Here is a 72,089-nt window from a genome sequence, read left to right as displayed (position 1 = left end):
CTCATGTGTGACACTTTCTGTGGGCCCGCGAGGTCGTCGTCCATCACTTTGACGAACAACCGGTAGTGAGGTTAATTTGGCCAACAAGGTAAAATCTTTTTTGTTTGTGTTATGGTGGTATATAGTACGCGTAGAAGAGGTGGGAGGGGACTAGCATATATACTATACGTACGCGTCCGTGAACAAGTACACCTCACTCAGTGTCGGGACTTTTCGGTTTCTGAGGCACGTGCCACATCAAAATTGTGAAATTGGCTAGGACACTCACGTGTGGCGCTTCCATTTGTGGGCCCACGAGGCCATCATCGATGCATGCATGCATCACTTTGACCTACATCGGGAGAGGTTAATTAATTTCACCATCGATGAGGATTCTTTTTGGGTTGTACGTATTACGGTAGGAGCATATAGTATGCGTCAAAGAGGGGGGAAGGGGACCATCATATGTAGTACGCTTCATGAACCTCGCTCTGTGTGCGCGCATGGTTTACGGTTTTTGAGGCATGTGGCACATCAAAGTTGTGCATTTTGGGTATTCAACATATATATGTTTGGCCCACATGCAAAGCGATGGTGGTTGTCCTCTCACACCCACTTAAGCGGTTATTAGCGATATCGATGCTTTCCATCTGTGAGCCCGCTTGTTCCATCACTACTTTTTGCCTGACAACGAGAGAGGTTAATTTGACTTAGGAGGGGATTTTTTTGCTTGCAATACGGTATATATATAGATCATGCTCTGGGATGACATGCATGATACAGTTTGAGCACACACACATGCATGTGTACGCATGAATCCCTCCCATCGAGTCGAAGTGGCTAGTACAACGACACGTCATGAACCGATCTCGCTCTGTGTGGGGAGTGTACGATTTTTGACGCACGCGCCACATCAATATTGTGAAATGGTATTCAAACATGCATGCACGCATCACCTCCATACATATGCATGTAGTGGTTGCCTTCGAACGGTACACTCACTCACCTGGTTATCGGCGACAAGCCTATATATTCGTGGGCCCGCGTGGACATGCATGATCACCTTGACCGACAACAAGATAGATTACCATGGAGGATTCTTCATTTGGTTCATTTTATCGTAGTATAGGTGATGGTGAGGTTCAGACCTGATTAAGTTTGAGCGCATATACTATGCACGCATGCATGCGTGAATCCCCGTCGTCGGCTTGAAGTGTGGTGTAACATACATATGCATCGTCAACCTAACCCTCACTTAGTGTGGGGATTTCTAGTTCGAAATCACGGTGCCACATCAAAGTTGTTCCATTGTGTACTAAAAAACAGACCTCTCCATACATATGTTTGGGCCACACGCATGTAGTGGTTGTCTTTGGGGACTAGCTACTTGCGTGATTATTGGCGAGCTAGCCCATCTCTGGTGTCACATGGACGGCCATCACTTTGACCAACAACAAGAGAGAGGTGGTACGACCAAGGTGGATTATTCTTGGTCCGTTTTACGATCCATCTTGGTGAGATGCCTCTCTGGCCCGCCGACTGAAAATGTGGGGGGGGGGGGCTGCTACTTTGCACTTTGCTAGGTGACCCTCGGTTGGGGGGCATGCATTCATAGCTTAGGATTCCCTTCGTGCCGACATGAGGGGGGCTGCTAGCTACTTCACACTTTGCTAGGTGAACCTCAGTTGGGGGGCATGCATTCATAGCTTAGGATTCCCTTCGTGCCGACATGAGGGAGGGGGCCGCGAGCTACTTTGCACTTTGCTAGGTGAAACTTGGTTGGGGGGAGGGGGCATGCATTCATAGCTTAGGATTCCCTTCGTGCCGACACGAGGGGGTGGGGGCAAGCAATACCGTGCGCTTTGCGAGATAGGTGCCACATCGAAGTTGCATTTGGTATTTGAAAATCAAACCACCCTTTTCATGCATAAATTCGGTCCACATGCAAGTGTGTTCGTGTTCTGACCCTCTCTCGCGTCATTTTTCGCCAAATTTATGAACATTAGACAAGTCGGATGACGCAACAGACACGGTTCACTCAACTAACCATGTGCATTGGGCTCCACGAGGCTTCCCCTCTCAAAAATATCTACCCGTTTGCAGCTTTTTTCTATTTGATAACACACGGTTATTGTGTTTCGACCGTGTGTGATGTTTCTTGTTCCCAATCCCGCCTGCATCCCTCGAAAATAGCTGCCTGCCTCGAGGGTTTTTCTGTTTCATAACACATGGTTGTTATCTCCGGACCGTGTGCGATGCACCATCATCAAAATTTTCAATAGCCCCGGCATTTCACTCCCGCGTTTGACTCCCGTGTAGTAAAATTTTCAGTACCTCCATCATTTCCTCAAACACACCCCCGCCCCCCTCCACACACACACACACACACACACACACCAAAACCTCCTGGGGCATGCACACACACACACACACCCTCCCTCGCTCGAAACCCTAGCAAGGTCCACGCCGTCGCCGCCGCAAGTCCTCCATTGTCAACATCTGCCGGTTTGCCCGTGCAGCTTAACACTAATCTCCATACCCAGGCCGTTGTGGGATCCCTTCCCGCCTACATTTCGTCAGGATAGGATGTGCTTCTTGTCCCTGTTCAACCGCGTTGTCAAACGCTTCCGCTTTCGGTCTACGAGGGTACGTAGACACACTCTCCCCCTCTCGTTGCTATGCATATCCTAGATAGATCTTGCGTGAGCATAGGAATTTTTTTGAAATTGCATGCTAGGTTCCCCAACAATTGTAGCCTCCATACACATTTCATGCCACCTGGACTGTTTACGGTGCTGACGCCGGGTCAGGGCCAGCTTACGGTGGGCGGGCGGCCAAACCGCCAGCCATCCGGTGAGGCCTAAGCTGCCATGGAAACCGATGTCAAGTGCCACCTGGTAGGGTTTCAGCATGATAGATTCGGGGAAAGAAGGAGAGGGATGAGCTCGCTTACCACCCCGGGGATAGAACACGATGAAAATGGGGACTATGGCCCACCCATGAAAGTCCATTAAGCCAGGCCATCGGCCTTTTACACACAGCGCCTGAAGATTATAGCGTCCAACCACAATATCAGATATACTGACTGGTTTGAACACTTCATCCAACGGCTATACACCGGCGGACCATCTATAAATTTTGAAACAGCACCACAGCTTCATTACAGCCACAACCATACCATGGCTTCCTCTTTGCACAAAGGAAAAGGGGGTCTAGATGAACTAGTAGGACCCCGCAGCGGCACCTTCCTATCGTTAGAGATGCCATCCGCTGAGAGCTTGAATCCTTTGTGCCACAGGTCCTTCTACACCGCCGACGAATTCAAGATAAGAACCAAAGGAGAGATAGGTTCCTGGGGATTCGTCTGCGGCCACACCAAGGAGCCTGCGCCATGCTTCATAAGCCAACATTTTGATATCCTGTCTTTATCTGATATCCACATTCGATATCTAAAAAACATGTCAACTGATTACAGGAAGGTGCTAGATGCGCAAGCAAATGCTGGCTAGAAACTCAGAAACAATACGAGCTGTGCTGGTTTGGTGTCGGGTACGTGGAAAGAAAAGAGAAGGAGATCTTGGAGGACAAGCAAAAGAGAGAGCATAAATCTAAGTATCAGAATCAATTCAAAGAGTGGTGTGCTAGGAAAAAGGCCAGCAAAGACTTCTCAAGTCAGACTAGATTCAGACTTGTTCTACATTAAGTTGTATTCAGTTTGAGCAAAATGAGTGAATAAAGTGGGTTTCTCTACAGCTATTGTACTCTTGTTTCAATGGTCCCCTGCATCGAAACTAGAAAGCATAATAACATATACATGAAAGTACCATTATCCTGAAAAGCGAAAATCATAACCCAGTTTCAGACAACATGGGGTACATGGGGTGCTAACTTGACAAATTCAGAATTCTAGACATAATGATATCACTTCAAACATGAAGTTCAGACTCGTTGATAGAATCATATAGCATGCTCAACATCTGTAATTGGAGCAGGCTCAATAAATCCCTTGGGTCTGCTATAACAATGCAAGTCAACCATCTGAAATGGCTTGTATTCTTCGACCATCTAACGAACTGTGGATTCATTGCTTAGTTCAGCCATACTCATCATGCCACCTGTGTTCAATCTCAACCACCCACTTGAGCTCATCCTCGTCCTGCACCTTGACTTAAACATCCTCCGGTAACTTGAGCTGAACCTATTTGTGCCACTAAACTTCCACATGATCATGTCACTTCGCATCACCCAGCTTCGATAGTACATAAAATCATTTTGGCCCAACCCGTGCTGCACCAACTGTTCCTTCAGATTTTCAATAGTGATTGAGTCTTCCAACCATGGCTCAGGTGATGGTTGACGAAAAGATGCTTTATGGACAATGAACCTAACCATCCACAATTTATCGATCCGCAGCAGACAATATAAACATTTAATCAACTTTTAGATTCAGGTCATGCAAGTACAAACTCGCAGCTGGGGTTCATGATTCATCTCACCACACATATAAACTTCCCTAAGACCATATATTCTAAAACACTAACACCATGTACTCATACCTAGTAACAGAGTTCAAGATTCATCTCATCACACAACAGACACTTGCCTTGGAGGCAGATCTAAGAGGGGCAGATCGGAGGGTGATACTTGTAACACAAGGAGTTGACAGCATTAGAGAACAAAAATACCTGCTTGCAGCTCCTACGGCCAGAGGGTTTGACGACGTCCTTCATGATAGGGAATGCCGACATCCTTCCTTTCTGGTACGGGAAGAAGCTCAGTCGAGCAGATTGGGAGAGGAAGAAGCTCAGGCGGGAATAAATGGGGGTTTCGCGGGTAGAATGGGGAGGTGCGGATGTAGGGCAAACATATTTAAAGAGACCAAACGCGCCCACGAATCCGGCGAGTGAAAAACAGGAAGATTGGAAGATCTGAAGAGCCTGACTCCTTTAGTACACGACAGCATCTCACCCAATTTACCAGGCGGTCTGCCTTCTGTCAAAAATATCAGACTATCTGGCAAGCAAGACGCGCCAGTCAGTCCAGCGTGTCAGCAGGACAACGAAGGCATCGAGGTAAAAAGTTAGACGCTCCGGGAACGTAATTATAAACGCCTAGAAAAGAGGCGTGTCATGCTTTTAAGACGCCTAACTATACGACGTGATAGTAAAATAGATGTCGCGCCTTAGCATGTGGCGCGTTAGGCTGGCGCCACACTGGCGGTGTGACCGACGACCATGGACCGTGATAATCCCCAAGTCCAAGGAATCATCGTAGCAATTTCCAAAGGTGGAAGTGATAAGTATGGAGTGTCGAACCCACAAGGAGCTAAAGGTCAGACCAATATTCTCTCAAGTCCTATCTGCCACTGATACGACTCTACGTACACCAAACGTTTGCTTCCAACTAGAAACGAGAAATAAAACTAAGTTGTGGGTATGAAGAGGATAACTTTGCAAGATATCGGAGAACTGAAATATAAAAGTAGGTGTTGTTAACATAAGTGTAGCGACCCGACCTCAGACGAACAAGTATCTGTGCTTAAGTGTCATCCCTGGATCGGTATGCTGACACACAAAGTACTCGAGGATTTATAACAGAGGTAAATCACATGTATAAAGTAACGTAAATACTATTACCTCAATCCAAATAGCGGAAGTAAGAACAAGGTTGTGGATTCCCATCAACACCAACGGCAAAGTTGAGTGTAGAAATCGTAACCCTAACGCATCACTTACTCGTCGTAAGATTCCTGCAACATGAGACGTTGCAGCCATGTAGGTCAGTACATTGAATGTACTGGCAATTTCACATTGTAGATCAATGCTGAATAATGACTATCACTACATGCATATATGGCTGGTGGAGGCTCTAACTATAAGTTTTGCATAAAGCTAATTTTTCCCTACAACAAAGGAATATATTTTATCTAACTACAAAGTTTGTTGAAAACATTGAGAAGGTTCCTCCAACTCAATCCCAAAATAATAATTATAACCCAACAAATTAATTAAGTAAAGTGTTGAGATCAAATCAATAATTCAAGTACCAGATACTTGAGATGTCCATAACCGGGGACACGGCTAATCATGATTAGTTTGTACACTCTGCAGAGATTTGCGCACTTTTCCCCACAAGACTCGATCTCCTCCGTTGGATTTCTCGCACTACATGATGTTTGAGAAATGGATGACCGAGACACAGTCTTTCAGAAGAATTAACTCTTTACTCTGGGTAGACAGTAGCACCTACATCCCCCTACATCTGCTAGCCTACCACTGAAAGAGGTCACACAACAAACTCAACTATGCCAGAGCCCATAATGGCTTGTGGCTATACACGGAAGTTTCTAGCATGAATAATCTTATGATCTCTTTGAGCCTGGGTGGCATTCCATAGGGTAATCACACGGGTACTCCGGGATTCCCTTGGGCAAGCACTGGGTTCTCCAGGTGCCCGGGCAAACCACTGGTGCTCCAGGATGCCCCAACCATTCCACCCAGATGTGTGTTAAAGTAGCCACCTTAAGTTTCCCTTAGTTAACAATAACTCTAACATCTTTCATGAATTCTCCAACCAATCCACGTCTACGAGCATAGCATAGCAGTAAGCATATCGTAGAAGTACCTAGAGTAGAATGCAAGACAATAGATTCCTGCCTCATCAACTAGTCCCCAATACCCACATGTTATCAATTCTACTCATGCAATGTTTGAGGGTAAAACTAATCCATAAAAACTGGGTATGAAAATTATGATCAAAGTGTGAACTTGCCTTGTACTGTTGATGAAGATGATTCAAACTCATAACTCCTGATAGTTCTACTCGTCACACTCCGTTCAATCTATCGTAAGCAAGCAATTGCATACATAAGCACTCAAGCATAAAATTCGAAGAAAAGATCTCGGAAAACTTCAAAAACAAGCAAACAACTCTTGCAACAGAAAACAATTTCTGACAGTATCAAAATTAGGTGGATTTGGACTTATCAGAAAGTTTAGGTCAAGAGCTTCGATTTGCAAAAAGAATCAACTAAATCGGAGTTACGGAACTCAAGTTATGAACAAAAGAAGTTTGAATATGAATCTGAACAAATTTCGAAATTTAAAAATCTCAAAAAGTTGATGTGACAGGTTCACTGGATAGGTGAAAACGAGACGAAACTATAGGCGCTGGTTTCATCTAATTTGGATGAACGAGTAAAATGTTATGGCTATTTAAAAAATTAGGATCAAGCTGTTTTACGGAAGAAAAAAATAGCTACGGCTAAAATAATTCTAGGTCTAATGTATAAATACATAGAACGAAGAAAGATACCTTTATAAGATAAAAAAACGACTTTGGAGTGAGGAGACAACTTCCAGAAGTCCCGCCGGAGGGGAGAAATATATTTTTCTTTAATGAATTCAGTCAAACTAAAATATTGATTTAACCCGAATTGGATGATTTTTGGAGGCTCTATGTATCTATATTTAGAGATGAAAAAAAGATTTAGGGGTCAAAGGCTAGGCAAAGAAAAGAAACAAAGGAGGCGCCTCGCATGGGCCTAAAGGCCTTACGCGGTTCGGCCGGCCGCGCGCACACTGCAAAAATTGTTTTTGAGCAATTGAAAAAGAAAAAAAATATGGGGAAGGAATATGGCCGGCTGGGCCTGGCCCATATAGGAAAAAAATGATGGGGTGCCCGCTGCTACTATGATGCGCCGGTGGGCAACAATTAGGGATGGGCCGCACGTGCAGCTTTTTAAGTAGAAACACAAAAGGAAAACTAAATAACGAAAATAAAATTAAAATTGTACATAGGCATATTATATATCGAAATTTTCAGACAAATGTTTACCATAACACTAAAATCCAAAAAAATTAAAGCAAAGAGTGCCACGGTTGCAATAAAACCTCATAAAAATCATTTTAAAAAATACTAAATAATTTCAAATTTATTTCTCTCCAATTTTCTGATGTAGGGAATCATTTTACCCTAATTTCCATATATTTTATTTTTGGAGAAAAATAATTTGAAAAAAACAAATAACTCCAAGTTGAAAATAATTTTAAAGGGACTTTAAATTTGATTCTTTTAAACTTCCAACTCATATTACATATGTTTTGAAGAAGTCATATTATCTTCTCTCATGAAAATCATTGAGTTGCATAAAGTTTCTGAAGTTGAAATATTTCCAATGAGATTCAAATATTTTCAAAACCCTTTTTCATTTAATTAAATGGAAGAAGTCATATCATCTTCACTCCAGGGTTTTGTGATGAAAATAATTTGAATTCATGGAGATCATAAATGCAAAATGAAAGTTTGGGAAAGTCCTTTTATTCCCTCTCATTTAACTTTCATATAGTTTCGAATTTCACTCAATTTCACTCTAGTAACCACACCACAATCAAACAAACAATCAAAACTATTTATTTAATATAAACTTCCCAAATTTAGAATTTTGGGATGTTACAAACCTACCACCCTTAAAATTAATCTCGCCCTCGAGATTCGGAGAGGCTAGCAAGAAACAGGTTAGGTTCGGGGGTCTTCTCAAAATCCATCGATCGTCATAGGGGTTTGGGGTGCTACCACCCTTAGAAGCATGGTTAAGGTTCCATCAAAACTCATATACTCCATCCTTATTGTTGGCAGTGTCGATCTTCTCAGATCCTCAGGAAAATTCCTACTCTGGGCTCTTCCGGTAGTGGCATAACCTTTTTCCTCAATTCCTGTGTCCTTTCGTCTTGGTACGGTTCTTCTGTGACTGGGTATTCATAGCTGACGGGTCTGGCGCCAATACTAAACAACTATCGATATCTCATGGTGGTCAACAATTTATGGTTTCTCCTGCAGGAAAAAGGGTTTGGGCTTTATTCTCACCGTATGACCTACGATTGGCAATAGCTGCCTTGTACAAGGGAAAATTGTCATACCATTCTAGGGTTTAAATAAGGTTTTGATCGTCGTCACTCTACTATAGGTAAGTCACTCAGATTTACCATCCCATATAGCAAGGCGAATAATAAGAGTAAGTTGGTATGGTGATCAATCCATCCCACACCCAAATCATTACCTTGTATATGGTTTAGTGAATCTCGCATTCTAACACTCGGTTATCCTCGCAAGCATTGCAGAATTTCTCTTGTCGACGAACCAAGTTCGGATAATCCATGGATTCTGCAAGCCAAACAAACATCTATCGTTCCTTCACAACTCTCAGGTTTTGCGTTACTCCTATAAGATCGTCTGTATAAAGTCGTAACTTCTTCCAGGGTTTTTCCTTCAGCAAGAGTGTGCTTGCTTCTTGGCAGGTCCTGGAGCCTGTGGATTATGGCCCATCTCATCACTTGTAAACCTTGAAATCATCATCGGGGGCAACCGATCATTATTCCAACATCCAGCTTCCTAGCATTCTTAAATCCATCCAATTGTACTGTCTCTCTTCCTTCTATTGGTACCAAACTGAGATGTGATTACTCAGACTCATCATGGAGTTACAATTGCTCCATATTACCAGCATCATACCTCCTTTATATCCAACAGTACTTCATCCCTTCATATTCTTGGGGTATCCAACATATCGAGACAAAAATCGTACTTATTTTGTCCGAAGTCCACTCCGTGGAATATCCTTATCTTTTTCCAGGGTCAAGTGTCCTCACAGGGTACTACCACCCTTGAAATGCACAAATTCATCCATAGACCATATTTCTCATATCCTCAAAAATGGTCAAAATCTTTCTTCATAGAGTAACTACTCATAAAATCCAACGTATGAAATCATGACACATGAACTCTATTGATTTCATGAATTTATTACAATCTTTTGCACATCCATTACATGCCTCAACTCAACACCTCACTAATAAAAAGAAATGTCCCCACTACTACTATATTTCTCACAGACTCCACTATTTATCACAAGTCTCCTTCTCCTTGGGACAATCTCTGGCAAAGTGCCCTGCTTCATTACAGCGGAAACATCTTACTTCTGACAAGTCTCGTGGTTTCCTTGTGATTACATAGCCTCCTTGGGTCCTCGGCTTCCTTTTAGGGCAACCGCTGAAGTAGTGCCCTGAATCTCTGCATCTAAAACATGTGATATGACTCAGGTCCTTCCTGGAATCCAATCTATTTCTCTTCCTGGACTTTTCCGTTCCAATCAGGGCTTCTATTTCCTGTGGGTCATACTCTACTTCCACCGTCGGGAATGCTACTAGCTCCCCATTCAGACAATTCTGGGAGATGTGTCCTTCTTCTCCACATGAATAGCAAGACTTGGTGCAGGGTTTAATTGGGTCTTCTTTGGGTGTGTCCTCTACCTCTTCCTCCATCGCAGGTTCTTCTAAAATTTCCATGAGGTCTCCTTTCATTGATTCTTTCTTCTGCTGGATGTTTCTTCGAACCATGGGATAAATGTGACACTGAGCAGGGTAGTGGGTAGTCCCTTCACACAAGAAACAAGTAATCTGCCTAGTTGGGCATTCTTCCTCTGGGTGATTTTCTTCACAATGAGGGCATTCATCCTTGTGTTCCTTATGGTTGTGTCCTATTTCTCCACAGAGCTTGCGTGCACATGGTCTCTTCAGATCATTTCCATCAGGCTTCAACTTCTGGGACACAAACCGAGACTTTAGCAAAGTCAACTTAAATTCTTCCCAAGTGGTTACTCTTTGCCATCCATTGATGGTTTGGTACATCCTCAACCAAGTAGCAGCACCTCTTTCAAAGCACTGAAGAGCATGTTGGGCCATATCCTTTCTGGCTATAGTGTTATTCTTCACGTGATCCTCCATGTTCTGAATCCATCGGTCCGTCTCCAATTGACTTATCAGTCTCAGAAATGTGAGTTCATCTCCATTCATCATCTATTGGGTCCATGGGTTTTGAGGTGAGATAAGAGAGATAGAGAGGGATACACACAATACAAATAATAGTTTTTTAAAAGACAGATTTTATTTTGTGGCTGTCGAAAAAACATCAAACAAATGACAGCTCACAATCGTTGCATCTAACGTAGGTATATAACAGGGGTTTGGTCTTCTGAAGGTCAATAAATCTTCAAAGTCGACAAACTCTTCAAGTCTTGTTCATGTCTCCGATGGGCTTCTTCCGATAGTGCTTGACCTTCCCAAGTTCTTCTACCAGGTCATTTCTGTTGACGCGAAGTCTCTCGCGACGTCCTTTAATATTTCTGGAGTTGCGTTTCCAAACTTCTGGGTTTCAACATCCGTGGCATGAACCATGGTCCTACTGTCCTTCAGTTCCTGATGAATCTCCGGTATCTCGAGGTTTTGTTCCTCCAGTTTGTCTACTTCAGCTTCTGGGTCCTAAGTTCTTCATGAAATGCTTTCTCGTCAACTACGGCTTCCTGCAGGTCCATCTTAAAATTCTTGATGTAATTCTCCAGATCCTGGTGATAGACCAGCTAAGGCTAAAACTTCATCTTTTGCTGATAGGTGCTCCATCAGCCTTCTACCATCCAATCCTTCCGAAGAAATGCATGCTTAACTCAGCACGGTGACAATAGCATAAGCGGGCGATGGATAGCCGTGTTCATGCCCACGTCATTGCCATGATCTATCATTCCATAGTTGATATATCCTCCCTTAGGGTTTTCTTGACACAAACTTTGAGTTTTAACGCTCCATGTTCCAGTCTTCTTCCGACACCTTGATCTCGAGTATTGACAGCTTCAATAGTCTGACAAGTTCCATAAGGGTAGCCTTCCTAGGTCATACAAATCTAGAAATTCTTCAAAGCCTTCAAATTCTCCTAGTCTTCAGAGTCTTCAACTGTTGCAGTTTCCATTGTTATAATACACGGTAAAATCCTCTTCATTCCAAAGTGGTCTTAGTTGTCCGATATCTTGTCCTTCTCGGAGTGGTCTCATCAGTCGAATCTTCGTGTGGTCAAAAGGGGAAAAGGGGTATAGTCTAACTAAAAAAAGGAATATTTGAATAAGCTCAGAAGAGAAGAGAGGTAAAATATCTTTTTGAAAAAGAAGTTTTAGAGAAAATCTTTCCTATGGGCTTGCCAGTTTCTAGGGTTTACATCCTACAGTCAACATGTGCTCTGATACCATCTTATAGCGACCCGACCTCAGACGGTCAAGTCTCTATGCTTAAGTGTCATCCCTGGATCGGTATGCTGACACACACAGTACTCGAGGATTTATAACAGAGGTAAAGCACATGTATAAAGTAACGTAAATACTATTACCTCAATCCAAATAGCGGAAGTAACAACAAGGTTGTGGATTCCCATCAACACCAACGGCAAAGTTGAGTGTAGAATCGTAACCCTAACATATCACTTACTCGTCGTAAGATTCCTGCAACATGAGACGATGCAGCCATGTAGGTCAGTACATTGAATGTACTGGCAATTTCACATTGTAGAGCAATGCTGAATAATGACTATCGCTACATGCATATTTGGCTGGTGGAGGCTCTAAGTATAAGTTTTGCATAAAGCTAATTTTTCCCTACAACAAAGGAATATATTTTATCTAACTACAAAGTTTGTTGAAAACATTGAGAAGGTTCCTCCAACTCAATCCCAAAATAATAATTATAACCCAACAAATTAATTAAGTAAAGTGTTGAGATCAAATCAATAATTCAAGTACCAGATACTCAAGATGTTCATAACCGGGGACATGGCTAATCATGATTAGTTTGTCCACTCTACAGAGGTTTGCGCACTTTTTCCCACAAGACTCGATCTCCTCCGTTGGATTTCTCGCACTACATGATGTTTGAGAAATGGATGACCGAGACACGGTCTTTCAGAACCATTAACTCTTTACTCTGGGTAGACAGTAGCACCTACATCCCCCTACATCTGCTAGCCTACAACTGAAAGAGGTCACACAACATACTCAACTATGCCAGAGCCCATAATGGCTTGTGGCTGCACACGGAAGTTTCTAGCATGAATAATCTTATGATCCCTTTGAGCCTGGGTGGCATTCCATAGGGTAATCACACGGGTACTCCACGATTCCCTTGGGCAAGCACTGGGTTCTCCAGGTGCCCGAGCAAACCACAGGGTGCTCCAGGGTGCCCCAACCATTCCACCCAGATGTGTATTAAAGTAGCCACCTGAAGTTTCCCTTAGTTAACAATAACTCTCACATTTCATGAGTTCTCTCCAACCAATCCACGTCTACGAGCATAGCATAGCAGTAAGCATATCGTAGAAGTACCCAGGGTTGAATGCAAGACAATAGGTTCCTACCTCATCAACTACTCCCCAATACCCACATGTTAACAATCCTACTCATGCAATGTTTGAGGGTAAAACTAATGCATAAAAACCGGGTATGAAAAGTATGATCAAAGTGTGAACTTGCCTTGTACTGTTGATGAAGATGATTCACACTCATAACTCCTGATAGTTCTACTCGTCACACTCCGTTCAATTTATCGTAAGCAAGCAATTGCATACATAAGCACTCAAGCATAAAATTCGATGAAAAGATCTCGGAAAACTTCGAAAACAAGCAAACAACTCTTGCAACAGAAAACATTTTCTGACAGTATCAAAATTATGTGGATTTGGACTTATCAGAAATTTTAGGTCAAGAGCTTCGATTTGCAAAAAGAATCAACTAAATCGGAGTTACGGAACTCAAGTTATGAAGAAAAGAAACTTGAATATGAATCTGAACAAATTTCAAAATTTGAAAATTTCAACAAGTTGATGTGACAGGTTCACTGGATAGGTGAAAACAAGACGAAACTATAGGCGCTGGTTTCATCTAATTTGGATGAACGAGTAAAAAGTTATGACTATTTGAAAAATCAGGACCAAGCGGTTTTACGGAAGAAAAAAAATAGCTATGACTAAAATAATTCTAGGTCTAATGTATAAATACAAAGTACGAAGAAAGATACCTTTATAAGGTACAGAAAAGACGACTTCGGAGTGAGGAGATAACTTCTAGAAGTCCCATCGAAGAGGAGAAATATATTTTTCTTTAAGGAATCTAGTCAAACCAAACTATTGATTTAACGCGAATCGGATAATTTTTGGAGGCTTTATAGGTGGAAAAGAGATTTAGAGGTCAAAGGCTAGGCAATGTGGGACTAAATGTAGACGAAAAGAAAAGAAACAGAAGAGGCGCCTCGCACGGGCCTAAAGGCCTTAGGCGGTTCGGCCGGCCACGCGCGCACTGCAATTTTTTTTAGCAATTGAAAAGACAAAAAATTATGGGGATGGAATATTGCCGGCTTGGCCTGGCCCATATAGGAAAAAAAATGATGGGGCACCCGCTGCTACTATGATGCGCCCGTGGGCAACAATTAGGGATGGGCCGCACGTGCAGTTTTTAAAAAAAATAGAAACACAAAAGAAAAACTGAATAACGAAAATAAAAATAAAATTGTACATAGGCATATTATATATCAAAATTTTCAGAAAAATATTTTCCATAACATTACATTTGTCTAGCGTCAAATAAAATCCACAAAAAAATTAAATAAAGCAAAGAGTGCTACTATTGCAATAAAACCTCATAAAATCATTTTAAAAAAATACCAAATAATTTCAAATTTATTTCTCTCCAATTTTCATATGTAGGGAATCATTTTACCCTAATTTCCATATATTTTATTTTGGAGAAAATAATTTGAAAAAAAACAAATAACTCCAAGTTGAAAATAATTTTGAAGGGACTTTAAATTTGATTCTTTTAAACTTCCAACTCATATTTCATATGTTTTGAGAAGTCATATTATCTTCTCACATGAAAATCATTGAGTTGCATAAAGTTTCTGAAGTTAAAATATTTCCAATGAGATTCAAATATTTTCAAAATGCTTTTTCATTTAATTAAATGGAAGAACTCATATCATCTCCACTCCAGGGTTTTGTGATGAAAATAATTTGAATTCCTGGAGATCATAAATGCAAAATGAAAGTTTGGGAAAGTCCTTTTATTCCCTCTCATTTAACTTTCATAAAGTTTCGAATTTCACTCAATTTCACTCAAGTAACCACACCACAATCAAAACTATTTATTTAATATAACATTCCAAAATTTAGAATTGTGGGATGTTAATAAGTTAGAATATATTACTATATATTATAAATAGCGAGTGTGGAATAATGATGGGTCGATGTGCGGAATTGTCCTAAGCAATTGTTAACAAGGTCGGTAATCATTATTGCAATTTCATATGAGGGAGAGGCATAAGCTAACATACTTTCTCTTCTTGGATCATATGCACTTATGATTGGAACTCTAGGAAGCATCCGCAACTGCTAAAGATCATTAAGGTAAAACCCAAGCATAGCATTAAAGCATCAAGTCCCCTTTATCCCATACGCAACAACCCCCTTACTCGGGTTTAAGCCTCTGTGTCACTCTAGCAACCCACTATAAGCGAATCATGAACGCATTGCAACACCCTACAGTGGGAATCCCCCACATGTGCGCGGCATGGAAGGCACCATAGGACAACACCAAAATAAAACATACAACTCAAACCAATATATATCATCAATCAACCCAAAGGAAAAAAAGAAATCTACTCAAAACATCATAGGATGGCAACACATCATGGGATCATAATATGTGGCATAAAGCACCATGTTCAAGTAGGGGATTAAAGCGGGGTGCGGGAGAGTGGACCGCGTAAAAGAGATGAGGATGGTGATGTTGATGAAGACGATCACCGCAGCGATGGTTCCCCCGATGGCACTCCGGCGCCATCGAGAGAGAGGGGGAGAGGCTCTCCCCCTTGTGCTTCCTCCTCCACGGCCTCCCCCTAGATGGGGAGAGGTTCTCCGTCTGGTCCTTGGCCTCCAGGGCCATGATGTACCCCTCCGGGAACCTCCTCCATAGCCTCCGGTGATGATGGCCCCCTCCGGCAGGGTGCCAGAGAGGGCCTAGATTGGTTTTTCATGGCTATAGAGGCTTACGGCGGCAGAACTCCCGATCTAGGTTTCTTTTCGGGGGTTTCTGTATTTATAGAAAGTTTTTGCGTTGGTTTCACGTTGGGGGGGTCCACGAGCCAACCACAAGGTCGGAGCACGCTCCCGGGGGATAGGGCGCGCCCTCCAACCTTGTGGTTTGCTCGGGACTCTTCTAGGCCAACTCTTTTGCTTCGGGGCTTCTTCTGGTCCATAAAAAATCTCCGTAAATTTTCAGCTCATTTGGACTCTGTTTGATATTCCTTTTCTGTAGAACTCAAAAACAAGGAAAAAACAGAAACTGGCACTGGGCTCTAGGTTAATAGGTTAGTCCCAAAAATCATATAAAATAGCATATAAATGCATATAAAACATCCAATATAGATAATATAATAGCATGAATACTTCATAAATTATAATACTTCATAAACATCCAAGCTTAATTCATGCTCGTCCTCAAGTAGGTAAATGATAAAAGAAATAATTTATGAAGTGTGAATGCTAGCAAGTGCACAAGTTTGATCAATGATAGTTCCAAACACTTTTCTAGCATCATTATATATCATAAACAGTAGCTCATCTGATAAAACTTCTCATGATCAAGTAGCAATCTATTCACAAGTTAAAGCATAGATCATAAACTTTCTTGAAAACTAACAAAACCATGTTCTCGGTCACCAAACAATTGCAATTCATCTTATTTTCAGGAATGGTCTATGTAAGAGCTTTGATTTAGCAAATTCCACATACTCAAGTATCATATAGTCTTCCATGATTGCTACCACTCAAAGCATATTTTTAGAACAAAAAGTATCCATCGAACACGGAGAAAGATAGGGGCTTAATGTTTCGCCTCCCATCATATAGATAATTGTCAAAAATAATAATTCATGATAAAATATATTTGAATGACCATATATGCTTACATCTTCCCCCATCACATGATTCTTGCCAACTAAAGAGTAGGTTGGAATGAGAAGGAATACTACTGACTGTTGCATAAAAGTAAAATATAGGCCCTTCGCAGAGGGAAGCAGGGATTTGCAGAGGTGCTAGAGCTCGAAGCTTTTAAAACAGAGATGAAAATAATTTTGAGAGGTATGCTTTCATTATCAACATAACAACCAAGAGTTCCCAATATCTTCCATACTAGATACATTATATGCGGTTCCCAAACAGAAAGGTAAAGATTTTACTCCCCCTCCACCAACAATCACATTCCACGGCTGGTCCGAAACAACAGGTACCGTCCAACTATCAACAATCCTAGGGGAGTTTTGTTTAATTTATTTGCGATTTTATTTTTGATCTTTTGATCATAGGACTGGGCATCCCAATTACCAGCCATTTTCTCGTGAATGATGAGCGGAGTCCACTCATCATGAGAATAACCCACCTAGCATGGAAGATACTCACAGCCCCTAGTCGCTACATGAGCGATTCGGGCATACAAAACAGAATATTATTTGAAGGTTTAGAGTTTGGCACATGCAAATTTACTTGGAACGGCAGGTAAATACCGCATATAGGTAGATATGGTGGACACTCATGGAAGAAACTTGGTTCAAGGATTTTGGATGCACAAGCAGTATTCCCGCTTAGTACAGAGATTTTGGCTAGCAAAAGATTCTAAAAAGCAAGCACCACATGTTGGAGGATCCATAACAAAATAACTTCTATACAAATATACCCAAGCATAACTCATTATGTTGACTTCCTTGTCCAACTTCAACTAATTTGCTCAAGTTTGAAAATAATTAATGGGGCTCACAATCATAGAAGACGTCCAAGATAATATATTTATATGTGAAATCTCTCTTCCTTCAATATTCTTTCTTGAATTGTTCAAGTGACCAATACTATATTTTCTAACTTTCAATAAATTTACCACATCTACTACTTATATGTGAAGTCATTACTCCCCATGGTGAAACATATAAAGCATACATAATTTCAAATTTATGATGTTCAATTCATTCAACCATTTACTCATAAGATATAAGTGAAGCACGTTGATGTCTACTACACAACCTTCTTCTTGTAGACGTTGTTGGGCCTCCAAGTGCAGAGGTTTGTAGGACAGTAGCAAATTTCCCTCAAGTGGATGACCTAAGGTTTATCAATCCGTGGGAGGCGTAGGATGAAGATGGTCTCTCTCAAACAACCCTGCAACCAAATAACAAAGAGTCTCTTGTGTCCCCAACACACCCAATACAATGGTAAATTGTATAGGTGCACTAGTTCGGCGAAGAGATGGTGATACAAGTCTAATATGGATGGTAGATCTAGGTTTTTGTAATCTGAAAAGATAAAAACAGCAAGGTAACTAATGATAGAAGTGAGCGTAAACGGTATTGCAATGCTAGGAAACAAGGCCTAGGGTTCATACTTTCACTAGTGCAAGTTCTCTCAACAATAATAACATAATTGGATCGTATAACTATCCCTCAACATGCAACAAAGAGTCACTCCAAAGTCACTAATAGCTGAGAACAAACGAAGAGATTATGGTAGGGTACGAAACCACCTCAAAGTTATCCTTTCTGATCGATCTATTCAAGAGTCCGTAGTAAAATAACACGAAGCTATTCTCTCCGTTCGATCTATCATAGAGTTCGTACTAGAATAACACCTTAAGACGCAAATCAACCAAAACCCTAATGTCACCTAGATACTCCAATGTCACCTCAAGTATCTGTGGGTATGATTATACGATATGCACCACACAATCTCAGATTCATCTATTCAACCAACACAAAGAACTTCAAAGAGTGCCCCAAAGTTTCTACCGGAGAGTCAAGATGAAAACGTGTGCCAACCCCTATGCATAAGTTCACAAGGTCACTGAACCCGCAAGTTGATCACCAAAACATACATCAAGTAGATCACGTGAATATCCCATTGTCACCACTGATAAGCACATGCAAGACATACATCAAGTGTTCTCAAATCCTTAAAGACTCAATCCGATAAGATAACTTCAAAGGGAAAACTCAATCCATTACAAGAGAGTAGAGGGAGAGAAATATCATAAGATCCAACTATAATAGCAAAGCTCGTGATACATCAAGATCATGTCGAATCAAGAACACGAGAGAGAGAGAGAGATCAAACACATAGCTACTGGTACATACCCTCAGCCCCGAGGGTGAACTACTCCCTCCTCGTCATGGAGAGCGTCGGGATGATGAAGATGGCCACCGGTGAGGGATCCCCCCTCCGGCAGGGTGCCGAAACAGGGTCCCGATTGGTTTTTGGTGGCTACAGAGGCTTGCGGCGGCGGAACTCCCGATCTAGGTTATTTTCTGGACGTTTCTGTATTTATAGGAATTTTTGGTGTAGGTCTCACGTCAGGGGGGTCTCCGAGCCGTCCACGAGGTAGGGGGCGCGCCCAGGGGGTAGGGTGCGCCCCCCACCCTCATGGGCAGCCCGTGACTCTTCTGGCCCAACTCATTTACTCTGGGGGCTTATTTTGGTCCATAAAAAATCATCAAAAATTGGCACGATAATTGGACTCCGTTTGGTATTCCTTTTCTGTAAAACTCAAAAACAAGGAAAAAAACAGAAACTGGCACTGGGCTCTAGGTTAATAGGTTAGTCCCAAAAATCATATAAAATAGCATATAAATGCATATAAAACATCCAAGATTGATAATATAATAGCATGGAACAATAAAAAATAATAGATACGTTGGAGACGTATCACACGCAAGTAAATGACAAACTACTCCAAAAGATATAAGTGAAGAACAATGAGTAGTCAAATAATTAACTAGCCATGGGAGGACTCTCTCTTATTCAAGATTTCAGATCCAATGATTTTATTCAAACAACAAGTAAAATGAAAATACGCTCCAAGCAAAACATGTATCATGTGACGAATAAAAATATAGCTCCGAGTAAGGTATAGCGATGGTTTTGAAGAAGAAAGAGGGGATGCCTTCCGGAGCATCCCCAAGCTTAGGCGCATGAGTCTTCCTTGAATATTACCTTGGGGTGCCTTGGGCATCCCCAAGCTTAGGGTCTTTCCACTCCTTATTCTTCTCGTATCGATATCTCACCCAAAACTTGAAAACTTCAATCACACAAAACTTAACGGAACTTTGTGAGATGGGTTAGTATGATAGAGAGTAAATCATTCACTTTGGTACTGTCAAAGACAAGATTCATAATTTTTCTCACACAATGACTACGGTACCATATCATTTCTACAATTTATATTGAGCAATATAAGCCATAGAAATTAGAAAACAAGCGAACTATGCATTGAAAACAGAATCTGCCAGAAACAGAACAGTCTGTAATGATCTGAACTACAACCATACTTCTGCTACTCCAAAAATCCTGAGAAATTAGGAAGTCCTAAGCAATTTATATATTAATCTTCTGCAAAAAGAATCAACTAAAAATCACTCTTATGCTAAAAATGAGAATTGTTTTCGTCAGCGCAAAAGTTTCTGTTGTTCAGCAAGATCAAATCAACTATCACCGTAAGCCATCCCAAAGGTCTTACTTGGCACTTTATTGGAACAAAAGCTAAAAAACATGATTACTACAGTAGCTTAATCATGTTAACACAAAAAAATAGTAAGGATAAATATTGGGTTGTCTCCCAACAAGCGCTTTTCTTTAATGTATTTTTAGCTAGGCATGATATTCTAACGATACTCTTCCAAACCCAATTCCGATAATCCTTTTATTCATACTCTAAAAGATATAATTGAAGTTCATAGAGCATTCTACAAATAATATAAATTTGGGTTAATTATCCTTTTGTCCTCAGTGGTGTCCATGTGCTCAGTTTTGCCCTCAGATGCGAATTGTGCTCAGTTTTGCCCCTAGTCCGTGCGCACCGACTCGTTCCGTGAACTCTGCCGTTTCCGTCAGGTCAACCTTTTGGCTCGGCCCTTACAGGTGGTACCAGGCGGCAGAGACGGACAATTTTATTCAGACCGTTGCACGCGTGGCTTGTGGGACCCAGCAAAGAGCCATTGAGCAGAGAGCCGTTGCGGGTGTGCTATATAAGCGGGCGACAGCAGCGGTGACCACGGCGACAGAGAGCACGGCGGTGACCACGGCGAGAGAGAGAGAGAGCACGGCGGTGGGAAACTAGCTGTGGAGGGCGCGGCGGTGGGAAGCTAGCTGTGGAGGGTGCGGTAGCGTTGAGATCCCCTTCGGCTCCGAGCTCCATGTCTTCCTCAAGCTCCCGCGCCACCTCGCGGATGCAGAGCCAGGCGCGTGTGGACATGCCTATCTTCGTCTGTTCGTGGTGCCGGGCGGACGTTGATCGGAGGGTTTCTCACACACCGAGGAACCAGACTCGTCCGTTCTACTTGTGCAACGAGAATGGGGTAAGAATCGGTGCAATTGCACCATTTTCGTGGTCGGGATCTTTGAGCAATGGTTTGATCTGTTTGGTGTTCATGCAGGTGACATGCTTCTTTCTTTGGGTCGATGCTCTGGCCAGACTCAAGAAGAGCATGAAGAATGGTTGCGCATGCTGCCACGAACGGCGGTGGCCGCAGCACGAGCTCTGGAAGAAGAGATGGAGGGCGAAGCACGCACTAACAAAGAGCTAGCTGTTGAGCTTAGGATGTTGAAAAAGAAGGTTAGGAAGCTTGAAGATCAAGCACCACCAATACCCATTTGCAAATATTTTTGGGAATTTCTAGGTATGGTAATCACACTGGTTGTAATGTTGAAAATGTATGGAAAGGCATGAATTATGGAGGAATTTGTAATCTTGAAATTGTATGAGAAATTCACCTAGTTTAAATGTTGGTCAAAGTTGTTTAAATGTTGAAAAAAAAAGAAGTGACCAACATTTAAATATGTTGAAAAAAGGAGAAGAAATGAGGAATTCAGAAACTTTTGATCAATGAAATGCAGCTCTCTGCTCTGCCTTCTGTCAAAAAAAAGGTTGCTCTTGGGCCAAATTCAGAGCGTAGAGCCAAGTGCAGGCTGGACTAATGGGCCAACTGCATCCAATTAGGCCCATTTGGGGGTTCTCTTGCGTGTTTTTCTGTTTTCTGTTCTGATTTAATTTAGGCAGTAAATCATAATGCTAAAACTTTTTGTGGAAGCTAATTGAATTATTCCAGAGCCAAACAATTAAGGTTAGAAATTTTTTGGAGCTGTTAAATATTTAATAGAAATTTAATTAATCCAATTCAAATACACCGTGATTTAAATCAGAGACCAAAATGTCATGGAAAATGTGCCTCAACTCTGGTAGAGGTTTACACCTAGTGCCAAAATAAATGAACATTTTTTAAGGGCATTACATTGAGAAAAAATAATTTGTCTAAAAAAATGAAGGGTGCAAAATGCACAAAAATCTGGTGCGGCTGGGGACTCGAACCCAGGACCGCGTGGGTTTGTGGTGTTTAGGGCTGCGCTGGTAACCGCTAGGACAGATGGCAAGACTTTGACATGGGTAGGGAAGGAAGGTATACATAGTGAGACTATGAATTTTGTCAAAAAAATAGTGAGACCGTGAATGTTTGCACACGCGTGAGAGTGGTTTTCCTTTGTTTTGCACTGAAATTTTGGAGGGTTGGAAGGTTGAAAACGTATGTTTGCACTGCCACATGATTTTGGTTAGAGTGGCACTTGGTTTAGGGTTAGAGTGGCACTTGGTTTAGGATTTAAAGGGAATAAATTTGCATATTAGTTCATGACTTATTTTTTTTGAATGAAACAGAGGGCTTCTCAGCCCCTCCGGTTTTCATTAGTGAAAACCACAAGTTCTCGAACTTCATGACTTTGGTTTAGGGAAGAAATGATATGTTTGGGCACGGACATTTTTTAACACACATAATAAACCATAATAACTTAGATAAGATGCAACACACCGTACCATTACAATAATAAGTTCACGGACACATGACGAAACATGACACGACACGACACGACATAGAAAAGCAACAAAATAAAAAACAAAACATGACGAGCTTGACTCCGGGCTTGAACATCTTCATCTTGACCTCCTTCTTCCACCTTGGCCGCGCGCGCCCCTTCAACAACGTCTTCATCTTCACACCTCCTCCTCCTCCTCCTCGTAGGGAAGGGAGTGCATCTGGCCTGGAGTGGGGAAGATGCTCTCGTAGTTGGTGTAGATGTTGTACACGGGAAGAAGATGGCCTCGCAGCCGCACCAAAAGACTTGGCCGAGGAGCTCGCGCGCGTCAAACGGGTTGGTGAAGGTGACCGTGAGCAGTAGGAGGATGCCGCCGCGGTCACGAACCTCGTTGAGGGTGAACATCCTCGGCGAGTCCCGTGGGAGGTGCGCATAGCCGGCTCTGAGGAAGGCGCGGGTGAGTTCGACAGAACCCCTCCACCTTGAAATAGCCCACACATGGAGCTCCCTCTCCACGAGCACGCCCGGTGGGTAGCGCAGCTCCGGCACGACAGGCGGACGGTTGAAGGTCGGCCCGTTGAACTGCATCTTCACTTGGTCTCGCTTGGGAGGGCTCGGTCGCTTGGGTGTTTGAAGTTGTAGAGAATGGATCGGATCTGGCTTGTGGGTGGGAGAGGAAGAGAGGCACCCCATTTATAGGCCTGTGGGTGGGAGAGGAAGAGAGAAAGGATGAGAATGGTGTGTGTGTGAATCCGGACGCGTGTGTGTATCCGTTACGTTTTACAATCTTAAATTTTTGCACGAAAACGATGCATGGGGCGCGTGCATGCATCTGAATCACTGCATAGCTATTTGACCGGGCGGTGCATCTGACTCGCTGCCCTGAACCACCTAGCTCGCCTCGCTCGCCTCGCTCGCATGCATGCACGTCGCCGCCTCCCATGCATGCAAGGCCTGGAAAGGCTGAGACGGGCTATTTACTGCGGTCTCAGGCCCAGACAACAAGACGGCCCAACGGTCCATCCAGCGCGCCCGGTATTTGTTAAAAAAACAATCTCCCAGCCAATCAGATTGCATCTCGCGGATCGCCCCCCTCCTCCCCGCAGATTCCTTCTAGAAGGGTTAGATCGAAGGCCCTTGATCACCGCTAGGGTTAGATGAACGGTCCTTGTTCAGCGCTAGGGTTAGTGGGGTTTGGGAGGGGTTTGGAGCAGTCAAAGCTATGTTTGACTAGATTTCAAATGAGCATAATAAATTAAATAAAAATAAAAAAATAAAAAACCTGCGCACATAGTCTTCTTATGTCATATACTACGATTTAAGTTGATAAACAAGGTTTACATACATTTAAACCATAAGTTCATGTGTATTGTGTGATATCTCGAGTATCTCAAACTCTCTTGTATGAAGTGAAGAGAAGTGTTTTGGGGAAATGAACATGAAAATTTCAAAAAACTCACCACAGCTTCATTTTGGAGTGACTAAGAAGGATCCAGGCTTAGTTTTTCATTTTGATGTTTTACACTTCTTTAAATCTTGGTCAAAGTTAAGTTTGACCAGAATTCAAATGAGCAAAACAAATTTAAAAAAAATCAAAAAATGGAAAAACCAGCGCACATAGTCTGTATATATAGAATATATGTGTAGGAAAGTTATTTGGCTGATTTAGACAAGGTCGAAAAAAACCTTGCTTACAAATGAGGCCATTTACCCTACCTTTGGACCCCTCTTTTTAGCACATTTTTCATGAAAATTTCAAAAACCTCACCACAGCTTCATTTTGGATTGACTAAGAAGGATCCAGGCTTAGTTTTTCATTTTGATGTTTTAGACTTGTTTAAATCTTGGTCAAAGTTAGGTTTGACCAGAATTCAAATGAGCAAAACAAAATTCAAAAAAATCAAAAAAAGGAAAAACCATGTGCTCATTCAAACATCATCCAATAGATATAAACATCATGTCAAACATAGTTCTAACATAGGTCCAACATCATCCAACAGAAATACAACATTATTCATAATGTTTCATAATTATTCATATATAGCGTTGGGGCTTCTGTCTGTTCCTTGAGCTTCTTGCCATCACTTTGCTCCTCGTGCACCTTCTGCTCATTGCTTCTTCTCTTCTCCTCTTGGTTGTCGGTACCTTGCGCGTCTTCTTCAAACCTATCATAGAGTTGTGCAAAACATGAAGGGTAATGAGATCATGTCAAGTGATAAATGTACAGTAGTATTTGACCCTTGCAAGATTTACATACCTAGTAGAACTCACAACAACAGAAGGTTGGTCACCATTTGGAGCCTCACTTGGATCATCATTTGGAGCCTCACTTGGATCACCATGATCACCATCTGGAGCCTCACTTGGATCACCATGATCACTATATGGAGCCTCACTTGGATCACCATTTGGAGCCTCACTTGAATCATTATTTGGAGGATATTTTGGATCATCGTAAAAATCATGCGGCTGTTGACCATCATCATTTGGAACCTCGTCAAAATCCTCATCTGATGCAACCGGCTGTTGACCATCATTTTCATCATCTATTGAGGCAACCGGCTGCTGGCCAACATTTTCATCGAAGCCTTCATCAAAACTCTCTCCAAACGCTGGATCTACTGTGTTATCACAATACTTACCAAAATGACCAGACCCACCACACCTTGTGCACTTACGCTTCCTCGCTCCAAGTCCACCTCCTTCGCTGCGAGGTCTGATTCGACTCTTCCTTGGTCTACCTGCTGCTCTCTTCAGAACTAGAACGCAAAGCTTGAATCCAGGGTCCACCATGTCCCATTGTTGTTTTCCCTCCATAGCAGGCAAGGCATAAGCATATGTGTCTTTGAACCTTGCAACAGAGTAGTAATCATGCACATACTGCTGTATGTTCCCTGCTGGACCTGGGAGAGAAGTGATAAAAAACAAGGCATGAATGCATGGCAACCCAGTTATCTGCCATTGCCTATAACTGCAAGTTCTAGCTTCTAAATCCACTGGATATCTCCATTCCCTCTTCTCTTTATCCAAATATGATATCTCTGCTGTGGTACCCGAGCAAAGACTCATGTTCATTTCCAAGCCTGTTGTTTTCTACTTCAGTTCATTCATCACGGCAGGGATGATAATGTGGCCCATGAATTTTGCCTCGGCTATTCCTGCACGATAATGAAATTTCTGCATGTATTCTATCCTTATCCTGTCAAGCAAATCCACCACATAATGACCCTTTAGTTTTCAGATCGTTGAGTTGAAAGACCCTGCTAGATTATTGTGCACATAGTCTGTTGGGGAATGTAGTAATTTCAACAAAATCCCTACGCACACACAGGATCATGGTGATGCATAGCAACGAGAGGGGAGAGTGTTGTCCATGTACCCTCGTAGACCGAAAGCGGAAGCGTTAGCACAACGCGGTTGATGTAGTCGTACGTCTTCACGATCCGACCGATCAAGTACCGAACGCACGGCACCTCCGAGTTCAGCACTCGTTCAGCCCGATGACGTCCCTCTAACTCCGATCCAGCCGAGTGTTGAGGGAGAGTTTCGTCAGCACGACGGCGTGGTGACGATGATGATGTTCTACCGACGCAGGGCTTCGCCTAAGCACCGCTACAGTATTATCGAGGCGGACTATGGTGGAGGGGGGCACCACACACGGCTAAAAGATCAACAGATCAATTGTTGTGTCTATGGGGTGCCCCTGCCCCCGTATATAAAGGAGCAAGGGGGAGAGGCCGCCGGCCAGGAGAGGGGTGCGCCAGGAGGAGTCCTACTCCCACCGGGAGTAGGACTCCTCCCTTCCTTGTTGGATTAGGAGAAGGGGGAAAGAGGAGGGAGAGAGGAAGGAAAGGGGGGCGGCGCCCCCCTCCTTGTCCTATTCGGACTAGAGAGGGAGGGGGCGCGCGGCCTGCCCTGGCCGCCCCTCCTCTTCTCCACTAAGGCCCACTATGGCCCATTAAACCCCCGGGGGGTTCCGGTAACCCCTCCGGTACTCCGGTAAAATCCCGATTTCACCCGAAACACTTCCGATATCCAAATATAGGCTTCCAATATATCAATCTTCATGTCTCGACCATTTCGAGGCTCCTTGTCATGTCCGTGATCACATCTGGGACTCCGAACTACCTTCGGTACATCAAAACATATAAACTCATAATATAACTGGCATCGAAACTTTAAGCGTGCGGACCCTACGGGTTCGAGAACTATGTAGACATGACCGAGACACGTCTCCAGCCAATAACCAATAGCGGAACCTGGATCCTCATATTGGCTCCCACATATTCTACGAAGATCTTTATCGGTCAGACCGCATAACAACATGCGTTGTTCCCTTTGTCATCGGTATGTTACTTGCCCGAGATTCGATCGTCGGTATCTCAATACCTAGTTCAATATCGTTACCGGCAAGTCTCTTTACTCGTTCTGTAATACATCATCCCGCAACTAACTCATTAGTTACAATGCTTGCAAGGCTTAAGTGATGTGCATTACCGAGTGGGCCCGGAGATACCTCTCCGACAATCGGAGTGACAAATCCTAATCTCGAAATACGCCAACCCAACAAGTACCTTCGGAGACACCTAGAGCACCTTTATAATCACCCAGTTACGTTGTGACGTTTTGTAGCACACAAAGTGTTCCTCCGGTAAACGGGAGTTGCATAATCTCATAGTCATAGGAACATGTATAAGTCATGAAGAAAGCAATAGCAGAATACTAAACGATCGTGTGCTAAGCTAACGGAATGGTTCAAGTCAATCACATCATTCTCCTAATGATGTGATCCCGTTAATCAAATGACAACTCATGTCAATGGCTAGGAAACATAACCATCTTTGATCAACGAGCTAGTCAAGTAGAGGCATACTAGTGACACTCTGTTTGTCTATGTATTCACACAAGTATTATGTTTCCGGTTAATACAATTCTAGCATGGATAATAAACATTTATCATGATATAAGGAAATAAATAATAACTTTATTATTGCCTCTAGGGCATATTTCCTTCAGTCTCCCACTTGCACTAGAGTCAATAATCTAGATTACACAGTAATGATTCTAACACCCATGGAGCCTTGGTGCTGATCATGTTTTGCTCGTGGAAGAGGCTTAGTCAACGGGTCTGCAACATTCAGATCCGTATGTATCTTACAAATTTCTATGTCTCCCACCTGGACTAGATCCTGGATGGAATTGAAGCGTCTCTTGATGTGCTTGGTTCTTTTGTGAAATCTGGATTCCTTCGCCAAGGAAATTGCACCAGTATTGTCACAAAAGATTTTCATTGGACCCGATGCACTAGGTATGACACCTAGATCGGATATGAACTCCTTCATCCAGACTCCTTCATTTGCTGCTTCCGAAGCAGCTATGTACTCCGCTTCACACGTAGATCCTGCCACGATGCTTTGTTTAGAACTACACCAACTGACAGCTCCACCGTTCAATGTAAACACGTATCCGGTTTGCGATTTTGAATCGTTCGGATCAGTGTCAAAGCTTGCATCAACGTAACCATTTACGATGAGCTCTTTGTCACCTCCATAAACGAGAAACATATCGTTAGTCCTTTTCAGGTATTTCAGGATGTTCTTGACCGCTGTCCAGTGATCCACTCCTGGATTACTTTGGTACCTCCCTGCTAAACTTATAGCAAGGCACACATCAGGTCTGGTACATGGCATTGCATACATGATAGAGCCTATGGCTGAAGCATAGGGAACATCTTTCATCTTCTCACTATCTTCTGTAGTGGTCGGGCATTGAGTCTTACTCAACTTCACACCTTGTAACACAGGCAAGAACCCTTTCTTTGCTTGATCCATTTTGAACTTCTTCAAAACTTTGTCAAGGTATGTGCTTTGTGAAAGTCCAATTAAGCGTCTTGATCTATCTCTATAGATCTTGATGCCCAATATATAAGCAGCTTCACCGAGGTCTTTCATTGAAAAACTTTTATTCAAGTATCCCTTTATGCTATCCAGAAATTCTATATCATTTCCAATCGGCAATATGTCATCCACATATAACATCAGAAATGCTACAGAGCTCCCACTCACTTTTTTATAAATACAGGCTTCTCCAAAAATCTGTATAAAACCAAATGCTTTGATCACACTATCAAAGCGTTTGTTCCAACTCCGAGAGGCTTGCACCAGTCCATAAATGGATCGCTGGAGCTTGCACACTTTGTTAGCTCCCTTTGGATCGACAAAACCTTCCGGTTGCATCATATACAACTCTTCTTCCAGAAATCCATTCAGGAATGCAGTTTTTACATCCATTTGCCAAATTTCATAATCATAACATGCGGAAATTTCTAACATGATTCGGACAGACTTAAGCATCACTACGGGTGAGAAGGTCTCATCGTAGTCAATCCCTTGAACTTGTCAAAAACCTTTTGCAACAAGTCGAGCTTTGTAGACAGTAACATTACCGTCAGCGTCAGTCTTCTTCTTGAAGATCCATTTATTCTCAATGGCTTGCCGATCATCGGGCAAGTCAACCAAAGTCCACACTTTGTTCTCATACATTGATCCCATCTCAGATTTCATGGCCTCAAGCCATTTTCTGGAATCTGGGCTCACCATCGCTTCTTCATAGTTCGTAGGTTCGTCATGGTCTAGCAACATAACTTCCAGAACAGGATTACCGTACCACTCTGGTGCGGATCTTACTCTGGTTGACCTACGAGGTTCAGTAACAACTTGATCTGAAGTTTTATGATCATCATCATTAACTTCCTCACTAATTGGTGTAGGTGTCGCAGAAACCCGTTTCTGTGATGAACTACTTTCCAATAAGGGAGCAGGTACAGTTACCTCATCAAGTTCTACTTTCCTCCCACTCACTTCTTTCGAGAGAAACTCCTTCTCTAGAAAGATTCTGAATTTAGCAACAAAAGTCTTGCCTTCGGATCTGTGATAGAAGGTGTACCCAACAGTCTCTTTTGGGTATCCTATGAAGACACATTTTTCCGATTTGGGTTCGAGCTTATCAGGTTGAAGCTTTTTCACATAAGCATCGCAGCCCCAAACTTTAAGAAATGACAACTTTGGTTTCTTGCCAAACCACAGTTCATAAGGTGTCGTCTCAACGGATTTCGCTGGTGTCCTATTTAACGTGAATGCAGCCGTCTCTAAAGCATAACCCCAAAACGATAGCGGTAAATCAGTAAGAGACATCATAGATCGTACCATATCAAGTAAAGTACGATTACGACGTTCGGACACACCATTACGCTATGGTGTTCCGGGTGGCGTGAGTTGCGAAACTATTCCGCATTGTTTCAAATGAAGACCAAACTCGTAACTCAAATATTCTCCTCCACGATCAGATCGTAGAAACTTTATTTTCTTGTTACGATGATTTTCAACTTCACTCTGAAATTCTTTGAACTTTTCAAATGTTTCAGACTTATGTTTCATTAAGTAGATATACCCATATCTGCTCAAATCATCTGTGAAGGTGAGAAAATAACGATATCCGCCTCGAGCCTCAATATTCATTGGACCACATACATCTATATGTATGATTTCCAACAAATCTGTTGCTCGCTCCATAGTTCCGGAGAACGGCGTTTTAGTCATCTTGCCCATGAGGCACGGTTCGCAAGTACCAAGTGATTCATAATCAAGTGGTTCCAAAATTCCATCAGTATGGAGTTTCTTCATGCGCTTTACACCGATATGACCTAAACGGCAGTGCCACAAATAAGTTGCACTATCATTATCAACTCTGCATCTTTTGACTTCAATATTATGAATATGTGTATCACTACTATCGAGATTCAACAAAAATAGATCACTCTTCAATTGTGCATGACCATAAAAGATATTACTCATATAAATAGAACAACCATTATTCTCTGATTTAAATGAATAACCGTCTCGCATCAAACAAGATCCAGATATAATGTTCATGGTCAACGCTGGCACCAAATAACAATTATTCAGGTCTAAAACTAATCCCGAAGGTAGATGTAGAGGTAGCGTGCCGACCGCGATCACGTCGACTTTGGAACCATTTCCCACGTGCATCGTCACATCGTCCTTAGCCAATCTTCGCTTAATCCATAGTCCCTGTTTCGAGTTGCAAATATTAGCAACAGAACAAGTATCAAATACCCAGGTGCTACTGCGAGCATTAGTAAGGTACACATCAATAACATGTATATCACATATACCTTTGTTCACCTTGCCATCCTTCTTATCCGCCAAATACTTGGGGCAGTTCCGCTTCCAGTGACCAGTCTGTTTGCAGTAGAAGCACTCAGTCTTAGGCTTAGGTCCAGACTTGGGTTTCTTCTCTTGAGCAGCAACTTGCTTGCTGTTCTTCTTGAAGTTCCCCTTCTTCTTCCCTTTGCCCTTTTTCTTGAAACTGATGGTCTTATTGACCATCAACACTTGATGCTCCTTTTTTTTCTACCTCCGCAGTCTTTAGCATTGCGAAGAGCTCGAGAATCGTCTTATCCATCCCTTGCATGTTATAGTTCATCATGAAGCTCTTGTAGCTTGGTGGCAGTGATTGAAGAATTCTGTCAATGACGCTATCATCCGGAAGATTAACTCCCAGTTGAATCAAGTGATTGTTATACCCAGACATTTTGAGTATATGCTCAGTGACAGAACTATTCTCCTCCATCTTGCAGCTGTAGAACTTATTGGAGACTTCATATCTCTCAATCCGGGCATTTGCTTGAAATATTAAATTCAACTCCTGGAACATCTCATATGCTCCATGACGTTCAAAATGTCGTTGAAGACCCAGTTCTAAGCCGTAAAGCATGGCACACTGAACTATCGAGTAGTCATCAGCTTTGCTCTGCCAGACGTTCATAACATCTGGTGTTGCTCCTACAGCAGGTCTGGCACCCATCGGTGCTTCCAGGACGTAATTCTTCTGTGCAGCAATGAGGATAATCCTCAAGTTACGGACCCAGTCCGTGTAATTGCTACCATCATCTTTCAACTTTGCTTTCTCAAGGAACGCATTAAAATTCAACGGAACAACAGCACGGGCCATCTATCTACAATCAACATAGACAAGCAAAAAACTATCAGGTACTAAGTTTCATGATAAATTTAAGTTCAATTAATCATATTACTTAAGAACTCCCACTTAGATAGACATCCCTCTAATCCTCTAAGTGATCACGTGATCCAAATCAACTAAACCATGTCCGATCATCATGTGAGATGGAGTAGTTTCAATGGTGAACATCACTATGTTCATCATATCTACTATATGATTCACGCTCGACCTTTCGGTCTCCGTGTTTTGAGGCCATGTCTGTTATATGCTAGGCTCGTCAAGTTTAACCTGAGTATTCCGCGTGTGCAACTGTTTTGCACCCGTTGTATTTGAACGTAGAGCCTATCACACCCGATCAACACGTGGTGTCTAAGCACGAAGAACTTTCGCAACGGTGCATACTCAGGGAGAACACTTATACTTTGATAATTTAGTGAGAGATCATCTTAAAATGCTACCGTCAATCAAAGCAAGATAAGATGCATAAAAGATAAACATCACATGCAATCAATATAAGTGATATGATATGGCCATCATCATCTTGTGCTTGTGATCTCCATCTCCGAAGCACCGTCATGATCACCATCGTCACCGGCGCGACACCTTGATCTCCATCATAGCATCGTTGTCGTCTCGCCAATCTTATGCTTCTACGACTATCGCTACCGCTTAGTGATAAAGTAAAGCATTACAAGGCGATTGCATTGCATACAATAAAGCGACAACCATATGGCTCCTGCCAGTTGCCGATAACTCGGTTACAAAACATGATCATCTCATACAATAAAATTTAGCATCATGTCTTGACCATATCACATCACAACATGCCCTGTAAAAACAAGTTAGACGTCCTCTTGTTTGTTGTTGCAAATTTTACGTGGCTGCTACGGGCTTAGCAAGAACCGTTCTTACCTACGCATCAAAACCACAACCATAGTTTGTGAAGTTGGTGCTATTTTAACCTTCGCAAGGACCGGGCGTAGCCACACTCGGTTCAACTAAAGTTGGAGAAACTGACACCCGCCAGCCACCTGTGTGCATAGCACGTTGGTAGAACCAGTCTCGCGTAAGCGTACGCGTAATGACGGTCCGGGCCGCTTCATCCAACAATACCGCCGAACCAAAGTATGACATGCTGGTAAGCAGTATGACTTATATCGCCCACAACTCACTTGTGTTCTACTCGTGCATATGACATCTACGCATAAAACCAGGCTCGGATGCCACTATTGGGGAACGTAATAATTTCAAAAAAATTCCTACGCACACACAGGATCATGGTGATGCATAGCAACGAGAGGGGAGAGTGTTGTCCACGTACCCTCGTAGACCGAAAGCGGAAGCGTTAGCACAACGCGGTTGATGTAGTCGTACGTCTTCACGATCCGACCGATCAAGTACCGAACACACGACACCTCCGAGTTCAGCACACGTTCAGCCCGATGACGTCCCTCTAACTCCGATCCAGCCGAGTGTTGAGGGAGAGTTTCGTCAGCACGACGGCGTGGTGACGATGATGATGTTCTACCGATGCAGGGCTTCGCCTAAGCACCGCTACAGTATTATCGCCGTGGACTATGGTGGAGGGGGGCACCGCACACGGCTAAAAGATCAACAGATCAATTGTTGTGTCTATGGGGTGCCCCTGCCCCCGTATATAAAGGAGCAAGGGGGAGAGGCCGCCGGCCAGGAGAGGGGCGTGCCAGGAGGAGTCCTACTCCCACCGGGAGTAGGACTCCCTCCCTTCCTTGTTGGATTAGGAGAAGAGGGAAAAAGGAGGGAGAGAGGAAGGAAGGGGGCGCCGCCCCCCTCCTTGTCCTATTCGGACTAGAGGGGGAGGGGGCGCGCGGCCTGCCCTGGCCGCCCCTCCTCTTCTCCACTAAGGCCCACTATGGCCCATTAAACCCCCGGGGGGTTCCGGTAACCCCTCCGGTACTCCGATAAAATCCCGATTTCCCCCGGAACACTTCCGATATCCAAATATAGGCTTCCAACATATCAATCTTCATGTCTCGACCATTTCGAGACTCCTCGTCATGTCCGTGATCACATCCGGGACTCCAAACTACCTTCGGTACATCAAAACATATAAACTCATAATATAACTGCCATCGAAACTTTAAGCGTGCGGACCCTACGGGTTCAAGAACTATGTAGACATGACAGAGACACGTCTCAGGCCAATAACCAATAGCGGAACCTGGATGCTCATATTGGCTCCCACATATTCTACGAAGATCTTCATCGGTCAGACCGCATAACAACATACGTTGTTCCCTTTGTCATCGGTATGTTACTTGCCCGAGATTCGATCGTTGGTATCTCAATACCTAGTTCAATCTCGTTACCGGCAAGTCTCTTTACTCGTTCTGTAATACATCATCCCGCAACTAACTCATTAGTTGCAATGCTTGCAAGGCTTAAGTGATGTGCATTACCGAGTGGGCCCAGAGATACCTCTCCAACAATCGGAGTGACAAATCCTAATATCGAAATACGCCAACCCAACAAGTACCTTCGGAGACACCTGTAGGGCACCTTTATAATCACCCAGTTACGTTGTGACGTTTGGTAGCACACAAAGTGTTCCTCCGGTAAACGGGAGTTGCATAATCTCATAGTCATAGGAACATGTATAAGTCATGAAGAAAGCAATAGCAGAGTACTAAACGATCGTGTGCTAAGCTAACGGAATGGGTCAAGTCAATCACGTCATTCTCCTAATGATGTGATCCCGTTAATCAAATGACAACTCATGTCAATGGCTAGGAAACATAACCATCTTTGATCAACGAGTTAGTCAAGTAGAGGCATACTAGTGACACTCTGTTTGTCTATGTATTCACACAAGTATTATGTTTCCGGTTAATACAATTCTAGCATGAATAATAAACATTTATCATGATATAAGGAAATAAATAATAACTTTATTATTGCCTCTAGGGCATATTTCCTTCATAGTCAACTTTGCTCAGTTCACTGAATTGGCTTCTGGCCCATAACTTGGAGTGGTGTGTTTCCAAGTATTCTTTCACTTTGGGATTCATGTATAACTGCCTCAAGTGGTAGTTGTGCTTCTTCACACTGCAAGTCAAAGATGCTGGCCATAAATTGTCGGTATACACCTTTCCTTTGAATTTCTTCATGAAATTTGCAGCAAGGTGATGCATGCATTCCCTATGCTCTACTCCAGGGAACACATTGTCCACAGCCACTTCTAAACCTTTGCAGGCATCTGTATGAATTACCAACCCATTGGGATGTGCAATAGCCCGGCGCAGATTATGCAAAAACCGAGTCCAGCTCTCCTCAGACTCTGTCTCCAGCACACCGTAGGCAACTGGAAATACAAAACTGTGTGCATCAATTGCACAAGCTGCTACTAACTGTCCTTTAAACCTCCCTGTGAGAAAAGTGGCATCAATAGCCAAATAAGGCCTGCAGCCTGCCAAAAAACCCCGGCGACAAGCCTCAAAGCAGACAAAAACCCTCCTAAAGCATTCCTTGGTCTTTGTCACTCCCCTGAATGTGTACTCCACGGTGTGGTGATCAATATCTACAATACTACCTGGGCTTGTCCTCTCCACTTCACCTTTGAATGAATACAACAATTGAAAACTTTCCTGCCAGTTACCATAAATAGAATCCATAGCATGTTGTTTACCATTGAACAACCTCATGTATGGTAAATCTATCTTGAACTTATCTTTGATGTTCTTCTGCAATTCCTTTGGACCCACTTGCTGGTTTTATTTCACCCACTTCTTTACTTCTTCTGCCACCCATCTTGACTTGGCTCTACTGATTGTATCCTTCCTAAGGGTTGATTCCTGGCATGTGTGCTTAAAAGGGTTGACTTTGACCTGAACATTAGTGCTATTTCGCATTTTAGATGCGAGCAACCTCCATGGACAACCCTTAGTCGGACAGTGCACTCTGTAATGTACTTGATCGCTCTTGTCAACTTTGAAAGTACGTTCTACCTTGATGCAGTATGTCACAAGTGCATTTCTACACTCATTCATGGATGCAAAAACTGTACCTTCTTCCATATGAGGGTTCAAAGGGTCCCATTCAATAGCTGCAAGGTCTTCGTCCTCACCCACCGCGTCATCATCCACACAGACTGCATTGTGAGCCTCATCTTGGTTTTCAGCCCGAGGTGCCCGTCGTAAATTCCGAATAACACCAGAATATAGCTTCTCTTCATCAACCCCAGAATTGTAGTCATCAGGCTCCACTTCAAGGGGGACCCTACTGCTGTTTCCCACACTTGTCGAGCCATCACGTCACCGTGCACCAACTGAACTGTTCTGGCTAGAGATGCCATTACGACGACTTGGTTCTCCCCGAGATGTTGCACCCGTCATCCTAGGTCCAAATGCCTGCTCAAGCACATCAACTTGCAGCCTCACATGAAAATTGTCTTTCTCTTTATGCCTAACAAACATGGTAGCTAGCTCTTCATCATTACTAACTGCACCCATTTCTTTTCCCCATCATAGTATTTGTATACCACTTCATCAAGCAAACCCCAAGGATATTGGCTACAAATTACCTCCCCAAATTGTCTGAAACTCCAATTACTAGCCATTGGCAACCGATAATCAAAACCTCCTTGGTATTTCTTCTTATCCTTTGCATCGAACATGTACCGGCCCCTTCTAATGTGCACCATGAAAGCAAACCGCAACTCCATCCTAACTGGCGAAAAAAAGAGACGCAATCAGCACACTAATAGGGCAAACCTACTCGAATCGAGTGTTCAAATGCACAACTAAGCTCAATCTAAACAGGAGGCGAGACTTACCCCTCGGGAACTTAGTCGTGGACGCGGGGGATCTCCCGCCCGATGCCTGCCTCGCCAAATACTCCGGGGTCGCCGCTGCTCGCCATTTCGCCCTAGGGTTCTTCCTCCTAGTTCAAATAGCTCCAGCAGCCCCCCACCTTTGAGCGCTCCGGCCGGGCGCACGGAAGGAGGCCGCGCCGCGGGTCGAGCAGGTGGCGGGCGCCCCACCCGTGGCGTCGCAGGAAGGTGGCGGGCGTCGCAGGTAGCCGTGGAGCGTAGGCGCAGGCCGTGCAGCTGGTGGCAGGGCAGGTGCTGGCCGCGGCGCTGGACGGCCGGCCGGCGGATGGGCAGAGTGAGCTAGAATCCTACGAATGATTTGGGGATTTAGTTGCACGGGCCTACATGTCAGCTCCGGACCCACGTCCACGCGGTCCCACGTGTAAGCTCCAGACCCACAACCACTAACGTCGGCGGACGGAATGGACTCAAATATGGCCGTTTGGCCTCGTCATAGTTGATGTGCATGGACTAGGGGCAAAACTTAGCACAATTCGCATCTGACGGCAAAACTGAGCACATGGACACCACTGAGGGCAAAAGGACAATTAACCCTATAAATTTACCAATATCCAAGCTCAAAATATATAAGTGAAGCACACGAAGCATTCTATAAAGTTATACTCAAAACATTTAAGTGAAGCATAAAGAGCATTCTATAAAGCCATACTCAAAGGATGTAAGTGAAGCACAAAGAGCATTCTACAAATCAATGAAGGTCTATCTCATACTAGCATGGATCATAAAGGAAAGTAAAGGAAAAATAAACATAAAAGACGCATGCCATGTGAACAAAACAAAACAAAAACCGAGGTATACTGATAATCGTTTGAAGAAGAAAGATGGGATGCCAACCGGAGCATCCCCAAGCTTAGATGCTTGAGTACCCTTGAAATATTTACTTGGGGTGCCTTGGGAATCCCCAAGCTTGAGCTCTTTCCTCTCCTTATTCTTCTCATATCGGTAACTCCTCGTTCTTCGAACACTTTATCCACACAAAACTTAACAAACAATCTTGTGAGATCCATTAGTATAACAAAACAAATCACTACCCTTAGGTACTGTCGTAAACTCATTCCAATTTCATATTAGCATTATATCTACTGTATTCCAACTTCACCATGGTTCATACCCCCGATACTACCCATATATTTATCAAAATAAGTGAACAACACATAGAAAACAGAATCTGTCAAAAACATGACAGTCTGTAGTAATCTGCAACTTTCTTATACTTCTGTACCTCCAAAAATTCTAAAAAAATAGACAATTTAAAAAAATTAATATAGAAATACTGTGCAAAAAATTTCATAGGCATTCGATGTTCCAATAAAAAATGAGAGCTCACGCACTACAGCCAAAGTTTCTGTTTTTACACTGCACATAGCAAACAAACAATCTAATCATCCTACAACTAAAACTTGGCACATTATTTTTATAATACAATGAATATATACAAGGGGATACTTATTTTTGAGAAACTTCCATGAAAAATTCTACAAAACAAAATCTACTTAGTGAAGAAAGCAAACAAGCATACACGAGAATATCAACCCCACGCTATTGCTCCCCGGCAACGGCGCCAGAAAAGAGCTTGATAATCCCCAAGTGCAAGAAATCATCGTAGCAATTTCCAAAGGTGGAAGTGATAAGTATGGAGTGTCAAACGCACAAGGAGCTAAAGGTAAGATCAATATTCTCTCAAGTCCTATCTGACACTGATACGACTCTACGTACACCAAACGTTTGCTTCCAACTAGAAAAGAGAAATAAAACTACGTTGTGGGTATGAATAGGATAACTTTGCAAGATATCGGAGAACTAAAATATAAAAGTAGGTGTTGTTAACATAAGTTAGAATATATTACTATATATTATAAATAACGACTGTGGAATAATGATGGATCGATGTGCGGAATTGTCCTAAGCAATTGTTAACAAGATTGGTAATCATTATTGCAATTTCATATGAGGGAGAGGCATAAGCTAACATACTTTCTCTTCTTGGATCATATGCACTTATGATTGGAACTCTAGCAAGCATCCGCAACTACTAAAGATCATTAAGGTAAAATTCAACCATAGCATTAAAGCATCAAGTCCACTTTATCCCATATGCAACAACCCCCTTACTCGGGTTTAAGCTTCTGTCACTCTAGCAACCCACTATAAGCGAATCATGAACGCATTGCAATACCCTACAGCAGGAATCCCCCACGTGTGCGCAGCACGGAAGGCACCATAGGACAGCACCAAAATAAAACATACAACTCAAACCAATATATATCATCAATCAACCCGAAGGACAAAAGAAATCTACTCAAAACATCATAGGATGGCAACACATCATGGGATCATAATATGTGGCATAAAGCACCATGTTCAAGTAGGGGATTACAGCGGGGTACAGGAGAGTGGACCGCGTAAAAGAGATGAGGATGGTGATGATGATGGTGATGTTGATGAAGACGATCACCGCGGCGATGGTTCCCCCGATGGCATTCCGGCGCCACCGAGAGAGAGGGGGAGAGGTTCTCCCCCTTGTGCTTCCTCCTCCATGGCTCCCCCCTAGATGGGGAGAGGTTCTCCCTCTGGTCCTTGGCCTCCCGGGCGATGATGGCCCCCTCCGGGAACCTCCTCCATAGCCTTTGGTGATGATGGCCCCCTCCGAAAGGGTGCCAGAGAGGGCCTAGATTGGTTTTTCGTGGCTACAGAGGCTTACGGCGGCGGAACTCCCGATTTAGGTTTCTTTTCGAGGGTTTCTGTATTTATAGGAATTTTTGGCGTTGGTTTCACGTCGGGGGGTGGGGGGGTCCACGAGTCAACCACAAGGTCGGAGCACGCTCTGGGGGGGGGGGGATAGGGCGCGCCCTCCAACCATGTAGTTGGCTCGGGACTCTTCTGGCCCAACTCTTTTGCTTCGAGGCTTCTTCTGGTCCATAAAAAATCTTTGTAAATTTTCAGCTCATTTGGACTCCGTTTGATATTCCTTTTCTGTAAAACTCAAAAACAAAGGAAAAACAGAAACTTGCACTGGGCTCTAGGTTAATAGGTTAGTCCCAAAAATCATATAAAATATCATATAAATGCATATAAAACATCCAAGATAAATAATATAATATTATGAATACTTTATAAATTATAGATACGTTGGAGACGTATCAGACCGGTGTCGGTCAAAGGCGCCTTGGCGGACGGCACGGCGACGTGCAAATGTGGCGCTTAACGGCCCGACGTGAATGAGTCCGACGACGAAATAAGTTTTTGAGGGGTCAGTGGACGAAATAAGTACGTCCAGGGATCATTTAGTAAAAATAATACCATACCACCCGTGCTGTCCGTGCATTCTACTCCCTCCGTTTCTAAATATTTGTCTTTTTAGGGATTTCAACAAATGACTACATACGAAGTCAAATGAGTGAATCTATGCTCTAAAATATGTCTATATACATTCATATGTTGTGTCCATGATGTCCATTTAAAATCTCTAAAATGACAAATATTTAGGAACGGAGAGAGCAGATTGTAACGGGGATAGGATAGGAGATCCAAACCTGAAAACAAATCATGATTAGGCAGAGACGCGTTGAGAGTGAGGGGCCACGTGCACCGCAGTTCTTTTACCATTAAAAGCAGAATCTTGGCACGGCAGCCCGGGTTCAAATGTACTTCCTCCGTTCCTAAATATAAGTTTTTTTAGACATTTCAAATGGACTGTACGTAGACATATTTTAGAATGTAGATTCATTCATTTTACTCCATGCGTAGTCATTTGTTGAAACTTATATTTAAGAACGGAGGGAGTAGCAGTAAAAAGTCCTCCTTCTGGGAGACCCACCCACTGATGTTATGTAGCAGCAGTGCTTTCACTGGAGCAAGCATCCAGACGCACTCCAGAGACAGAGACAGAGAGGGAGAGGCTGTGGCTGACTGGGTGTGGCTGGAGAGAAGAGGAGAGGAGAGACATGAGCGGCGGAGCGGGGGCGGCGGCGGCGGTGAGCAGGTTCATCAAGTGCGTGGCCGTGGGCGACGGCGCCGTGGGCAAGACCTGCATGCTCATCTGCTACACCTGCAACAAGTTCCCCACCGTTGAGTACCACCACTCTCCCTCTCCCTCTCCCTTCTTGGCCTGGCTAGCTTGATCTGGTTTCATTCTGACGAAATGGCTGCTCCTGTTGATGCGGGGGTGGATGCAGGACTACATCCCCACAGTGTTCGACAACTTCAGCGCCAATGTCTCCGTGGACGGCAGCATCGTCAACCTCGGCCTCTGGGACACCGCAGGTCTCCTTCTCTTCTTCCTCCACTCCCCGTCCCCGATGTGGGGTGTTTTTCTTCCTGTAATGGTGGTCCGTCTTGGGTTGCTGCAGGTCAGGAGGATTACAGCAGGCTGAGGCCTCTGAGCTACAGGGGAGCCGATGTCTTCATCCTCTCCTTCTCCCTCACCAGCAGAGCAAGCTATGAGAATGTGCACAAGAAGGTACACTCACTCACATTGTGTTGCTCTTCTGAACAGGCGCATTGAGATTACTAACGGCCTGCCTTCAATTTGTTCTGCGCAGTGGATGCCGGAGCTTCGCCGGTACGCCCCCGGCATTCCTGTACTACTTGTTGGAACCAAGTTGGGTATGCTCTTGAGCTCCTTCTACAGATTTTTAGTTGGATGCCATTCAAATCCACACATTTTGGTGTGCTATCCAGTAGTGCATGTGTGTCTTTGGCTGCTCTTGAGCCATCAATTTCCCGTATAAATGCGCAGATCTCCGAGAAGATAGAGCATATCTTGCTGATCATGCAGCTGATTCCATCATAACAACTGAGCAGGTTTATGCCTTTTACACTCGGATGACAGCAACCAGCTTGGCATTTTGAAATGATACTAGTACCAAATTAACTTTCCACATGTTAGGGTGAGGAGCTTCGGAGACAAATAGGTGCGGTGGCATACATAGAATGCAGCTCCAAGACACAAAGGGTATGGCTTCTGCTGCATCCAAACAATAAAAAGCCCTGGGATTTCAAAGAGTTCTAGTACACATGTCTAAAAACATTCTCTCTTTTTTTCCCTTGATTGATAATTGTCGACAGAACATTAAGGCTGTTTTCGACACCGCAATCAAGGCAGTTCTTCAACCTCAAAGGCACAAGGAGGTAGCCAGAAAGGAAATTCGGACTCGCTCTAGTCGGTCAGTAAGGTAGGGTTCAAGTTTATGCTATTTTCTCAAACCAATCACCGGTCGTTTCGAACAAAATTCTCGACATCTTGATTTCCATTCACGTCCCCGCTTCATTTTGTAGGCGCTACTTCTGCGGGAGTGTTTGCTTAGCATAGTCGAGAACAACATTGTGGGGTCTTTCCTCGACATGGGATAGACAGTGATGGTAGAAGCATCTCATTGCTAGCACCTAGACGGAACTACTAGTTCTCTCGTGCACTGTGGTGTGGACCGTGGAGCACCCTGAATCCTTGATGATGTAAGATAGGCATCAAGTTTTGCCTCTGTAATAAGGCATGCTCTTGTGGATGATCAAATTTGAAATCTCCCACTCCTTGGGCAGGCTTGAAAATCTCAGGGTAATATGCACAAACAAGATAATCTCGTTGTCTAACAAGGTTTCTGCCTATTTTCCCCGCAAAAAAAAAAGGTTTCTGCCTATTTTACCATTTTGTTTAACAAATTAAAAAAGGCACTTCCGTGGCTATTTTTTCAACACCCCAAAACAAGTCCAGCACAACTTAGTTTTTCTAGTACAAACTTAACCTAAATAAAGAGAAAAACACAACTGGAACAATAGTGGAAACAACCTCCTGACGCCTAGAGTAACTCTATTCAACAAAACGAACGGAAATCATATCCGGTCGAATCATCGTCCTTCTCGGCGTGATATACAAATCAGTGGTATGCATGCTTTAACAGAGTTAAATTTCACTCAAAAATATCTAATGAAATTATATTCAACAGAATCATCAGTATAATATGCCACCAGCAGGACAAGCAACAAGACAATTGTATGATTAATGAGTCACACAAAGTATAATCTTCTTAAATATTGGACTGAACCATCCTTCATGACTTACGAGTAAAACTACGGCGGCAGTAGTTTACAACATCTTACAGCTATAACCATTCAGCAAACATTACCACTGACAAACCATCCTTTAGAAGTAAGCGACTGCAATTCGATAGTTTACAACATCTGGCAGCTAGAAGTAATCTGCCGATATTACCACCACTAACCATCCTTGGCACCAGTCACAACAATTGTAAACAAAAATAATGTTAATCACACAATAGGCAAGCCCTAAAATCAAAAGCTTACACACTTTCTCTGACAACTAGATATGAGGATAGTTCATCCGCTTTCTCACGACCTCAGGAGGTATAATCTCTTCTTGGCCTATTACATTACATACATAAGCTGGAGGCTGCACTTTGAGAGCCCATGGTAACTGTAATCTTTCCATCCAGAAAAGGGAGCACACATATCTTACTAAGGAGCCTGCATGCAACATCAATGACTAAAGTAAGTGACTGTTCATTTCCACCACGGTGATCTTTTTACAAGGAAATAATGAGCTTACCTTACTAACAATAGAGCGTTTGAAACCATAAAGATTAAATGTATTATTCTAAATGCTTTGGAAATGTATGCACATCGCCATCTGCTTCAAATGTCCGCCCTCATATACTCATTGTCATCACTAATTGTAGTAAAATCACATGGATTTCTGTTGGTCACACAGATATCCTGTCTTACCAACCTATCCAAGGGATTGGGATTGGTCATTCTCCCTTGATCTCTGGTCCAAGACTGAGCAGTACCATTCCTCACTGAAGAAAATCCTGGACTGGAACTAACAGAACTCAACCGCCGCGCATTCCATGCTGCTGAATACATCCCTGAGTTCAATGCCTCAACATTCCCCCTTTTGTTTATATCAATCAATGTTATCCCTTTGGACACCCCTATTTTGTAACCTGACTGTGTCCCACAGCTCTCCGACCAGTCTGCAATTTCCTTCTGCAGCAAGGAACTGAGCACACCAACTCTAGGAAGTGGACGTAACGGTCTGTGCAAATTTGGCTGGAGCGGATGACGTGATAAATCCTCTAGTGTTAATGGAACCCTTCCATTTAGGTTACTTCCGTAGGATGTGCTAGCTGATCCCATGCCATTTAGGTTACTTCCATACTGTGTGCTAGCTGATCCCATGCCATTTAGGTTACTTCCATACGGTGTGCTAGCTGATCCAATGTACTGATTGTGTGCCCCACACAATGAACTAGTTGATCCTATGTAATGATTGTGTGCTTCGCACAATGTGCTAGCTGATCCTATGTACTGATTGTGTGCTCCATACGGTGTGCTGGCTGATCCAATGGACTGATCCTGTGCATAGTGTGAATTCCGAAGTTGAAATTCCATCTGGTTCCTGCTAGACCCTTCATAGTTGAAACTGGCTAACATTGGTGACTCGGTCAATCTCAGGGGATGAGTAGCAGGCATGGTTTCTCTTGGATAAAAACCTGAATGTCCAACATTTCTTCCATCAAACAGATTACCAGCTTCCATGGTTGACACTGAACTTGGAAAATTTCTTGCCTGGACTGAGTTAACTGCTCTATTTGTATAGTGGTCAAGTGTCGAAATTACTGGCTGGCGAGTGGGATAATAACGATTAGCTCCCGCCACATCAGTATAAGTTAAATCAACCGTGTCAATGCTAGGTCTGAACTGAGCACAACCTGTTGTGGTTGATAAATCCCTTGGAAGTGCCTTGAAAGGTTCCCACATCGACTTCTTTGCTCCCATATGGCTCCAGCGCTCAGGTGTTGCTTCAGCAAGAGGCTGGTCCTTGTCTGGTGATAATAGTGGTGAGGTTGCAGCAATAGTGACTAATTCTCCCATGCCCGAATGTGCCTGTGGTTCCTGGGTAGACATTACATGACCAGGAGTCTGTAATTTGAGAGCATGCGTATGGGTAGCCTGGGTGGTGGCTGCTACACGATTCTGCAATGCATTCTGGTAACTATCTGGTTCCAAAGGCCGCTTCTGCTGTGAAGTGGTGTCAATCACACTTGACACATAATTTGGACCATCCTCGGCAGCTATTATACTACAATCTTCATCTTCCATTATCTTGGATTGAGTACGACTAATATCAGCAGAATCGGTCTCTGTTATCAGTGGTCTCTTATCCTGACATCTCGCAAGCAATTCAACAATATCCATTGGAATGTCATCTGTCATGGCATTTTTTTCGTCCATCACTTCTTGCTTTTTTTTATTTCTCTTCTTAGGTAGTTTCTGCTCAAAGGCAGTCACGTTCCGGATAACATGCTTACCTGGAGAAACCTGAGGAAACAAATGAGGCAAAACAGTTATTCTCTTACAATATTTAGCAGAGAAGCACTATAAATTTTTCATTGTGTTAACACTAATATTGCACCACAGAAAGTAAAATAAATAATACAGGATGTGAATTGATTATGAGTAAATTTCATATTGACCATAAGATCATCAAGCACAACGAAGGAGGGGGTGTGGTATGCATATAGCCTATCATAGTAATTTAAATAGAACAAAATGCCACATGATTCGCAACAAATGGGAACAGGGCAAAGCTGACCACCCATAAGGAACATGGCTTGATTCTTACCTTCTTCAGGCGCCGCTGCACAGACTTTCTGGGTACCATTTGGCATTGATCATCTGTCCTGAGTACAGCCGTCTCTTTAGTGTTGACATCATCATGTTCCGCGTTGACAGTTGAAGGAATTTTGCTCTTACACAAACTCATCTTTTTTACCTTTGACAAGGACCTCTGCCTACAATTATCGGATTCAGTTTCACACATGCCATTTATGTTCTGCGTATCTATCTCCAGATTATCGTTCTGAATATTTTCATCATCTTCCCTAGTGCTGGCAGTAGGTGGTATTTTTCTCTTGCTCAACTCCTGAGCTGAGGATATAAAATCATCTTGAACATCTTTCAAAGCAACTTTATCAACAGCATTATATTTTGAATTAGCAGCAGAAGAATCATTATCCTTGTATTCCGCGTCCTTTTTCTCGGTTCTTAATTTCTTCGGAATTCTTTTCATCCAATCCATAAGCGAAGACCCCTCATCATCAACAGCATCAACTCCTTTGTATTTTGCCTTCTTCTTAGCAGTTTTTGACGATATTTCTCTCAACATCTGTCGGCTAACAGGAACAACACCATCATGCTGGATACTGGCAGTTGGAGGCATTTTCCTCTTACTCAAACTAATGGTTTTTACATTTGATAAGAACCTCTCTGTGGAGTTCTCAGCTTCCATTCGCCTCATGTCATCTGTGCTCTGTGTATTTCTCTCCAGATTATCATTCTGGATATTCTCATCACCTTGCTGCATACTGGTAGTAGGTAGGGTATTTTTCTTGCTCAATTTCCAACCTGAGGATAGAAAATCTTGAGTATCCTTAGAGGCAAATACATCTGCAGTAGATTTTGAAGCAGAAGAATCACAATCCTTGTGTTCTGAATCTTTCTTCTCAGTTCTTAATCTCTTCGGTATTCTCTTCATCCAGTTCATAAGTGAAGATTCATCATCTTCAACATCAACTCCTTTGTCTTTTGCCACGTTCTTCGTAGTTTTTGACAAGATTTCTCCCACTCCCTGGTGGTCAACAGAAGGAACATCATCCGTACTTCTATCATCCTCGCAGAGATCAGCAACCTTTTCGCCATTAACTTCAACATCACTTCTAGAACCCCCAACCGGATCAGTATTGATGATTTCTGATAGCAGTCGAAGCTTTATTTGCTTTCTCCGACTGACTTTTACATCTGAACTGCCAACCTGCGCAGTATGTTTCCCTTTCTTCTTCTTATATGTAGATCCAATACTTCTTTTTGGAGCTGCTTCTTCACATGGACCACTGTTACTGACCTGATCACCTTTCTGCCCAGATATTGGTTTAGCAACTTTAGGAATAGTGTGGTCAGCACTCGGTACCTCCTTGTTTTTCCCATTTTCTTCTGAATCAAGCTTCATACTTGCTTCACTAAGTTTTGAACTGGATGGGATTGCAATGGCATTTCCTTCTCTGCTTACTCTAATCTGGGAATCTTCAGGTAAAGCCATGATATCCACACAAGCATTATCTGAGATATTTGCGATTGTAACTTGGTTAGTTGACAGCCCCTGTAAATCTGAGGAGATAACAGATATGTTAGCTACACTCATACCAGAAAATGCTAGTTAGGAATTTAGCAAGCCCTACCATACCTTTCATGGGTGGATCAGTTTTCGCCTCATAAGGTGAGTTGCATTTGGAATTGTTTTCGATGTTACTCTTCAGAAGTGCTGATCTATCAGGATTCTTCTCTTGAGCTAACAGTTGTGTGCAAGGAAATAAGCTTCTAAAATCAACGCTAGTAGGCACTAAAGTGCTCTGAACAAATCTAATAGAGCAACCATCCCCTGAGACATTCTTCGCCGTAAAAACTGCTCTAGATGTTGTTCTGTCATCTAAGATTTTCACCTCATCCAAGCACACAGAGCAATCCCATCGTCGAAACTTTGCCACCGAGAATGGGTGCAAACTGTTATGGCGTTCATCCAATTGTTGCTGAGCACTGAAACTCTGAGATAGAGAGCAGAATTTTGCATCCATCTTCTGAGAAACATACCCGCTGTCATAAAGATAGATCATTATAAGATACACATCATATGTAATAGCACATTGTTTGCTTCAATGAATAAAGTGTAAACCCATATATTGCCTACAATATTCAACCCACTTCAACACCAAGTGTAGACGGATTCTCTCTCAAAAAAAGTAGTTAGACATATTCATTCATAGGTTGTACCATAAACCTTGTTCAGACAGAGGGCCTTTATTGACATGCGGGGCAACTAACACTATTGAATTAGTAACCTCTTGTGATGTGAGAATATGTAAAACAGACTTTTTGTTCAAATATATAAAACAGACTTGTTGATATAATTTAATCTTTTGTAGTGGGTTAAGTGCAAATAGACATGAACAATTGTCATTGGTCTAAATGAACTATGACTAAAATATATTGATGCATATATAACTAAAATAATTGAGTATATTAATAGCAATTTCATAAAAATAACCAATGTAAATCATGTCAGAAAGAAATAGGACCTGTTTGCATGCTAGTTAAGACACACAAAGAGCATGTCTAATATGTCCAAGACATCTATTTTCTCACCAAAAGAGATAAGGAACAAATGAAAAAGTTGCCTTTTCAGAAAACACACATGCCAGGACAGTGGAAAATATATATTGATGAGGCAAAAACTGTTATATCAGCTATAAAGGACTTGACTAATGAAGTGCACATTAATCAGTTCTAGCCATCTGAAAGGGGTGAATGGTTGATCAACATGAACTCTAAAATCTCTTGACACTGCAAATGATTAAACATGGAAACGTTTCCTTCGAACATAATTGTAAATTTGGATCTTTCCCGTTACTCCTTGGTATCGCAGCCTTGGATCTAACGCCTAACAATCCTGGATGGAAGGAGTAAGCTATGAACGTGGAAGAGAATTCTAGGGCAATTCGGTCCACTTGGAATTGAAAAACGGCTAACACTGCAAATGACTAAACATGGAAACCTTCAGAGATAATGTAAATTTGGAGGCAATATGTTCTATCTTCTAACCACCCCTTTACATGCAAATCTAGGCATGAGAAAAATGGGAACAGGGTTAGGCCACACTATAACGAGAATCCAAATTATATAAGTTCATTTTACTATATTGATCAGCTGGTTCTATGAAAATGTCAGATACACAAGAGAGCTTCCTAGCACAATAGGAGCGAAAACTGATGGTACTGCAGATCCGGCTGAAGCTGATGTGGCAACTGATGAATCTCCCGCTGTCTGGGAGAGGAGGTTCTCAACACTGAAATTGCTCATGATGGTAAAAATCCAAGACTGAGAAGCTGATACGGTGCAGTTGCAGCCGTCGCCTGATGTGTCTGTCGCAGCTAGCGAGCCTGTCAGCACTCCTAGCACTGACTCGCTGTCGCTGCCTAATGATGGAAAGAAGTAGTGTGCAAAAATGGAAGCAAATGTTGCTGTTCACTTGTTCCGGAACCGCTGGAGATGCATGAGCCGGATAGAACTGTTAACAACTACCCAGACAAAGGTGGTTGGGAATTGGGATCAGCCATTGCCACCCATAGGAGAGGATGCGGGGGCTGATGAAAGTGAGAAGTGGATTATGCAAATGTCATATATGTAGAACGTATTGCGAAGCCTTTTGAATTCAGAGCAGCTTGTTGATGCATAAGTTATAATTATCTAATCCTCTTGCTGAAATCGCGTTCGATGAAACACGTTAACAAAAATGACAGGTACACGAATGCAAATGTACAGCATGGCTAAAATAAATGCATGCATCCACATGAACAAGATAAATATGACAAAACACACAATGGAAGCAGATGTTACTGTTCACTTTCAGGACCCGCTGCAGATGCATGTGAGCCGGATGGAAATGTTAACAACTGCCCAGACAGAGGGGCTTGGGATCAGCCATTGCCACCAAGAGGAGAGGATGTGGGGGCTGATGATAGTGAGAAGTAGATTATGCAAATGTTGTATATATGTAGAACATTGAGAAGCCTGTTGTACTCAGAGCAGCTTGCTGATGCATAAGTTATGATTATCTAATCCTTTTGATGAAATCCCGTTCAATGAAACACGTCAAAAAAAAATGTCAGGTACACAAATACAAATCTAGAGCATGGCTAAAATAAATGCATGTATCGACATAAACAAGACAAATATGAAAAAAACACAATAATTAATCAACAAAAGACACTCGTATTTTTTGAATATATATATTCCTCAAGGCTGCAAAGCAGCAACAACACCCAGGGAGCTGGGAGAAGAGACACTCATATAGACACGCATTTGTGTAGCAGTGATGATATCATGTGCTCTGATGCATCCATACTGAAGACAGTACCATGGTGGATATGAAGTAGAAAAGGGAATGAAACACCAAATATAACAAGTAGTTAGCAGAAATCACTGCTAACCAAGACTAATAAATGCACTTGACTAACCATTAATTGGAATCGTCTTGCATCAAAACACAGTCATACATATGCATGTTACGATGCATGCATGCTTAAACACAGACGAATATGTAAACGTAAGCTCAAAGAATTGTGCAAAAGTGTAAGCTGACCAGTGCCATATAGCATGATAGGACAGCTAACGAGGTAACAGAGATGATTACCATATGGAGAAATGCTTGCATGGCTGCTCTGCTGACGTATGATCAGTTTCAGCGACCACTGCACCCTCACGCTTGGGTAGTTCCGCTGGTGCAGCACTGGTTCCCCCATCGCTCTCCTCTACTGCAGCCACTTCCATTGGTACTTGCACAACACAGAACACCTTCTTGTGATGGTCCAGCAACGAAACGGAACAACTCAAACACCGAAGCAGCACGCAGAAGAGAAACAAAACGCAGCTTGGATCATCATGCAGAATCCTGAACACACGTCTCACGAAAGATGGCTATGTAGGTTGAAAGCCTGAATAAAGAAGCAAGCATATATTAGACGAGGAACAAAACACAAAGATGGCTTAGCTTGGTCTATCCATGCATGCATGCAAGCAAGCAAACTCATTCAGCTCATGGAATATAGAGAATGACACGACACAAAGGTAAACAATCACACAGCAAACCAAGCTAAGATAGTAATGAGTGCAACCCAGCTACATCTCCAACTAATCCTCAGCAGATAACATGCATACCGAGGGAAAGGAAACACGCCCACGCAGCTACTTGTGCGGGAACGTGTAGACACGCAGCTAATAATAAGGAACTAAGCAATAAAGCTGTGCGCTCCAGGCCGACCTTGCTACTGACTGCGGAGCTCAGTGTAAGCTTCGACCCTTTTTTTTGGCGACATGAAATATAGACGCGCGGCGACAGCATCCGAGAGCCACGGAGTTGGGAGGTGGAGCTCGAGTCCCGAGAGGCCCATGCACAGCTGGAAACACTGCCAAGACCCCACGCAGACAAAAAAGCAAGCAAGGCAAACAGTACAGCCCACCCCCCATGAGCCCCTCTCCCCACCGCTCTCGGCCTGGCGGTTAGCCTCCTCGCCGAGATCCATGAAATGATAGCCGCGAAACCTAGGCAAAAAAAAAAAGGACGCGTCGCTGCTTGGACGAACGAGCAGATCCCCTTCCGAAAACCTGCCGGGCCACGCAAGCTACGCAAGGGACAAACATCAAGTCCTACTCCATGAAATCATTAATCCAAAATGGGGGTAGAGATGTGGCAGCCGATTAGTACAAAAGAAGATTAAATCCATGGTTTTTTTTTCACCCGCCAGACGTAAATCTACCGCGGGGGCTTGGAGAGGAGGCAAGAAACGGAAAGATTTGGCCCGAGGAGAAAAAGGGAAGCCTTGAGATTAGGGTGAAAACGACGGAGCCCCTGCCCCCTCGCCAGATCCACCAGAAAAAGGCAGGAGGAGCTCGCGGAGACGGGATCGAGCAGATCAAACCAAACCTGTGAGGAGGACAAGGCTCGCCCCCAGACGCCTCGGCACGCACGATCCACGGCGAGGGACGTCGCGGCCGCCGGGGGAGGGATCGCAGCGAGGCCGGCGCGCGGGCTGGGCCTCCGTGGCGGCGCGGCGGCGGCTCCGGCGGGAATTTGGGGGGAGTGTGGGTGGGGAAAGGCGCGTGCTTTAGGGTTTTTTGGGGAGATGGGTGCCGAGGGAGAGAGAGCGGGTGGGGAGGTAGAGAAAGAGGATGGGTGGGAGGGAGGGATGGAGGGAGGTGGTGATGGAGAGAAAAAGGCAGCTGGGAGGGAGAGGGCGTAATCAGCTGCGGCCGGCGTGTGTGTGGACGCGAATGTTTCCTTCCCGGGGAGACGTGCCCATGTGCCCTTTGACACCACGTCAGCCCCTGCCCATACCTATGCCAGGTTTTGCTGTGGTACGAAACATACTGCTCTGCCAAAGTGTGTGTGTGTGTGTGTGTGTGTGTGTGTGTGTGTGTGTTTACATTTTTCTTGAATGTGTGCTTGATTTGGTGCCATGGCTTTGAGTTTCTTCATTGTCGTTATATTTATATTATTTATTTACGTGAATTGCATTTTCTGTATTTTTGTGTGTAGACATTTGTGAGTATAGGTTTTTTCTATTAATTAATCTTGGATATAAGAAGTGATGTTGTTTGTGGTGGCGCTGCAGGTTCGACTTGTGATCAGTGGATCCGCGTGCCACGTGGCCACGGTCTTCTGACGTGGCCGCCCACTACGCACACATCCCACGTCGGTCGGGAGGTGTGATGATAGCGGTCAGTGGCGGAGCCAGGAACGAAGTAAACCCCGAGCCAATTTTTTTCCAGGAGTGTGGAATTTTTTTGGCACTTATAACTATCCAAAAATATCTCATACCATTCAATGCAGACTACGCGGTTAGTACAGAGAACAAGTGGAAAGAATCAAAAGAAATTTACTAAGTTTAGGCAGGGGAAGAAAGGGGACAACATGTGGCGGCGAACGGCGCACACAGGGATGGAGCTTGGCCGCCGGGGGTGGGGAACAGTGGAGCTAATGGAGAACTCGCCGTCAAGCACGGGATACCTGGGGAAGTTGGGGGTCTGGAAGGCAGTGGTCGAAAGGTCGGCGCCACGACGGCGGCCACCAAGATGGCGGCTGAACTAGGAGCGAGGCGGCGGCGCAAGGTTGGAGTCGAATGTGTCTTGTGCGTGCAATGGTGTGAGTTAGGTCATGTGTAGTCCCCTGGTCGTGCTCGTACTAGTGAACCAAGCAGACAAGGCTTTGAGCCTTCTTTGACTGGGTTGAACCCCTGGCCCATAAAAATCTATATACTATATACTAACTGGCAAAAATTCCCACGCCCATAAGTCTGGGCTCTGGGTGCTCAGGGCTCAACACTGCCCCTGATGCCGATCCAAGCCCCAAGTGCCTATTGTGTCATACGTTCACGTTTAATGTGGCGGGTGATGGGATAAGACACGATTGGGCCCGCATCCGTCGCTCTCTCAGCAATCGAGCCGGACAAGGTCTGGCCTATGTCAGGAATGACGTCAAGGATGACTTCGTCAAGATTCGAGACGCTCTCGCGAGCCGGTCCCAACCAAGTTTAACCAAATTGAGCCCAAGTGGCACGGTCATCAAAGGCCATCAGGAGTCGACACTCAATGACTCGGCCCGTGGCACAATCAAGATAAGGTGAAGGGCTTGGATGTCGGGCACCTCACGTGTTTGGAGCCAGCTTACCATTGGTTATTCGAACCTGACTATTAGGGTGCTTTAGGGTTTTTGAGGAGATGGGTGCCGAGAGAGAGGGGGTGGGGGAGAAAGAGGATGGATGGGAGGGAAGCAGGTGGTGATGCAGGACTAGAAAAGGGTGACTACGAGAGAGGAGCGATCAGTTGCGGTCGGCTTGGGTGGACACGACTGTTTACTTTCCGGGGAGACACGCCCCATGTGCCCTTGCCACCACGTCAGCTCCTGCTCATAACCATGCCAGATTTTGCCGTGATACCAAACACACTACTCTGCCATGTGTGTATGTGTGTGTTTTACATTTCCTCTGCAATGTGTGCAATGTGTGTTCGGTACCATAGCTTTGAGTTTTTTCCGCTGTTGTTCTATTATTATTTTTGTGAATTTTGTTTTCTGTATTTTTGCGGTGCAGACATTTGCGAGTATAGGTTGTATCTATTAATCAATCTCGGATATAAGTAGTGATGTTGTTGTTGGAAATATGCCCTAGAGGCAATAATAAATTGGTTATTATTATATTTCCTTGTTCATGATAATCGTTTATTATCCATGCTAGAATTGTATTGATAGGAAACTCAGATACATGTGTGGATACATAGACAACACCATGTCCCTAGTAAGCCTCTAGTTGACTAGCTCGTTGATCAATAGATGGTTACGGTTTCCTGACCATGGACATTGGATGTCGTTGATAACGGGATCACATCATTAGGAGAATGATGTGATGGACAAGACCCAATCCTAAGCCTAGCACAAGATCGTGTAGTTCGTTTGCTAAGAGCTTTTCTAATGTCAAGTATCATTTCCTTAGACCATGAGATTGTGCAACTCCCGGATACCGTAGGAAATGCTTTGGGTGTACCAAACGTCACAACGTAACCGGGTGGCTATAAAGGTGCACTACAGGTATCTCCGAAAGTGTCTGTTGGGTTGGCACGAATCGAGACTGGGATTTGTCACTCCATGTAAACGGAGAGGTATCTCTGGGCCCACTCGGTAGGACATCATCATTATGTGCACAATGTGACCAAGGAGTTGATCACGGGATGATGTGTTACGGAACGAGTAAAGAGACTTGCCGGTAACGAGATTGAACAAGGTATCGGGATACCGACGATCGAATCTCGGGCAAGTACCCTACCGGTAGACAAAGGGAATTGTATACGGGATTGATTGAATCCTCGACATCGTGGTTCATCCGATGAGATCATCGAGGAGCATGTGGGAGCCAATATGGGTATCCAGATCCCGCTATTGGTTATTGGCCGGAGAGGTGTCTCGGTCATGTCTACATGTCTCCCGAACCCGTAGGGTCTACACACTTAAGGTTCGGTGACGCTAGGGTTATAGAGATATTAGTATGCGGTAACCCGAAAGTTGTTCGGAGTCCCGGATGAGATCCCGGACGTCACGAGGAGTTCCGGAATGGTCCGGAGGTAAAGATTTATATATGGGAAGTCTTATTTTGGTCGCCGGAAAAGTTTCGCGCATTATCGGTATTGTACCGGGAGTGCCGAAAGGGGTCCGGGGGTCCACCAAGGGGGTCCACCTGCCCCGGGGGGCCACATGGGCTGTAGGGGTGTGCGCCTTGGCCTATATGGGCCAAGGGCACCAGCCCCAAGAGGCCCATGCGCCAAGAGATAAGGGAAAGGGAGAGTCCTAAAGGGGGAAGGCACCTCCAAGGTGCCTTGGGGAGGATGGACTCCTCCCTGGCCGCACCCTTCCATGGAGGAAGGGCCAAGGCTGCGCCCCCCCTTCTCCCTTGGCCCTATATATAGTGGGGGGAGGGAGGGCAGCAATACCTAAGCCCTGGCGCCTCCCTCTCCCTCCCGTGACACATCTCCCTCCTCCCGCAGCGCTTGGCGAAGCCCTGTTGAAATCCTGCTACTTCCACCACCACGCCGTCGTGCTGCTGGATCTCCATTAACCTCTCCTTCCCCCTTGCTGGATCAAGAAGGAGGAGAAGTCGCTGCTCCGTATGTGTGTTGAACGCGGAGGTGCCGTCCGTTCGGCGCTAGGATCATCGGTGATTTGGATCACGACGAGTACGACTCCATCAACCCCGTTCTCTTGAACGCTTCTGCTCGCGATCTACAAGGGTATGTAGATGCACTCCTCTCTCTCGTTGCTAGATGACTCCATAGATTGATCTTGGTGATGCGTAGAAAATTTTGAATTATTGCTACGTTCCCCAACAGTGGCATCATGAGCTAGGTTTACGCGTAGTTTCTATGCACGAGTAGAACACAAAGAAGTTGTGGGCGTCGATTTTGTCAATTTCCTTGCCGTTACTAGTCTTATCTTGATTCGGCGGCATCGTGGGATGAAGCGGCCCGGACCGACCTTACACGTACACTTACGTGAGACAGGTTCCACCGACTGACATGCACTAGTTGCATAAGGTGGCTAGCGGGTGTCTGTCTCTCCCACTTTAGTCGGATCGGATTCGATGAAAAGGGTCCTTATGAAGGGTAAATAGAAATTGGCATATCACGTTGTGGTTTTGCGTAGGTAAGAAACGTTCTTGCTAGAAACCCATAGCAGCCACGTAAAACATGCAACAACAATTAGAGGACGTCTAACTTGTTTTTGCAAGGTATGCTATGTGATGTGATATGGCCAAAAGGATGTGATGAATGATATATGTGATGTATGAGATTGATCATGTTCTTGTAATAGGAATCACGACTTGCATGTCGATGAGTATGACAACCGGCAGGAGCCATAGGAGTTGTCTTAATTTATTGTATGACCTGCGTGTCAATGAAAACGCCATGTAATTACTTTACTTTATTGCTAACCGTTAGCCATAGTAGTAGAAGTAATAGTTGGCGAGACAACTTCATGAAGACACAATGATGGAGATCATGATGATGGAGATCATGGTGTCATGCCGGTGACGAAGGTGATCATGCCGCGCCTCGAAGATGGAGATCAAAGGCGCAGGATGATATTGGACATATCACGTCACTTTATGATTTGCATGTGATGTTTGTCATGTTTACATCTTATTTGCTTAGAACGACGGTAGCATAAATAAGATGATCCCTCACTAAAATTTCAAGAGACGTGTTCCCCCTAACTGTGCACCGTTGCGAAGGTTCGTTGTTTCGAAGCACCACGTGATGATCGGGTGTGATAGATTCTAACGTTCGCATACAACGGGTGTTGTCGAGCCTAGCATGTACAGACATGGCCTCGGAACACATGCGAAACACTTAGGTTGACTTGACGAGCCTAGCATGTACAGACATGGCCTCGGAACACAAGAGATCGAAAGGTCGAACACGAGTCGTATAGTAGATGCGATCAACATGGAGATGTTCACCGATGATGACTAGTCCGTCTCACGTGATGATCGGACACGGCCTAGTTTGACTCGGATCATGTATCACTTAGATGACTAGAGGGATGTCTATCTGAGTGGGAGTTCATTAAATAATCAGATGAACTTAATTATCATGAACATAGTCAAGAGGTCTTTGCAAATTATGTCATAGCTTACGCTTTAGTTCTACTATTTAAGATATGTTCCTAGAGAAAATTTAGTTGAAAGTTGATAGTAGCAATTATGCGGACTGGGTCCGTGAACTGAGGATTATCCCCATTGCTGCACAGAAGGCTTATGTCCTTAATGCACCACTCGGTGTGCTGAACCTCAGCGTCGTCTGTAGATGTTGGGAAACATCTGACATACACGTTTTGATGACTACGTGATAGTTCAGTGCGTAATGCTAACGGTTTAGAATTGTGGCACCAAAGACGTTTTTTGAAACGTCGCAGAACATATGAGATGTTCCGAAGACTGAAATTGGGATTTCAGACTAGTGCCCACGTCAAGAGGTATGAGACCCCTGACAAGTTTCTTAAGCCTGCAAACTAAGAGAGAAAAGCTCAATCGTTGAGCATGTGCTCAGATTGTCTGAGTACCACAATCGCTCGAATCGAGTGGGAGTTAATCTTCCAGATGAGATAGTGATGGTTCTCCATAGTCACTGCCACCAAGCTATTAGAACTTTGTGATGAACTATAACATATCAGGGATAGATATGATGATCCTTGAGCAACCCGCGATGTTTGACACCGCGAAAGTAGAAATCAAGTAGGAGCATCAATTGTTGATGGTTAGTAAAACCACTAGTTTTAAGAAGGGCAAGGGAAGAAGGGATACTTCATGAAACAGCAAATCATTTGCTGCTCTAGTGAAGAATCCCAAGGTTGAACCCAAACCCGAGACTAAGTGCTTCTGTAATGAGGGGAACGGTCACTGAAACAGAACTACCCTAGATACTCGGTAGATGAGAAGGCAGGCAAGGTCGACAGAAGTATATTGGATATACATTATATGAATGTGTACTTTACTAGTACTCCTAGCAGCACCAGGGTATTAGATACCGTTTCGGTTGCTAAGTGTTAGTAACTCGAAATAAAAGCTGCGGAATAAACGGAGACTAGCTAAAGGTGAGATGACGATATGTGTTGGAAGTGTTTCCAAGGTTGACGTGATCAAGCATCGCATGCTCCCTCTACCATCGAAATTGGTGTTAAACCTAAATAATTGTTATTTGGTGTTTGCGTTGAGCATAAACATGATTGGATTATGTTTATCGCAATACGGTTATTCATTTAAGGAGAATAATGGTTACTGTTGGGGATCGTAGCAGAATTTTAAAATTTTCTACGCATCACCAAGATCCATCTATGGAGTATACTAGCAACGAGGGGAAAGGAGTGCATCTACATACCCTTGTAGATCGCGAGCGGAAGCGTTCCAATGAACGTGGATGACGGAGTCGTACTCGCCGTGATCCAAATCACCGATGACCGAGTGCCGAACGGACGGCACCTCCGCGTTCAACACACGTACGGTGCAGCGATGTCTCCTCCTTCTTGATCCAGCAAGGGGGAAGGAGAGGTTGATGGAGATCCAACATCACGACGGCGTGGTGGTGGATGTAGCGGGATGCCGGCAGGGCTTCGCCGAGCTTCTACGAGAGAGAGAGGTGTAGCAGGGGAGGAGGGAGGCGCCCAAGGCTGAGATGTTGCTGCCCTCCCTCCCCCCCCCTTTATATAGGCCCCCTGGGAGGGGGGCGCCAGCCTAGAACCCATCTACATGGGGGGGGCGGCGGCCAAGGGAAGGGGGGTGGCTTCCCCCCCAAGTCAAGTGGGGCGCCCCCCACCCTAGGGTTTCCAACCCTAGGCGCAGGGGGAGGCCCATGGGGGGCGCCCCAGCCCACTTAGGGCTGGTTCCCTTCCCACTTCAGCCCATGGGGCCCTCCGGGATAGGTGGCCCCACCCGGTGGACCCCCGGGACCCTTCCGGTGGTCCCGGTACAATACCGATAACCCCCGAAACTTTCCCGGTGGCCGAAACTGGACTTCCTATATATATTTCTTCACCTCCGGACCATTCCGGAACTCCTCGTGACGTCCGGGATCTCATCCGGGACTCCGAACAACTTTCGGGTTTCCACATACTCATATCTCTACAACCCTAGCGTCACCGAACCTTAAGTGTGTAGACCCTACGGGTTCGGGAGACATGCAGACATGACCGAGACACCTCTCCGGTCAATAACCAACAGCGGGATCTGGATACCCATGTTGGCTCCCACATGTTCCACGATGTCGAGGATTCAATCAACCCCGTATACAATTCCCTTTGTCAATCGGTATGTTACTTGCCCGAGATTCGATCGTCGGTATCCCAATACCTTGTTCAATCTCGTTACCGGCAAGTCTCTTTACTCGTACCGCAATGCATGATCCCGTGACTAACTCCTTAGTCACCTTGAGCTCATTATGATGATGCATTACCGAGTGGGCCCAGAGATACCTCTCCGTCATACGGAGTGACAAATCCCAATCTCGATCCGTGCCAACCCAACAGACACTTTCGGAGATACCCGTAGTATACCTTTATAGTCACCCAGTTACGTAGTGACGTTTGGCACACCCAAAGTACTCCTACGGTATCTGGGAGTTGCACGATCTCATGGTCTAAGGAGAAGATACTTGACATTGGAAAAGCTCTAGCAAACGAACTACACGATCTTTGAGCTATGCTTAGGATTGGGTCTTGTCCATCACATCATTCTCCTAATGATGTGATCCCGTTATCAATGACATCCAATGTCCATAGTCAGGAAACCATGACTATCTGTTGATCAACGAGCTAGTCAACTAGAGGCTTACTAGGGACACATTGTGGTCTATGTATTCACACATGTATTACGATTTCCGGATAACACAATTATAGCATGAACAATAGACAATTATCAGGAACAAAGAAATATAATAATAACCATTTATTATTGCCTCTAGGGCATATTTCCAACAGTTACTCTGTTTATTTGAATAATACCTTCAATGGTCTTGCACCTAAAATGAATCTCGATCGTAGTGATACACATGTTCATGCCAAAAGATATAAGATAGTAATGATAGTACCACATACTTGTGGCACTGCTATTTGAGTCATATTGGGATAAAACGCATGAAGAAGATCCATGTTGATGGATCTTTGGACTCACTCGTTTTTGGAAAGATTGAGACATGCGAACCATGTCTATTGGTATATATGCATGAAGAAACTCCATGCAGATGGATCGTTTGGACTCACTTGATTTTGAATCACTTGAGACATGCAAATCATACCACATGGGCAAGATGACTGAAAGGCCTCGTTTTTAGTAAGATGGAACAAGAGAGCAACTTGTTGGAAGTAATACATTTGATGTGTGCAGTCCAATGAGTGCTGAGGCACGCAGTGGATATCGATATGTTCTTACTTCACAGATGATTTGAGTAGCTGCTGAGAATATTTACTTAATGAAACACAAGTCTGGATTATTGAAAGGTTCAAGTAATTTCAGAGTGAAGTTGAAGATCGTCATGACAAGAGGATAAAATGTCTATGATATGATCATAGAGATATCTGAGTTACGAGTTTGGCACACAATTAAGACATTGTGGAAAGTGTTTCACAATTAATACCGCCTGGAACACCACAGTGTGATGGTGTGTCCGAACATCATAACTGCACCCTATTGGATATGGTGCATACCATGATGTCTCTTATCGAATTACCACTATCGTTTATGGGTTAGGCATTAGAGACAACCGCATTCACTTTAAAAGGGGCACCACGCAATTCCGTTGAGACGACACTGTTTAGAGAAACCTAAGTTGTCGTTTCTTAAAAGTTTGGGGCTGCGATACTTATGTGAAAAAGTTTCAGGCTGATAAGCTCGAACCCAAAGCGGATAAATGCATCTTCATAGAATACCCAAAACAGTTGGGTATACCTCCTATTTCAGATCTGGAAGCAAAAGTAATTGCTTCTAGAAACGGGTCCTTTCTCGAGGAAAAGTTTCTCTCGAAAGAATTGAGTGGGAGGATGGTGGAGACTTGATGAGGTTATTGAACCATGACTTCAACTAGTGTGTAGCAGGGCACAGGAAGTTGTTCCTGTGGCACCTACACCAATTGAAGTGGAAGCTTATGATAGTGATCATGAAACTTCGGATCAAGTCACTACCAAACCTCGTAGGTCGATAAGGATGCGTACTACTTCGAGTGGTACGTAATCCTGTCTTGGAAATCATGTTGTTAGACAATACTGAACCTACGAGCTATGGAGAAGCGATGGTGGGCCCATATTCCGACAAATGGTTAGAAGCCATGAAATCCGAGATAGGGTCCATGTATCAGAACAAAGCATGGACTTTGGTGAACTTGCCCGATGATCGGCAAGCCATTGAGATAAATGGATCTTTAAGAAGAAGACGGACGTGGACAGTAATGTTACCGTCTATGAAGCTCGACTTGTGGCAAAGAGTATTTTCACAAGTTCAAGGAGTTGACTACGATGAGATTTTCTCATCCGTAGCGATGCTTAAGTCCGTCGGAATCATGTTAGCATTAGCTACATTTATGAAATCTGGCAGATGGATGTCAAAACAAGTTCCCTTACCAGTTTTCGTAAGGAAAGGTTGTATGTGATACAATCAGAAAGGTTTTGTCGATCCTAAGGATGCTAAAAGGTATGCTAGCTCCAGCGATCCTTCCATGGACTAGAGCAAGCATCTCGGAGTCAGAATATACGCTTTGATGGAGTGATCAAAGTTTTTGGGTTTATACAAAGTTTGTTAGAAACTTGTATTTACAATAAAGTGAGTGGGAGCGCTACAACATTTCTGATAAGTATATGTGAATGACATATTTTGATCCGAAATGATGTAGAATTTCTGGAAAGCATGAAGAGTTGTTTGAAAGGAGTTTTTCAAAGGAAGACCTGGATAAAGCTGCTTACATATTGGGCATCAAGATCTATAGAGATAGATCAAGACGCCTGATGATACTTTCAAAGAACGCACACCTTGACATGATTTTGAAAGAGTTCAAAATAGATCAGCAAAGAAGGAGTTCTTGGCTGTGTTATAAGGTGTGAGTATTGAGTAAGACTCAAGACCTGACCACAGCAGAAGAGAGAGAAAGGATGAAGGTCGTCCCCTATGCTTTAGACGTAGGCTCTACAGTATGCTATGTTGTGTACCGCACATGAAGTGTGCCTTGCCATGAGTTGGTCAAGGGGTACAATAGTGATCCGAGAATGGATCACATGACAGCGGTCGAACTTATCCTTAGTATCTAGTGGACTAAGGAATTTTCTCGATTATGGAGGTGAAAAGGAGTTCGTCGTAAAGGGTTACGTCGATGCGAACTTTGACACTAATCCGGATGACTCTGAGTAGTAAACCGGATTCGTATAAGAGCAGTTATTTGAAATGGCTCCAAGTAGCGCGTGGTAGCATCCACAAGATGACATAGATATTCGTAAAGCACACATGGATCTGAAAGGTTCAGACCCGTTGACTAATAACCTCTCTCACAAGCATAACATGATCAAACCAGAACTCATCGAGTGTTAATCACATAGTGATGTGAACTAGATTGTTGACTCTAGTAAACTCTTTGGATGTTGGTCACATGGTGATGTGACCTGTGAGTGTTAATCACATGGTGATGTGAACTAGATTATTGACTCTAGTGCAAGTGGGAGACTGTTGGAAATATGCCCTAGAGGCAATAATAAATTGGTTATTATTATATTTCCTTGTTCATGATAATCGTTTATTATCCATGCTAGAATTGTATTGATAGGAAACTCAGATACATGTGTGGATACATAGACAACACCATGTCCCTAGTAAGCCTCTAGTTGACTAGCTCGTTGATCAATAGATGGTTACGGTTTCCTGACCATGGACATTGGATGTCGTTGATAACGGGATCACATCATTAGGAGAATTATGTGATGGACAAGACCCAATCCTAAGCCTAGCACAAGATCGTGTAGTTCGTTTGCTAAGAGCTTTTCTAATGTCAAGTATCATTTCCTTAGACCATGAGATTGTGCAACTCCCGGATACCGTAGGAAATGCTTTGGGTGTACCAAACGTCACAACGTAACCGGGTGGCTATAAAGGTGCACTACAGGTATCTCCGAAAGTGTCTGTTGGGTTGGCACGAATCGAGACTGGGATTTGTCACTCTGTGTAAATGGAGAGGTATCTCTGGGCCCACTCGGTAGGACATCATCATTATGTGCACAATGTGACCAAGGAGTTGATCACGGGATGATGTGTTACGGAACGAGTAAAGAGACTTGCCGGTAACGAGATTGAACAAGGTATCGGGATACCGACGATCGAATCTCGGGCAAGTACCATACCGGTAGACAAAGGGAATTGTATACGGGATTGATTGAATCCTCGACATCGTGGTTCATCCGATGAGATCATCGAGGAGCATGTGGGATCCAATATGGGTATCCAGATCCCGCTATTGGTTATTAGCTGGAGAGGTGTCTCAGTCATGTCTACATGTCTCCCGAACCCGTAGGGTCTACACACTTAAGGTTCGGTGACGCTAGGGTTATAGAGATATTAGTATGCGGTAACCCGAAAGTTGTTCGGAGTCCCGGATGAGATCCCAGACGTCACGAGGAGTTCCGGAATGGTCCGGAGGTAAAGATTTATATATGGGAAGTCTTATTTTGGTCGCCGGAAAAGTTTCGCGCATTATCGGTATTGTACCGGGAGTGCCGAAAGGGGTCCGGGGGTCCACCAAGGGGGTCCACCTGCCCCGGGGGGCCACATGGGCTGTAGGGGTGTGTGCCTTGGCCTATATGGGCCAAGGGCACCAGCCCCAAGAGGCCCATGCGCCAAGAGATAAGGGAAAGGGAGAGTCCTAAAGGGGGAAGGCACCTCCAAGGTGCCTTGGGGAGGATGGACTCCTCCCTGGCCGCACCCTTCCTTGGAGGAAGGGCCAAGGCTGCGCCCCCCTTCTCCCTTGGCCCTATATATAGTGGGGGGGAGGGAGGGCAGCAATACCTAAGCCCTGGCGCCTCCCTCTCCCTCCCATGACACATCTCCCTCCTCCCGCAGAGCTTGGCGAAGCCCTGTTGGAATCCTGCTACTTCCACCACCACGCCGTCATGCTGCTGGATCTCCATTAACCTCTCCTTCCCCCTTGCTGGATCAATAAGGAGGAGACGTTTCTGCTCCGTATGTGTGTTGAACGCGGAGGTGCCGTCCGTTCGGCGCTAGGATCATCGGTGATTTGGATCACGACGAGTACGACTCCATCAACCCCGTTCTTTTGAACGCTTCCGCTCGCGATCTACAAGGGTATGTAGATGCACTCCTCTCTCTCGTTTCTAGATGACTCCATAGATTGATCTTGGTGATGCGTAGAAAATTTTGAATTATTGCTACGTTCCCCAACAGTTGTTTGCGTTGGTGATGCGAGTTGGACTTGTAATGGGCTCAAGCGCCACATGGCCACGGTCTTTTGTCGTGGTCTCCCACTATGCACACCTCCCACCATGCGCACAACCCATGTGGGGAGCGAGGCGTGAAGATGACGGTCCAGGCCTTCAAGCGCATGTTGTGTCATCCACTCACATTTAATGTTTTAGATGATGAATTTAAGTGTTTCAAAGGCTTCTACACAATCATCTAAAAAACAAATGGAACATCCTTTTGTAACAGATTTGTAAGAGGCATAGAAATTTTAGAGAAGTTTTTAATAAACCTCCTATAAAAACCAGCATGACCGAGGAAACTACGAATACCTTTGATATCTTTAGGACATGGCATTTTCTCAATTGCGTCAACTTTGGCTTTATCCACCTCAATTCCTCGTTCAGAAATTTTATGTCCCAAGACATTATGTTCATTAACCATAAAGTGGCACTTCTCCCAATTCAAGACAAGATTAGTTTGCTCGCATCTCTACAAAACTCGATCAAGGTTGCTTAAGCAATCATCAAAAGAAGTTCCGTAGATGGAAAAATCATCCATGAAAACCTCAACAATCTTTTCACAAAAATCAGAGAATATAGCAGTCATACATCTTTGAAAGGTAGCAGGTGCATTGCATAAACCAAAAGGCATACGTCTATAAGCATAAGTTCCAAAAGGACAAGTAAATGTGGTTTTTTCTTGATCAGGTTGTGAGACAGGTATTTGAGAAAAACCAGAATTTCCATCAAGGAAACAAAAATGTGTGTGCTTTGACAATCTTTCTAGCATTTGATCAATAAAAGAGAGAGGGTAATGATCTTTTCTAGTAGCTTTATTTAATTTTCCAAAATCAATTACCATTCTATAGCCAGTGATAATTCTTTAGGGAATAATTTCATTCTTATCATTAGGAACAACAGTAATACCTCCCTTCTTAGGGACACAATGAACAGGAATTACCCATCTACTATCAGCTATAGGATAAATTATACCTGCTTCCAGAAGCTTCAGTATTTTAGTTCTTTCCACTTCTTTAATTTTAGGATTTAAATGTCGTTGGTGATCAACAACGGGTTTAGCATCAGGTTCCATATGAATTTTGTGCTGACAGAGAGTGGGACTAATGCCCTTTAAATCATCAAGAGGATATCCAATAGCAGCTCAGTGCTTCTTCAGAACCTTCAATAATCTTTCTTCTTCATGTCCTGAAAGGTTAGCACTAATAATAATAGGATATATCTTTCTCTCATCAAGATAAGCATATTTCAAAGTGTCTGGAAATTGTTTTAATTCAAACACATGATCACCTTTAGGTGGAGGTGTTGGGGAACATAGTAATTTCAAAAAAATTCCTACGCACACATAGGATCATGGTGATGAATAGCAACGAGAGGGGAGAGTGTGTCCACGTACCCTCGTAGACCGAAAGCGGAAGCGTTAGCACAACGCGGTTGATGTAGTCGTACGTCTTCACGATCCGACCGATCCAAGTACCGAACGCACGGCACCTCCGAGTTCAGCACACGTTCAACTCGATGACATCCCGCGAGCACCGATCCAGCAAAGCTTCGCCGGAGAGTTTCGTCAGCACGACGGCGTGATGATGGTGATGATGATGCTACCGACGCAGGGCTTCGCTTAAGCACCGCTACGATATGATCGAGGTGGATTATGGTGGAGGGGGGCACCGCACACGGCTGGGAGAGATCAACAGATCAACTTGTGTGTCTAGAGGTGCCCCCTTGCCCCCGTATATAAAGGAGCAAGGGGGGAGGCCGGCCGGCCCCATGTAGGCGCGCCAGGAGGAGGAGTCCTCCTCCTAGTAGGGGTAGGACTCCCCTCTTTCCTACTCCTACTAGGAGGGGGAAAGGAAGGGGGAGAGAGAGAAGGAAAGGGGGGCGCCGCCCCCTCTCCTAGTCCAATTCGGACCAGAGGGGGAGGGGCGCGCGGCCTTCCCTAGGCCAGCCATCTCTCTCTCCACTAAGGCCCATAAGGCCCACTATTTCTCCCGGAGGGTTCCGGTAACCCTCCGGCACTCCGATTTTCTCCGAAACCACCTGGAACACTTCCGGTGTCCGAATATAGTCGTCCAATATATCAATCTTTACGTCTCGACCATTTCGAGACTCCTCGTCATGTCCGTGATCATATCCGGGACTCCGATCTACCTTCGGTACATCAAAACACAAGAACTCATAATACTGATCGTCACCGAACTTTAAGCGTGCGGACCCTACGGGTTCGAGAACTATGTAGACATGACCGAGACACGTCTCCGGTCAATAACCAATAGCGGAACCTGGATGCTCATATTGGTTCCCACATACTCTACGAAGATCTTTATCGGTCAAACCGCATAACAACATACGTTGTTCCCTTTGTCAACGGTATGTTACTTGCCCGAGATTTGATCGTCGGTATCTCAATACCTAGCTCAACCTCGTTACCGTCAAGTCTCTTTACTCATTACGTAATGCATCATCCCGCAACTAACTCATTAGTCATATTGCTTGCAAGGCTTATTGTGATGTGCATTACCGAGAGGGCCCAGAGATACCTCTTCGACAATCGGAGTGACAAATCCTAATCTCGATCTATGCCAACTCAACAAGTACCATCGGAGACACCTGTAGAGCACCTTTATAATCACCCAGTTATGTTGTGATGTTTGGTAGCACACAAAGTGTTCCTCCGGTAATCGGGAGTTGCATAATCTCATAGTCATAGGAACATGTATAAGTCATGAAGAAAGCAATAGCAGTAAACTAAACGATCAAGTGCTAAGCTAACGGAATGGGTCAAGTCAATCACATCATTCTCCTAATGATGTGATCCCGTTTAATCAAATGACAACTCATGTCTATGGTTAGGAAACTTAACCATCTTTGATTAACGAGCTAGTCAAGTAGAGGCATAGTAGTGACATTATGTTTGTCTATGTATTCACACATGTATTATGTTTCCGATTAATACAATTCTAGAATGAATAATAAAGATTTATCATGATATGAGGAAATAAATAATAACTTTATTATTGCCTCTAGGGCATATTTCCTTTAGTCTCCCACTTGCACTAGAGTCAATAAGCTAGATTACACAGTGATGATTCTAACACCCATGGAGTTTTGGTGCTGATCATGTTTTGCTCGTGGAAGAGGCTTAGTCAACGAGTCTGCAACATTCAGATCCTTATGTATCTTGCAAATCTCTATGTCTCCCACCTGGACTTGATCCCGGATGGAATTGAAGCGTCTCTTGATGTGCTTGGTTCTCTTGTGAAATCTTGATTCCTTTGCCAAGGCAATTGCACGAGTATTGTCACAAAAGATTTTCATTGGTCCCGATGCACTAGGTATGACACCTAGATCAGATATGAACTCCTTCATCCAGACTCCTTCATTTGTTGCTTCCGAAGCAGCTATGTACTCCGCTTCACACATAGATCCCGCCACGATGCTTTGTTTAGAACTGCACCAACTGATAGCTCCACCGTTCAATGTAAACACGTATCCGGTGTGCGATTTAGAATCGTCCGGATCAGTGTCAAAGCTTGCATCGACGTAACCATTTACAACTAGCTCTTTGTCACCTCCATAAACGAGAAACATATCCTTAGTCCTTTTCAGGTATTTTAGGATGTTCTTGACCGCTGTCCAGTGATCCACTCCTGGATTACTTTGGTACCTCCCTGCTAGGCTAATAGCAAGGCACACATCAGGTCTGGTACACAGCATTGCATACATGATAGAGCCTATGGCTGAAGCATTGGGAACATCTTTCATTTTCTCTCTATCTTCTGCAGTGGTCGGGCATTGAGTCTGACTCAACTTCACACCTTGTAACACAGGCAAGAACCCTTTCTTTGCTTGATCCATTTTGAACTTTTTCAAAACTTTGTCAAGGTATGTGCTTTGTGAAAGTCCTATCAAGCGTCTTGATCTATCTCTATAGATCTTGATGCCCAATATGTAAGCAGCTTCACTGAGGTCTTTCATTGAAAAACTTTTATTCAAGTATCCTTTTATGCTATCCAGAAATTCTATATCATTTCCAATCAGCAATATGTCATCCACATATAATATCAGAAATGCTACAGAGCTCCCACTCACTTTCTTGTAAATACAGGCTTCTCCAAAAGTCTGTATAAATCCATATGCTTTGATCACACTATCAAAACGTTTATTCCAACTCCGAGAGGCTTGCACCAGTCCATAAATGGATCGCTGGAGCTTGCACACTTTGTTAGCTCCCTTTGGATCGACAAAACCTTCCGGTTGCATCATATACAACTCTTCTTCCAGAAATCCATTCAGGAATGCAGTTTTGACATCCATTTGCCAAATTTCATAATCATAAAATGCGGCAATTGCTAACATGATTCGGACAGACTTAAGCATCGCTACGGGTGAGAAAGTCTCATCGTAGTCAACCCCTTGAACTTGTCGAAAACCTTTCGCAACAAGTTGAGCTTTGTAGACAGTAACATTACCGTCAGCGTCAGTCTTCTTCTTGAAGATCCATTTATTCTCTATGGCTTGCCGATCATCGGGCAAGTCAACCAAAGTCCACACTTTGTTCTCATACATGGTCCCATCTCAGATTTCATGGCCTCAAGCCATTTTGCGGAATCTGGGCTCACCATCGCTTCTTCATAGTTCGTAGGTTCGCCTTGGTCAAGTAACATGACCTCCAGAATAGGATTACCGTACCACTCTAGTGCGGATCTTACTCTGGTTGACCTACGAGGTTCAGTAGTAACTTGATCTGAAGTTACATGATCATCATCATTAGCTTCCTCACTAATTGGTGTAAGAGTCACAGGAACAGATTTCTGTGATGAACTACTTTCCAATAAGGGAGCAGGTACAGTTACCTCATCAAGTTACTTTCCTCCCACTCACTTCTTTCGAGAGAAACTCCTTCTCTAGAAAGGATCCATTCTTAGCAATGAATGTCTTGCCTTCGGATATGTGATAGAAGGTGTACCCAACAATTTCCTTTGGGTATCCTATGATGACACATTTCTCCGATTTGGGTTCGAGCTTATCAGGTTGAAGCTTTTTCACATAAGCATCGCAGCGCCACCTTTAAGAAACGACAACTTTGGTTTCTTGCCAAACCACAGTTCATAAGGCGTCGTCTCAACAGATTTCGATGGTGCCCTATTTAACGTGAATGCATCCGTCTCTAAAGCATAACCCCAAAGCGATAGCGGTAAATCAGTAAGAGAAATCGTAGATCGCACCATATCTAGTAAAGTACGATTACGACGTTCGGACACACCATTACGTTGTGGTGTTCCGGGTGGCGTGAGTTGCGAAACTATTCCGCATTGTTTCAAATGTAGACCAAACTCGTAACTCAAATATTCTCCTCCACGATCAGATCGTAGAAACTTTATTTTGTTGTTACGATGATTTTCCACTTCACTCTGAAATTCTTTGAACTTTTCAAATGTTTCAGACTTATGTTTCATTAAGTAGATATACCCATATCTGCTCAAATCATCTGTGAAGGTGAGAAAATAACGATACCCTCAAATCATCTGTGAAGGTGAGAAAATAACGATACCCGCCGCGAGCCTCAATATTCATCGGACCACATACATCAGTATGTGTGGTTTCCAACAAATCTGTTGCTCGCTCCATTGTTCCGGAGAACGGTGTTTTAGTCATCTTGCCCATGAGGTATGGTTCGCAAGTACCAAGTGATTCATAATCAAGTGATTCCAAAAGTCCATCAGTATGGAGTTTCTTCATGCGCTTTACACCAATATGACCCAAACGGTAGTGCCACAAATAAGTTGCACTATCATCATCAACTCTGCATCTTTTGGCTTCAACATTATGAATATGTGTATCACTACTATCGAGATTCATCACAAAAAGACCATTTTTCAAGGGTGCATGACCATAAAAGATATTACTCATATAAATAGAACAACCATTAATCTCAGATTTAAATGAATAACCGTCTCGCATCAAACAAGATCCAGATATAATGTTCATGCTTAACGCTGGCACCAAATAACAATTATTTAGGTCTAAAACTAATCCCGAAGGTAGATGTAGAGGTAGCGTGCCGACGGCGATCACATCGACTTTGGAACCATTTCCCACGCGCATCGTTACCTCGTCCTTTGCCAGTCTTCGCTTAATCTGTAGTCCCTGTTTCGAGTTGCAAATATTAGCAACAGAACCAGTATCAAATACCCAGGTGCTACTGCGAGCTCTAGTAAGGTCCACATCAATAACATGTATATACCTTTGTTCACTTTGCCATCCTTCTTATCCGCCAAATACTTGGGGTAGTTTCGCTTCCAGTGACCAGTCTGTTTGCAGTAGAAGCACTCAGTCTCAGGCTTAGGTCCAGACTTGGGTTTCTTCTCTTGAGCAGCAACTTGCTTGCTGTTCTTCTTGAAGTTCCCCTTCTTCTTCCCTTTGCCCTTTTTCTTGAAACTGGTGGTCTTATTGACCATCAACACTTGATGCTCCTTTTTTATTTCTACCTCCGCAGGCTTCAGCATTGCGAAGAGCTCGAGAATCGTCTTATCCATCCCTTGCATGTTATAGTTCATCATGAAGCTCTTGTAGCTTGGTGGCAGTGATTGAAGAATTCTGTCAATGACGCTATCATCCGGAAGATTAACTCCCAGTTGAATCAAGTGATTGTTATACCCAGACATTTTGAGTATATGTTCACTGACAGAACTATTCTCCTCCATTTTGCAGCTGTAGAACTTATTGGAGACTTCATATCTCTCAATCCGGGCATTTGCTTGAAATATTAGCTTCAACTCCTGGAACATCTCATATGCTCCATGACGTTCAAAACGTCGTTGAAGCCCCGGTTCTAAGCCGTAAAGCATGGCACACTGAACTATCGAGTAGTCATCAGCTTTGCTCTGCCAGACGTTCTTAACATCGTCAGTTGCATCTGCAGCAGGCCTGGCACCCAGCGGTGCTTCCAGGACGTAATTCTTCTGTGCAGTAATGAGGATAATCCTCAAGTTACGGACCCAGTCCGTGTAATTGCTAGCATCATCTTTCAACTTTGCTTTCTCAAGGAACGCATTAAAATTCAACGGAACAACAACACGGGCCATCTATCTACAACAACATAGACAAGCAAAATACTCTCAGGTACTAAGTTCATGATAAATTTAAGTTCAATTAATCATATTACTTAAGAACTCCCACTTAGATAGACATCCCTGTAATCATCTAAGTGATCACGTGATCCATATCAACTAAACCATAACCGATCATCATGTGAAATGGAGTAGTTTTCAATGGTGAACATCACTATGTTGATCATATCTACTATATGATTCACGCTCGACCTTTCGGTCTCAGTGTTCCGAGGCCATATTTGCATATGCTAGGCTTGTCAAGTTTAACCCGAGTATTCTGCGTGTGTAAAATTGTCTTACACCCGTTGTAGATGAACGTTGAGCTTATCACACCCGATCATCACATGGTGTCTCAGCACGGCGAACTTTGGCAATGGTGCATACTCAGGGAGAACACTTTTACCTTGAAATTTAGTGAGAGGTCATCTTATAATGCTACCGTCAAACAAAGCAGAATAAGATGCATAAAGGATAAACATCACATGCAATCAATATAAGTGATATGATATGGCCATCATCATCTTGTGCCTTTGATCTCCATCTCCAAAGCACCGTCATGATCACCATCGTCACCGGCGCGACACCTTGATCTCCATCGTAGCATCGTTGTCGTCTCACCAACTATTGCTTCTACAACTATCGCTACCGCTTAGTGATAAAGTAAAGCAATTACAGGGCGATTGCATTGCATACAATAAAGCGACAACCATACGACTCCTGCCAGTTGCCGATAACTCCGTTACAAAACATGATCATCTCATACAATAAATATAGCATCATGTCTTAACCATATCACATCACAACATGCCCTGCAAAAACAAGTTAGACGTCCTCTACTTTGTTGTTGCAAGTTTTACGTGGCTGCTACGGGCTGAGCAAGAACCGTTCTTACCTACGCATCAAAACCACAACGATAGTTCGTCAAGTTAGTGCTGTTTTAACCTTCTCAAGGACCAGGCGTAGTCACACTCGGTTCAACTAAAGTTGGAGAAACTGACACCCGCCAGCCACCTATGTGCAAAGCACGTCGGTAGTGTTGGGGATCGTTGCAGAAATCAAAAAATTTCTACGCATCACCAAGATCAATCTATGGAGAGACTAGAAACGAGAGAGAGGGGGGTGCATCTTCATACCCTTGAAGATCGCGACGCGGAAGCGTTACAAGAACGCGGATGAAGGAGTCATACTCGCA

General features: G+C 43.7%; 2 protein-coding genes across 2 annotated transcripts; one reads left to right on the top strand and one right to left on the bottom strand.

The window, feature by feature from the left end:
* Positions 1–40,466: 40,466 nt before the first annotated feature.
* Positions 40,467–42,241, top strand: LOC123077871 (rac-like GTP-binding protein 1). Its single transcript, XM_044500208.1, has 8 exons — positions 40,467–40,719; positions 40,828–40,915; positions 41,002–41,111; positions 41,194–41,257; positions 41,391–41,455; positions 41,541–41,606; positions 41,720–41,826; positions 41,930–42,241. The coding sequence occupies exons 1-8, from the start codon at positions 40,597–40,599 to the stop codon at positions 41,961–41,963; spliced, it is 657 nt and encodes a 218-aa protein (XP_044356143.1). The 5' UTR covers positions 40,467–40,596; the 3' UTR covers positions 41,964–42,241.
* A 426-nt stretch (positions 42,242–42,667) lies between these two features.
* LOC123077870 (uncharacterized) lies at positions 42,668–51,453 on the bottom strand. The gene is made up of 6 exons (XM_044500207.1): positions 51,204–51,453; positions 49,914–50,214; positions 46,911–47,317; positions 45,294–46,834; positions 43,215–44,989; positions 42,668–43,132 (listed from the first exon to the last, which is right to left on the bottom strand). The coding sequence occupies exons 2-5, from the start codon at positions 50,048–50,050 to the stop codon at positions 43,301–43,303; spliced, it is 3,774 nt and encodes a 1,257-aa protein (XP_044356142.1). The 5' UTR covers positions 50,051–50,214; positions 51,204–51,453; the 3' UTR covers positions 42,668–43,132; positions 43,215–43,300.
* Between the last annotated feature and the right edge of the window lie 20,636 nt (positions 51,454–72,089).

The sequence above is a fragment of the Triticum aestivum genome, chromosome 3D (genome assembly GCF_018294505.1).
Source record: "Triticum aestivum cultivar Chinese Spring chromosome 3D, IWGSC CS RefSeq v2.1, whole genome shotgun sequence".
NCBI classification, from domain to species: domain Eukaryota; kingdom Viridiplantae; phylum Streptophyta; class Magnoliopsida; order Poales; family Poaceae; genus Triticum; species Triticum aestivum.
Note: the sequence above shows the minus strand (reverse complement) of the source record. Positions and strands in the feature narration are given on the sequence as shown.

Coding starts and splice junctions, on each gene's coding strand:
- LOC123077871 (XM_044500208.1), top strand. CDS start 40,597: ATGAGCGGCGGAGCGGGGGCGGCGGCGGCGGTGAGCAGGTTCATCAAG. Junction 40,916..41,001: donor CGGCCTCTGGGACACCGCAG/GTCTCCTTCTCT, acceptor GGGTTGCTGCAG/GTCAGGAGGATTACAGCAGG. Junction 41,112..41,193: donor ATGAGAATGTGCACAAGAAG/GTACACTCACTC, acceptor TGTTCTGCGCAG/TGGATGCCGGAGCTTCGCCG.
- LOC123077870 (XM_044500207.1), bottom strand. CDS start 50,050: ATGGAAGTGGCTGCAGTAGAGGAGAGCGATGGGGGAACCAGTGCTGCA. Junction 46,835..46,910: donor AACTGATCCACCCATGAAAG/GTATGGTAGGGC, acceptor TTATCTCCTCAG/ATTTACAGGGGCTGTCAACT. Junction 44,990..45,293: donor TGCAGCGGCGCCTGAAGAAG/GTAAGAATCAAG, acceptor TTGTTTCCTCAG/GTTTCTCCAGGTAAGCATGT.